The following is a 61,099-nucleotide window of genomic DNA, read 5'->3' on the forward strand; positions in this document are numbered from 1 at the left end:
AGGCTTCATTAACCAGCATGCCACACTATGTAACTGCAACTTTGCTATGAACTAAAATGTTGGACTATCAGGAGCACAGATTTTTCTCTTTTAGCATTATCCTTAATTACTCCCAGCAACCGTTCTGGCAGCACTATACTCTGAAGTCCTGTGATCAAGTCCTCGGAGGCATCCCTTATCTGTACAAATGTGCTTGCACAAACCTCCACTCTTCTTGTGTACTTTTTCTGAAAGTCCTGTTGCATAGTTGTACTCTATTATTCATTGCACAGAGAGAAGAGTGAGTAATGTTGACCATTCAATAACTGAAATACTCTGATAAGAGGCTAACTGAATGTAAAAGTTTTCTATTTATTTCAAAGAAAAATATTGATAGACTTCTCTTTTTAAATAAGCCAGCAGAAACACAGTGTCACCATCCACATTTTTCATAAGTAAATACAGTTGCCTCTGATAAGGAGCTCTCATGAACTAGTTGTTAAGTTCCTCTTGTGATTGTTCATTTAGGTAGAAAAAGGACAAATCCTTAAGCTCAGGTAAAAAGCACTTGAGGAAAGGTGCACATGGTTATGAGATAAGACCTATCCCCTGCTATGCACATGAGTAGTCAAGGAACTAGAAGTGAAAGGTAGTATTAACAGAGATAACCAGTTGGCAAGTACAAGGGAATTATTTCCCTTCACTGGAAAAGGGATTATGTTGTTAATAGCTGGGATTCACTACAGAAAACAAGTCTTCAAAATTATTTATCTTTACCATATCTTGGATGATTATTTACAGTTTGCCTAGAATGAGCTTCCTATCAGACATTTTAAAAGTCAATTTGCCTGAAGCAGGTAGCACTGATGGAGTAAAGGCACAGTTAGTTCTCTGTTAACTTCAGGGTTCGGTGTTAACAGTCCTTCCTTGGACTGAAGGAAGGCAGTTCTGAGCTCACGAAGGTAGAAGCTACTGATGCCATACTGTGAGTTTAGGTAGGACCACATGTCTAGTAAAATAGTAGCTGGAAGTATTCAGAGGGTGTGGATCCTTCTGTTTCACATCAAAGGATGTGGAACATTATTTTCATTATATATATTGGATATACTTCCATTAAAAGCAGGAGTAGGCTCTTTACAATAGAACTGCTTCCTACAGAGCTGTCTTTTTATAGGTGGATACGTACGTGTTTCTTAGAACAGTGTGGGCAAACCTTTATTTATGGCATACTAAGAAGCAGTAGAACATTCATTCTGGCACCAGCTCAATTTTCTCTTTATATTGAGCTTCCTCCTATATCAACGGTTTGCCTTCACTGCCTAAAAATGTTCTTTATCTTCATCTATGTACATATATAATCCACCTGGTAAAAATATTTTGTCATTAGCTTTAGGTTTTCTTCAGGCTTTCTGCTTTCTCAGACAGTTTTGAAGCTATTCCTATAGACAAAAATCTATTTTCCTTCACTTTCTATACAGTTGTTCTGACAAAGATATCATACCAACACAAAATTTCCCCCACTGTTCTAGGCTTTGAGTTGGTCTGTAACTCCACGGTCTTAACATACATGAAAGGTCATTTCCTTGCACAAAATCTTGGAAATAAAAACTGATGTGCTTATTAGCAATACATGACTTTGGTGAAGTGTAACTAGGCTTGACATGAGAATTGTCTAATGAAATTCTATAGCCTGCATTCTGCAGGTTAATCCTATTTATTTCTTCTTTTCGTAATTTGGATAGACAAGTTCTTTTCCCAGGACCAGCAATAACACTTCGGAAAGCATCTACTTCTATAGGTTTCTTTATATTAATCAAAACATGCCACCATAACCTGTTTTCAGCATAGGTGACTTATGAGTCCTCTTTTAAATTGTAGATGGGAGGTTTTTCTCCAGTGTGTCTTGAGCTTTTTGGTTTGCATTTTTCCACTGTTGATGCAAACTAACCACTTGCAGACAGGTGCTCGAAAGGTTTCAGAGAAGCCACACTGATGACCGTACATAGAAAAAAATAATCTCAGTAATGGCTGATGAAGCTTTGTCAACAAAGACTGATCAAAGTACTAAAACTAAATCATCCTCTACCCAGATGTTACAGAATTCATTAATTCCTTCATAGAGTATGGGATGAAAAAATTAGAACAGATTTCTAGAACAACAGAACACCAAAGCCACAAATCAAAAGTATTTCAAAGGCACTTTGATTAACTCAACCAGACGTATGTATTGCACCAATTGATCTCTCTTCTTCTTTCTTGCCAGGTATTGTTTCTTTTCTCTCAAAATAAACTGACCATATTCAGCAGTGACCTTAAAATTACCATTAGGGAGCTATGACTCAGAATCTCATCATTCGATGTTTATGAGATCACAGCTTCCTTTGAACAGGAGATGCTGCTGTCATCCTCTATTATTCTAAAACTTGCAGGACCAAATAGGTTTTAGATGACAAATCTGATCTTTGACTGTGTTCTTAGAAGACATTCTTCAGCCATGATAGCCAATGACTTTGAGATAACACACTTCGAGTTCTGTTGGCACCTAAAGGCAATTTAAGGTAGTTATCCGGGATGAACATATTTACCTTTTTTCTTTTTAATTAACTACCTAATGTGCTTGTAAAAACACCTTGAAACACTAAAATTGAAAGGATATATTACATTCTAGCTCTTAAAAACTGAAGTGCAAGCTATCTGTCCTGTCTGGTAATATTAGCTATGTAGCTATGTGGTCTTTAACACCAGGACTTACAAAGTAGTGAGTTCTGATGTATTATTTACATTTTCTGAATTTACATATAATATGTTGCAATTGTTCTATAGTAAATTCCTGCTTTTTGGATATGACCGTTACCGAACCAGCTTCTATACCACTCTGGATAATTCTGTTGAAATCAATAGAGATACTTCAGCATAGAACAGCCACAAGAAAATACCAGATTCAAAACTTCAAGTATTTAATGTAAAGTGGTCAAAGTATGAAACAAGAAAAAGTCAAAAGAATTTAAACAGCTCAGCTTCGAGTTGCAAGAAAAGTGGACTTTTACTATATGTATGGGAAAACTATTGAAAATTCTATTTTAATTAATAGATACAGAATGAAATCTGCAAGCAAATACACCATATCATGATATATAATTACTGAGAATTTCACATCTTTCCAAATCAATGGTGTCAATAGACTGTTAAAAAAAAAAAAAAGCCACCTTTTGATAAAAGTGGTATTTTTGGCTTTGTCTAACCATAATGTGTGAGAGTTTCCTGTATAATTTTCTTCACTAATTAACATTTGTGTTATGTAAATTTGGTATAAAGGAGTTGAAAGCTAAAATCTCAGACGAAGTTTGCATCCAATTACAGCACTGCAAAATAATTGTAATGTTTTATCACTATATATATCTATGCCAGAGAAAATCTGCCTCAGAAGACTGTTATCTGCCTTAAACTACCTTTTCCTGACCACCAGTCTTAAGCTACCTACACAGACGAAAGATCTCCACCACTGAAGGATATGCTGTAGTCATACTACATTATTCATGAGTAGTTTTTCTCTAGGAATAGGATACTTCCATGCTGGCCTGTTGAATCCCAGAGCAAAAGGAAGCTCTTCTGCTTATGAATCATAATTTGTCTTGAGACAAAATGCTTGCCAGAAAGAAGAATTAACAATATGAAAACATCAACAGTGCAAAATCTGTGCTAATGAGGACTACACTATTTAAAGCACACAATGATGTGTAAAAAGGTGTTCAATCCAAATAGATGCCAAAATAAACAGAAATAGGCAAGAAACTCCTGTAACTGTATTAAAGCAAAAAAGTTAGCTACATCAAAATTTCCTATATTAACTCCATTAGAAATCATCATGGGGCTGTTCCGTGTTTTCAGCATGGTATCTATCCTTCTAGTCAAGCTTGGTATCTATCTTCTATTCATAACAAACGGTGAATTATTTATTATACAACTATTCAATATTTCTTAGAGATGAAATTCAGTGAGCCCACATCTTTCCAGCAAAACACAGGAACCATTCTCCTTAGAAGAGTTTCCAATCGAAACTCATACTTATTGCACAGGTTATGCTATTCTTATTACTATTACATATTATTATATATATAAGTATTGCTTATTATATATAGTATATGGTCCAGCACTCTTTTAAATTAACTTTATTTGAAGGATAGCTGCACCTTTACATTTTAACTACTTAAACTTTATAAAGACCAGATCAAGTATAGGCAATGGTGGTGAATAAAATTGTGTAAATTATAATTTGGGGGGATGGCGAAACTAAAAAAATATAAAAAACCAGCCAGTAGAATGCTTGCATTTCTCCTAAAAAAAATTAGGGGAAGAGGGAAGTAGTTTGTGGTCAAACAAAAATGCTGTTTCAAACACAATAAAAGCATGTTTCATTAGGGTTAATTAACCTTAGGAATGGAGGTCAACTTATGTATAAAACATGAAAGCACTGAGCTTTCAATTTAATATTTCTCCCAAATCCATTGTTTTCCATATGTACAAAAATTTGCACAATAGAGGGCAAAACGGAATAATACCTTTTTTTTTTTTCCCCCTGAAATATGCAGAATGGAACAAAATAGGCAATTGCATGTGTACCTCATAAGTCCATGAGCAAATTATAACAATTGCATAAAAATCCATAAATATCCAGTCACTTATCCTGTATACTTGGCAGGTGCAAAAATAGGCATTTACTGAAATGACTGAGCGCTGGTTTACTTTAATCATTAATAAAAGTTATATACTTACCACTCCATGCTAAAAAACAAAAAGGGTAATGAAGCTCAATTTGTTTTCCTTACATTTTGAACTGAGGTATGCCTTAGCAACTTGATCTTCATTCAGCAAAGAATCTACTGATTCTTCTGTGAATCTATTTGTATTCTCTTTGAGCCAACTGAATCATGTTCAGATGCTGGTTTCATTTGAATTTGTAAGTGATGATGTCTGGGGCCCACGTAATATTCAGAACTCATGCTTGTTCTTCTCTTTATGAAAGTGACTTCTAAAAGCATTTTTGCAGTTAACTTGGTATTGAAATGAGGAAAATATGCATTTGGCTTTATTATCAAATTTATAAGTATAAGCCACAAAACAAAATTTGCTATTTATTACTGCATTCAGGTGCAAAAAAGAAGTTTCCAGACTCTCTTTAACAAAAAAATCTGTAGAAGGGTATGCCACTTTGTGTTTTATTGCTTTTTGAAGAGTAGAAGGTAGTAGAAGAGGAAAGGTTTGGCATTACACTTAAAAGTACGGTTTGATTTTTATTGTTCTGTTGGAAATGAGAGGAATGTTGACTTGCAAAGAACTTAAAACAGGCTTTCTCATGCTTTAGCAAGATCTGAAAAGAATCTATTAAATTTACCCCCAAAAGAATCATCTTTCCCACTAGATACTTATAAAAATTTTACCATATCCAGGAGTGTATTTAGCTTCCAAGTTATGGTCTGAGAAACTGTATATCTAAATAAATCTGAATAAAGCACAATGGCTGTTTATGTTCTTGTTTTTAACTGTATGCATAGCCATCAGTACCAATTCCTCTATTTAGATTGCCTATCACTTTTCATTATGAAAAAAAGTCTCACTGTACACGTGTGTCAGGGGGAAAGGGTTCTTTAACTTGAAAGAACTGTAAACATGTCATAATTGCATCAGAGAACATGAACTTGGAAGCCATAGTAGCTGTCAGTTATGTGTCTTATTGAGCATATATATAAAATATATAAAAAGATATTTAAATATAAATATATATAAAAATATATAAAAGCATATCTCAAATAATATCACTGGTTTGCTACCTTATTTGTGATCTTCAGTGACACTGCAATGGCAGTGGTGTAGAAAGAACCTGGGACACATGGCACAGGCACACAGTCATAGTTGCAGAGTTCTAGCAAATATGAATTCAACAACTTAAAAGTGCATGAAGGAAAAATAAGGAAAAAATGGAAGATTTGTAGGGGTGGATGACAGAAAGGAATCTGGAAATATTTTTGGACAAGAAAATGGTGCTAATGTGTTAAAGAAGAGTGAGGAGGAACTAAACAAAGATTGTAAGCAATTTGCAGCCTGCCATTCTGCAAAAAAATTAATACCATATAATGCTGCAACCAATCTCCAGTGAGTTTTCTGCCACTATGCATTAAAGAAATATTCATAGGAAGACATGATGCCTGCTTTGAAGCCATTACTATCTATTTTAAAACATAACAGTAAATACAGTAAACACAGAAAGAAACTGAGGGAAAGGAATATGACAATAGAAAGCAAATTCTATTCTATTAGTTTAGAATGCTATTAATATATGTGTTCCTTGAACTAAAAAGTCTTGAAAAGCTAAAATTGTGTGGGAAACACTTACTGCCTTGCGAAAGTTTCGCATGAAAATGTTTTAAGTATTTATTTTGAATGAAATAAGAAAGAGAAGCTCACACAGAACAGCTGCTGAGCTAAGGTAAAGATTGGAAGTCCCAAGTTCAAGTCTCTGCTAAAATTAGTGTTTGTTTATACAAAGTATAAAAAGAGAAGAACAGGCAAGATGCTAATTGTGTATCAGGCAGTAGCTTAGTGGTTAAGGTTTTAACTGTGATGTGAAAGTTGGGAGATCGAGACCTGAATCTGACTCACCCAACACTGGCAGGCTCTTTGCTAAGGCCACTGGAACACTGCTTACTCATACATCACTCTCCTCCTTCAGAAGAAACTGTGTGTTTGTTAAAACCTTTCTGCAAAAACTAGAATATATTTTACAGTGAAGGGTGCTGTTTCAAAAGATGGACCTTTTCAAGTGAATACACACTCTTTTGAAACATTACTGAACAAATTCAGAGTCACATCACTAACTTGTAAGAAATTAGTTGTTTGCTGCAGTTTAACAAGTCTTATTATTTTCCTATTCAGGAAGAAAATCTAGAAGGAAAATATAAAAAGAATATTGAAAAATCAATCTAAATTAGGTAATGCCTTAATACTCTAGAATTTTAAATTCCTCAAAGAAATTCAAATTCCAAAGCCACTATATTATGAAAAGACTAAATACTTCCCTGCTGAAATTTTAAAACTCTCCATAAAATTGTGATTTTTATCAGCTAGATCATGCTTTTCATTTACTTAGTGCAAAATCACCCATACATCTTGGCAATGCATTTGCAGTGCTGTCTACTTGCTCTTTTAAAAGTAAATAGGGTAAAGTAAAATATTATGGATTTATCATGATTCCTCCAGAAAGTGCTCTCGCTTACACAACAGACAGGAAAGGAAAACAGAAAGCATGTGACACTAGCATGGTCTTGGGAGGTTTACCATTGATTTTGCTAGCACAAGTAAATAAAAATAATTAACTTGGTTAAAAAAATAGATGAGATTAAATTCTTGTCTTGAGTGTCTTTCAAAAAGCTTATTTTAATGATATAAACATTTGTGAACCTTCAAAACATTGCAGTCATGTGCTTACACACATATGCATGTGTGTATAATGCTTCCTTTCACCAAAAAGGTCTCAGTGAGGTTTATAAGGAATCTGTAATTAGGATATATAATTTCACAATTGAAATGTGGCTATCTATTGGGCAGAAAATGACTTCCACTTGTAACTTTATCCTGAAAATCATTTAAACACATGTTTATATATGCAACTACTTTCCCTAAATCTGTGGGACTGCTCATATACCAAATACTTAAAAGAAGTCTATTTTACATGCTCTGAGGGTTAACACCATCATATATAGCAACTGAATTCAGGCAGTTCACCTCATATCACAAAACAAGGGTGAGGGAACCTGGTCAATAACCCAGAATAAATTCTCTCTTTCAAACAGAAAAACGGCAAATCTGGTATCTAATACACAGCAGACAGAAGTTGCATTTCAAAAGTTTATCTAAGGTGATAGTCCCAGCAGCTTGAAACTTGATCACCCTGAAAGGACAAAAGACTGTGATGCTTACCTAGACTACAGCACTTAAAATCTCCAAATACTAATCCTTTTATAACTGTATGTTAACATGGTTCCTTATTCTTTCTAGGAGCACTCGTAAGTAAAATTATTCTATAAAGAAATCCAGAGAATTATTGAAAGTCAGCCCTTGAGAAGACATCCAGATTGACATAGCAGCCTTCCAGTGTCTGAAGGGGGCCCATAGGGATGCTGGGGAGGGACTCTTCATTAGGGACTGCAGTGATAGGACAAGGGGTAATGGGTTAAAACTTGGGGAAGTTTAGATTGGATATAAGGGAGAAATTCTTTACTGTTAGTGTGGTGAGGGACCAGAATGGGTTGCCCAGAGAGGCTGTGAATGCTCCATCCCTGGCAGTGTTCAAGGCCAGGTTGGACGAAGCCTTGGGTGGCATGGTTTAGTGTGAGGGTGGCATGGTTTAGTGTGAGGTGTCCCTGCCCATGGCAAGGGGGCTGGAACTAGATGATCTTAAGGTCCTTTCCAATCCTACCTATTCTATGGGTGTAGCCAAGGGATATCATCAGTTTGACTGGATGATCATTGAGGTTCTTTCCAACTTAAAATATTTATTCTACTCTATTATCTTTTATTCTGTTCTAAATATGAGGGTTTCCCAATGCAGGATGGCACCACCACAGTGCAGTGCAAACATTGCTCTGTCCCAGCAGAATCCGGAAGGAAAGAAATTCTACAACAGTGTTTTTGTTCTTTTAGCTTTAATATCTTTTTAGACAATAAAGTAACACAGCACTTTCTCCTTAAAAGCCCTGAAAAGTATAAATACTCCCAAGTTTCTGCCAGAAAGTAGTCTATATTGTAACAGCATATTCTTGTGGGGCCTCCCTATATAGTTTGAGAAAATACAGTCTCGGGCTTTCACTCTGGACCCAGGAAAGTCTCATCGTCCTCTGGTGTCTGACAAAATCTTTGTTCTGTAGATGCGCTTAATCATTTCACCTTATCTTGTTTTTCTCTAATACTTTCTGTCCTGCCTAATTAGATTACAAACTTTGTCTCATATGTTTCATAAAAAGTCTGGCATAAAGGGCTACTTACCTCAGTTGACACACCAAGTGTTGCCATAATACAATTAATACCAATGCATCATGATGTGACAATATTTCACCTTAATGTGACACAAGAGGCTGGTACTATACAGTGCACTTTAATTTAGCACTGAGGTGAGAAACAAGATCAGGGTATGAAAATGAGCACCCAAGGGGGAATAGCAGGAAATACGATTGAGCAGTGGATGAAAAGTACAGGAAAATAAACTTCTATTAAAATTGACTGGAGACTCCAGATCTGGAAAGTGGTAGTTGCTTTGCTTGGCAACCATCTACGCACCCTTCTGTGGCATTTGCCCACACACACACGAATATTATATATCTGAGAGTGAGCAAACGAACTTTTCAGCCCAAGGGATGCATGAGCTGTAATCTCACCTTCTGTCTGCTGACAAATACGCTTGTGTTTTTCACAGTTCCTGTTAATGATCCATCTTTGCAGACTTTTCCAAGAGGGGGATTTAACAGAGATGGTGGTTAGTTACCATATACAAAGGTTCACTTTGCTCACTGCATTTCCGGTGTGCTAAGTTGCTCTAAATCATAAGATTCCCATTACAGACTCTTCAGTTACAACTAGGAGTACACCCCTGATTTCCAGTAGCAGAGACTGAATTCTGACTCATAAAAGAGTGGATATTCTTTACATTTGCAAAAGTGTCTCCAAGCACTGAACTGTTAGCTTACAACATCAAGAATCCTGGTAGTCTGTGTTCTACACGTGTCTCATACAACCAACAAAGATATACTGTGATTTCTTCCAAGTAATGGGCCATACAAAAGGTAACAGCCTCGTCTGTTCCCCCCCCCAAGCATCCTGTTTAGCTATACGAAGTAAGTCCTGGTTGTGTCTGTAATGATATTTCCTACAAGAACTGGCTTAAAAAAGGCTCCAAACAAACAAAAAATGCTGAGCCACTTGAAAATACAGCTCAGTGTTGGACAGGTTCCTGAAATAGTTCTGACTGAACTAGTAATATCAAAAGCAGTACGGCCGTCAGTGCATTTTTCCTTTGCAGGATGAATTATCCAGGGCTCTGTGCCTCACTAATGCAGCTGTATTGATTTTGAGACCTTGGTAGCTTGGGTATCTTTACACAGCACAATACTGTGTATATGTATTCTTAGCGCTCATTCTCAAGGGATGCAATTAGGGTGTCACTGAGTCTTAATTGTCTTTATAGATTGTATTTTCCTTAGAGCCCTGGCCCTTAGAAAAACAAAACATACTGCTTATTTCCAACCCTCCACAAAGAAGTCTGCAGTACTGTATATGGAACTTACAATTATAACATCATTTATTTTCAGAAGCAACTAGGAAGATAACGTCAATGATCTAGGGAAATTCATCCCACCTGGGCTGAAAGAAACAGATCTGACCAACAGCTCTCGAAACTGGTGGTGGTGAACACATGTGGGCGGGAACAGAAGCTCCCCAGTCAGGGAGCTGTGGAGTGAAAGGCTCGAAAGCCACGCCTGTGCCAGCAAAGAGCACAGAGCAGATCTGTGCACCACGTAAGGTGCTGAGCTCAACATCAGCACTGTAAGTAGGTGAGCAGTTACAGTGTTGGTTCTTGTCAGGTCCTGATACCTGGTAGAAGGCTGGCCCTCACGAATGGCACTTTCAGGTCAACTTCTTGAATCAGACAAGTAAGACGTCCTCAGAAGTCCCATCTCGCCCCGCAGCGTGAGCCAGTTGGTCGCGGGGGGTGATCCCCGGACACTTGGCTCCAGGGCAACACTTCCGAAGCCACCGAAAGCTCACAGTACAAACCCCTGAGCTACCCTACCCCCAGCACCACCCTTCCTCACCCGGAGCCTTTCCTAAGGCGCCCAGACACCACACGCCCGCCCCATTCCGGTACTCAAAACAGCAGCAAAGGCACCGAGCGCACCTCAACCATAACCTCAGCAACCCCACCCCCATGAGCCACTCGCAAGCCCCGCCCCGGGCGCCGCGGGGGAGAGGGCGGGACCACGCGGAAAGTCCCGGATGGAAGCGGCACGGCGTGTGGCAGTGTGACCCCTCCCTGCCCGGAAGTGTGGCGGCGGCGGCGGCGGCGGCGGCAGGAGCGGTGGCGGCAGCGGGGCCGTACGGGAGCCGCGAGGTACCGAGCGAGGGGGAGGGGCGGCAGCGGGTCTTGTCGCGGGCAGCGATGCGGCTCCGCCACCGCCCGGTCTCGCCGCATACGCCTCCCGCCGGGCACCGGTGACAGTCACACCTTTCCCCCCGTCCCGGCAGTATGAGACCCGCCGTGCCTCCCAGCCAGCGCCGCGCTTCGGTACGTACCAGCCCGGGCAGAGAGATTGGGGAGAAACGGGAGGGGAGCATTGCTGGCGGGCGGGTTGCGTGTGGGGAGCAGGCCTTTGTTGCGCTCTTCCCTGCTCATCGCCGTGCCGGCGGGGCCGGCCCAGGTCCCCCTGCCCGGGGCAGCGACCTTGTAGGGCCCTTCCCGTGACGGGGACCAGGGGTATTGCTGAGGGGCTGGGGGTACCGCTCCCGCTCCCCCTCAACGCCTCGCCTTCGCGGTGGCGAAGCCGCCTCGGCCCGGGCCACAGGAACGGAGGAGGCTGGGGACTGGTGTTGCTTCCACGTATGTAATCCATACCTTGGGCAGGACGCGCTTCATAATGGGCTGTTGCAGGCCCTGGCATGAGTGCTTTCGGCTGCACGGTGCAGGAGGCCGTTGTGCGAAACTGGCTGTTAACATTTTCTGCTTACGCTCTTGGTGTTACCCTAAGCTTCAGTTTGTGCTGGGGAAGTTCACATCCGGGGAGAAACAGGCAAAATAGGGGGTTTGGCTCCCTTCTTCGGGCCGCGGCAAACTTTTGGGGACGCTGTAGCAGCAAGTGAATAATGTTTTAAGAGCTCGTGTTTGATTCATCTGTGCTGTCTGCACCATTTTATGCGTGGTCAGGAAACGGCACTGACTAATAGTGGTTTTCACCTGATGATGTCATCTACCGAAATTCACAGGAGTCTGGTGAAATTTGCATCATAAGGCGTTTTGAGAGCACAAGTAGTTGAGAAGGAGCATAGAGAATGGGAAAAGGCATAACAAAGAAGCAACGTGATCCCTGTTGATGAGTTCACGATCCTTTTTTAATTGCAATATACTAAAATCAGCAGCTAATTTTAAAATGTAGCTTTGCTTTGTGAAGGTATTCTTAGCTTGTTTTGTAAAATGGTGTTGAGAGTTATAAAAATAGTGTTTGAACAAAAAGGATTGTTTCTAACCTCCTGCCGGGGAGAACAATCTGTGAGAGTCAAGCTGGGTCATTCCTTTTCCTTATCAGTTTTGCAGAATGCATTATTTTGATAGATTTCCCATATGGTTAGAGGAATTTGTACCACAGTGGTGCTGAAGCTGAGCCATTTGTATGATGGCCAAGGCGTTTGTTTAACTGTTAAAAAAAAAAGGTTTGGTTCCCTTTTTCAGGGTTGTGGGTTTTTTTTTTTTGTTGGTTTTGGTTTGTTTTATTTTGTTCGGGTTTTTTTTTAGTGTAAACTTTATTATTTCTGGAAGTAAAAAGCCCATTTTAGGGAGACACTTAGCAGTCACTGTCACTTCTGAAAGTGTTTTACCTGGCTTCCCTATCTGGGCCTTCTGGCATGTGTGACTAGCACAAGCATAAATTTTTGTTTGTGAAGGATTTCCAGTGTGTGTCTACTGCACAGTATTTCTCCCCACTCTGTAAGTGGATGTTTGCTCAGGACAGGGAAAATAATTTCTAAACAATACACCTTTTATGTGTAAAGCTGCAAACATGGCAGACTGTGGTACATCACCAGAAACTACTTTTAACTCTCTTCTGGAAACCTGAGTTTTTAAATATCCAGAAATATCCTTGGTGTTATATTGCCTTGAAACAGCGTTCTGCCAAACTTTTAACTTTGGTACTTTACAGTCTGCTCTTAAACTGTCAGCGAAAATAAAGCATTACGTTCTGAACTTGCATAGGCGTTGTGAGCTACTTGTTGCTATTAAAAACTTCAATATGCTATAGACAAATATAAAATAAATTTGAAAAGATATCAGTTTTTCCTTTGCCTATTCACCAATTTTAGTTGTCAATACATACAGTTTACTGTTCTTGGATTTTCACTTGAAATCACGTATTAGAAAACTTCCTTCCCTCCCCCCCCCCTTTTTTTTTTTCTGTTATTTTTATCTGTTAATTTGGGGCCTTTGAAAGTATCAAACACAGATGTACAGGAAAGATAAGGAAACCAGTTGACATTAACAGTAGAAGTTAAAATGGAAAATAAATAGCTGAGGACAGCAATAGGTAGTGTAGTTACAACTTGCATGTGGATCTCATTGACTTACCTTTTTATTTACCTTTCCTTTTTTTGGGTCTGCATTTGTTGTTTTCCCACACTTTCATACAGTCTCTTCACAGTTCTACCTTATGTTCTCTTTATATCTTATGCTCTTATAGAAATGATTGCAAATAGAAATATTGAATGTCCCCTGCTTCTAGGGTATGCTCAGAAGTAGGCTTCTGTGTGTGTTTGTCATGATATAATGAAACCAGGATACTCTTGCTAAAACTACACTATCCCAGTTTGGTTGGCTGGTTTGGTTTTTTGATTGTTTCTCTTTCTGTTGAGAACAAGTGGATATTTGAGGTATTTTCTCTCTCAGTTTTTGTGGCAGGCTCATAGACTCCTTGTAGGTATTTCTGTCTCTTTGTAAAAAGCAGTCTACAACATGCTACCCTTTCTCCTTCCTGCGTATTTAGCAAAACACAGTTAAGAGTAAGGACATGCAAATGACATTATTACACCCATAGAAAGCAGTAACCTAATCTTGTAATCATAAAATAATGTGGTCTTCAAAATACTGCACCCTGGATTGGAACATGAAGATGTTGAAAAGTGTCAGCGTTGTTCCCTTCCCACCTTATTTAGGCTTTCCTTCACTGTGAATGTCAGAGCACTTTGTTGACAGTTAGCTCTTCCTTAACCATCTCCGTTGCATTGGCTGTCACATGGTCAACTGTTGTTTTACTGATGTTATATTAACTTATGTGAATTGAAGTCTACTAGTATCGTCAAGCTGAAAGGGCCCTCTCCTAACTCTGCAGAGGTTACTGGACTGAGGAGGAAGAGCATTTTGGTAGCCACATGGGCTATGTTCTGTTGCGTATGTCCTAAACCTTGCATTTTTAGGATAAAATAGAAGGACTTTGCCTCAGTGGTTGTCAGTACCTGCACCATCATGCCAGAGATTTGCTTTCCAAGAGACTTTCATACCTTAGCTCATGATTCCTTTTCCTCTCTCTGCAAAATGCGTGCATATTCACAAGAGGCTTCTTCCTTGCTTTGATTTCTTGAGAAACTTTCCAGTTTGTCCTTATGACACCTTTTTTTTTCAATTACTTCTTGTTCCACCCAAATCAAAAGGGCTCCCACTGGTACTGTCCCTTCAAATGGACAGTAGGAAGTCTCTCCTTCAGTTTGTGCTTTGTTACTTACAAGAGATTGTTGCAACTGTGTGAGGGGTGGAGGTACTTTTATAGTGCAATGCAGACGTAGTAGTTACTGAGAGAAGATGGTCACCCTAGTTGGGTGGGTTTCTTAAAGCAGTGTGTATACTATGTTATAGAGTGTGTGTTGTTTTGTGTGTTTGAAATCTTAGTAATGTTTTAGCTATTCAACTTTGGTGGGGCTAAACTTTAGCAGAAGTTCAGTGTTGGAGTTGAGGTTAAACAAGAAAAACTCAAGTCTCCTGGTTCCAGTTCACCTGAGTTTAATAAGCTTCCTGATGTGGGTATGTTAACCTGGATTAAAATGATTCTGTATCAGCTGTAAAGAGTTATGGTTTTTTGGTGTGTTTTTTTTGTGGTTTTTTTTTGTTGTTGTTCTTTACAAGGAATTGCTTTGCAAGCAGGCATGTTAGCTGTCAGTGTTGTTTGCATATAGCATTTAGGAAATGTAGTGGAAAGCGAAATATTCTTGCAGCTGAGTCAGAAACTAGTTGGCATGGAATAATGTGGAGACCTCACATGTACAAATTCCCTGAATTAGATTACTTATCCTTGATGCTGCCTTGTATCTCCCATATGCCATTTATAATTTGATTTTTTGTGAAAAGCATCACACTTGCCACTTTTCATTGGTTACTTGTCTTTTTCTTTCTGTAGAAATCATCCAAAATAGGTGACATAAACCAAATGTAATATGTTACTTCAGGAATTTGACAGGTTTTTTTTAATGAAAAAAGCTGCTTTCTTTCCTGTGCTGCTTATTCAGGGATTAAAGATGGACTAAATGATTTGAAAGTGGACTTTTTCTTTCCTTTTTTTTTTTTTTCATGTAGTGTGGAATGCTAGGTAAAAGGAGAAAAGGGTTAGTGTTGAGTTCTCACCTCTATAAAAGAGGCTGCTGCAGGTACTTGTAACCATTTTATATTTTAATTTTTTTTGTTGTTGTTTTTAGTATTAGAAGTGTCTCAGTGTGCTCTCCCTTGATTTCATTGCTGAATATATGGAACGAAGCTGTTGAGTTTGGGGACCATTTTTAAGATGGTAATTTGCTGCTTGTGTGTCTGTGAGGGTTTTGGTGGCGTGGTTGTTTTGTTGTTGTTTTTTTTTTTTGTTTTGAGACTTTCTTTTTTGCAAGTTCAGATCTCAGCTCACTTAGTTGATGCGCATTATTTGAAGTGGTAGTTTGATTGTACTCTTGCTGTAGGATTGTTTTAGAATAGACAGCTATTTTGCCTTTAATTAGTGGTACTTTGTCAATCCAGTAGTGAACAGTCTGACAGTTCTGCCTGCCTTCATCTATATGACATTTGCTCTTTGCACTATATTGTGACTTGACTTCTTAAGCAGTTCAAAGGTGAATTATCATTTGATGTGTAATTTAACTGGCTGCTTTATAGAAAGAAAAAGTAATTGAGTGCCAGGGAGAAGCTCTTGGCGTAGGCAGCATTGCTGCTTATGGAATAAATGTCTCCAGCAGTTGGGAAACTTCCAAAGTTCATGGGGTGGGAACCTCTTACTGTTATACCTGCCTCTGTTGTGCAGTGGAGATCACTGGGTGAAACCTGGGAGGCAGGGTTCCTTTTGGCCTCTTTCCTTGTTGCTCCTTTAATGTTTATCCCCTCCCAAGAGCTCACTTACCAGTTGGTCAAGTCACTTGCAAAATCAATTTATAAGTAAGGTTACGGATGGAGAAGAAAGGAATCGGGGGCAGTGATGACTTGCACTTGATTTGTTTCAAATGACTTGTTTAGTTGTGTATTAAATGCTTTGAAAATTAATTAGGCTTGTCTGTCTTTAGAAGGGGTTGGGGTTAGTTGCATCAGTTGTTGCTTCCTGAAAAACTGAAATTGCATGTAGGTGCCAAACTCATTCTGGCCTGAGGAATAGCTGGTAAAACTTTCTCCTCTGGTGTCATACTTTCTAGTTCTCTGTTCCCTGCTGATGATTTCTTTGGAAAACTACTTGTCCAAAAAGTTTTTATTTTCCTGGCTTTCTTTATTCATATTCAGTTTCTAATTGATGGGTCTGTTTTCTCCATCAGCATGGCCTGTAGCCTGTGAAGTGGACTGCCATTTTCAATATACAGGGATTAAGTGGAAAAAACCCCACTAGTTTAAGTTGAAAAGAAATCTAAATATCAGTAATTTGTTGCTTTGATTGCTTAATGTATTAATCTAATGATCCAGATTAGCTAGCTAATAATTTCTTAATGCTCTTCAGAAGCGGCACATGTTTACTGTATGAGGCATCTAACACAATGGGGCTCTTAATTACTTCATCTGTAGACTTTATCTTAGCAACAAAACAGCACTCTTTGATGGCATTTTTTTGTAAATTTTAAAACGTATGGGAACTTTTTAACAGTTTAATTTCAGAGTTGCTTGTTTGTAATCAAAAATCTTGAAGATAAAATCAGAACTGTTTTGTAATGAATTTAGGTAACAAGTGTTTAATATAGCTTGCTTCAGCTTCTGGGAGCATTATATCATGAAAATATTAAACTAACTCTTTTGTATAGGTAGCATATGCACCTGTGGTCACACTGATATTTACTTCTGAGATCGAGTAACTGTTCTTGTAACAGAGGACAGAATACAGTCACGTCAACTAATGTGTTTGTGGTGTGCGTGAAATTAATTGCAGCAGTTTGCATACATACCTGTTTTAAATTTTTTTTTGAATGCATTTGGAAAGTTCTGCTTTGTATGAACTCATTTAAAGATGTGAGTCATACTGCTACAGTTCTGGAAATGTTACACTAGAAATCAAATTGTTTAAAATCCCTTGCTGCTTTGAGTAATTGTAGGTTAATGTAATACGTTGCTGTATTGAGTGTTGAAGTTGGTGTGATCTTACTTGTAGGTCTGGTACTGGATTTGGTGTGTGGTAGTTTCAGAGGAATAGAACGTGTAAAATCCAGCTTCGATGTTTTTTTGATCTCTGCAGAATATATCAAGGTACCTTTTGCTTGTTACTTCTATGTGTATGGCAAACAGACTTTTAAAATGTAAAATGGCAGCTGAAGAATATTTGTGTTGCAGTGGGTGATTTATAAGAAACTGAAACTTCTTATACTGAAGAAGTTTGCTTAAAGACATTTTTTGCAAGTTTTACAAAATACACGAGGCAGGTGGTTGATCTGAGGGGAAAACAAATAAATGCAGTAAATAGATCTGGAAGGGTTGAATTAATACTATTACATCCTGTGAGAGGCTTGTGATTAGGGGAGTTCCTGTGTTGCTTATCAGTGTGGCTGTTATCTTAAAAAAAAATAAAAAAGGAGGGGAGGGGGTTGGAGGGGATTGGGAGGGGGTTAGGAGTGGGAGGTAATCATAATACAAGTAGAAGTGGAAGAAAACCTTGCGTAGGCAGTAGCCTGCTCAAAATTTGTATGTGGTAAGCTTTGTACTCATAGTTAGTTGCTATAATTAGTTGTATTGATAAGATTATCAAGCAAAATTAACCTTTATTCTGTGATCAGATCAGTTTGAAATACTGAAATACTGAAATATTGTTTCACAGACCAGGCATCGTTTTTTAATAATTTAAATACCAGTTTTATTTGGAAATGTACCATCCTTTCCAGAAGTTGTGAGACTCTACTCACTGAGTGGTGGTGAGGAAAAAATACATGGCAGTAGAATCATCTAATGTTATTCTGGGTAACTAATAAATTATAGTGTGTAAGCTTTCACAGGTTTCCAGAGTCACTTGTGAAGATGGGCTCAGCACTTGATGTTAGTTGACTTTTTGATTTCCTGATATTAAGTTGCATTTTTAACTTCTGTGTTTTTTTTTTTTTGTGAAAGCAGTATTCTGTGGCTGAACTGGATCATCAGGATGATTCACAGTGCAGTTGTGTCTCCTGAAGGGAGGCAAGAAACAGCAGACTTGCATCTGCTTTAGGTCTGCCTTGTTTGACAGCACTGAAGACAAAATAATATTATTTGCTTGTTGTAGCAAGTGGAGGACTTTGCAAGCCCAGCTGTGCTAGGGTATCAATAAAGAGAGGAGGAATGTTAGGTTATTTGAGCATAGATGTCAGTGGGTGATGGCTTCGGTAGTCTGCAGCCTGTGCAGCACAAGTTTTTGAAACAGCTTCTGGCAATAAGACAGCTACTTGCAGTAGTAGTTCACAGTGTGGTGGTTTGTGGAGTATGTTGCCAGCAAGAGCTTCTCGAAGGCAGCTGAAGCAGCTTATGAAAAGACTTAGGTGTGATAGAATTTACCATCTTTTTATCAACCCTGTTGCTTTTGTCAAACTAAAATCTGCTTAACTAAGCCCAGACTAGACAGGCCACTCTGACAGCCCTGTGCCATCCTGTTTGCCTTACTGTTGTTTTTAAACTTAATTAAACATTACCTGCAGAGGAACAAACTGATGGCATAATGAGACTGTGCTGGGAAGTGAGGGAAATGTGAGCAAACAGCCTGTTTGACAAGGTGTGAGTTAAGATTTTACGCATTCATGCTTTGGTAACGAGGGCTTTTTTGCAAGACAGTATTTTTCCTATTGCTTTCAATATAGTCTTAATGCTCAGAGGGTTTGCACAAGTTTTGTTAGGTGAGTAGGTGACGTGTGTTACCCTTTGCAAGAAAGATCTGTAGTGAGGGGCCTGATACAGAGTAACCTGCACCATCCCCCTGTTCCCTTTCGCTCTCATCCTGTGTTGCAGTCCAAGGTTGCAAATAGAGCAGTGAGTTCTGCCACCTAAGCAGGTGTAGAAGAAGTGGGGTTTGGTGTTGCGAAGCAAGAAGTGTTTATTGCTGAGTAGTCTTGTGAAGCATTAAATGGTTCTGTGCAAGCTGAAAGCTACTGAAATCTTTTAATGCTCAAACTAATTTCAAAGAAGTAACATTTGCGTGAAAAAAATGTAAATACTGCTTTTGGTCTTGGGACTTACTCTTTCTAATCTATAATTTTAAAAGTTCACAGCTCCTGAGTTTGATCAATTGGTCTTTCTTAAGAGTTTTAAATTGCTTTTGTTGTGGAAAACGGTATTTTAAACAGATTATTTTGGAATTGTTTTTAAATCCAGAAGTATCAAGACAACAATCTCAATGTTTTTGAAGCAATAGGAGAAATTGTGTGTCTTTGAACTTAAGAAACCAGCCTCTATTGGACTGAAGTTGGGAGCTGGATTCAGTGATTCTTTATGGGTCCCTTCCAGATGGAGGCATTCTACGAACTTTTAGGATTTTCTTTTTTTTACCTTTCTGGGTGTGAACTTATTTAGCTACAGTCTGAGACTGCAAGTCAAGTTTTGATCACCTTGATGGCTTTTGTCAGGAATCTCTGAAAGCACAGCTATATGAGAACCTAGTTAATACTCACTAAAACAAGGGAGTGTGCAGCTGTACCTCTTGACCTACCTATCTTTCCTTTGGTGTTGTCTGATCAGCTGTTGAGGATGAAATTTAATACCCAGTCCATTGAAATGAGTTCAGTTTCAAGACTGTTTTGGGTGAGCTAGCATCGAATGCAGTTTAGTCCTCTGGCAGAATTGAGTTTTGGGGTTTGGAGATCATATGTAGGTTTCTGGTTTTGTTTTTTTTTTTTTTTTCCTTAGTTTTCCAGCTTATAAGTATCAGTTGGTTTTTTTGCACAGTATAATACACTTTGTGACTGTCCTGGTACAAGGCATAAGATGATGAGCTGTATGAACTGTACCTCTCACAAACCTACCACAAAGTTGCATCTCTGTGCACAAATGTGTCCACTGTTTGCCATGATAGGTAATGCTGCAAGAAATGAATTATAAAAAGCCCTACTGGTAACATCTGTGAGCTTTTGGCTGCTGAAAGCAGTTGTACCGTTTCAGTGTGGACTTTGCAAGTGATCACCATCTGCAGAGGTTAATGAGGAGAGCATTAAGCTGCTGTTGCACTTTACAACTCTCTGCAGCAACTGAAAGCATCTGTCTCCAGAGAGTGTAGTCCAGTGCTTTTCATAAATCTTAGGAATTTAAAAAGAAAGGAAAAACAAAACAAACCACCCCAGACTAACTGAATCTGCTGGGGAAAGATAGTTTTTGTTACAATTTGAAGTCAACTTTCCATTGGTTTTTACAGATACTTGTTTCATGTGCAAAATTGAAAGCCAAGATTAGTATTTTCAATTTGGTGAACTCTTAATTGTGTGTAATTGAAGTATTTAGAGAGGGAAAAAAAAAAGTCTTCATTAAACATACTTTAACATGCCAGTGATTTGTTTGAGTAAGAGTAATATAGTAAAACTAAGGATAGGAAAATATCACTTTGGCTGTATACAAGGAAAAGCCCCAAATATCAGTAGATTATTTGAACAGAATAGTTTTCCAAGTGGAGTTGTGGTAGAAATACCCATCTTTTTGGATCCCATAAAACTGGACTGGTCAATGAAATTGTTGAAATATGCTGTAAGAAATAGTACTGCATTTCCTCAGGGAAATGCATAGATGACTCCCATAGGGGATGGTCTGGGCTATCTAATAAAGGGTGCAGTGGGTTTCCTATAGTACAGAACAATAACGCGAGGCTAATGTTCTGGGGTATTATTAATAAGCTTGGCAGTTGTAAACTAGACAGTTACAGTTCAGTCTCTGCTGGGAACTATGTTTTCTCTCAGCTGAGGTAAAATTCAACTGTATTTTTCAATGGGTTGGGACAGGAAATAAAATTCAGAGCAAAGCCTGAAAAATGCATGTACTCAGCTTGACAGTTTTTACAACTAATAGTAGAATCTTGCTAATTTTGAACTGCTGACTTCAATGTTATTAGTTATAGCTACACCACCATACTCCTGAAAAGTTGGGTGTTTCACATGTGCTGGGTTTTGCCTGGCTCTTCTTTGCTGAGGCTCTTCTGCTGGAACCCCCTTGAGGATGTGCTTTTAAATTATCCAGTCTTAGTTGGAGCTATTTTAAGATGTCTCTGACCCCAGCTGCCTGCCCAATCTCTGCTGGAGTTTACTGTCCCTGGAGTAGGGGTGACAGTGATGAATATGTAGTTTCTCAACTGTCACAGTCCCATCCAGGGTTAGTGGTTTTTCACACTGGAGAGCTGTGGAGTGGGTTATGCATTGGCTGGTGATGTGGGTGCTGAAGTGTGTGTGTGTTTCTCCTGGCAGGGCAATAGCTTCCAGCAGTGCTGGGGGCCTGGCAAGGGTGAGATCTTCAGTGTGAAGAACATAGGAGCAGCCAGAGCTTATGATTTAAGCCCCCCAAACTGATTTAGGTTTGTACGAACTTGGTTGCTATTGTGTGATTCAAGAGCAAACTTAGATAAGCATTTTTTTAATACTATGTCCTAAATAAAAAAAAGTCCCCAAGTTCTTCCTTTTAACTGTTAATAGATCTCTCACTTCTTCAGTTAGGGTTTTCCTCTGTATAACCCAACTGTTATTCCCTTCTGCTTGCTCTAAAAAGGAAACAGTTCATATGTTAGAAGTACTACAAATACAGAATGTAGCATATCCTTAACCTATATGTTTTTTAACTTAGGGGGTGTATATATATAACTGCAATTGTTTAAGAGTTAGTAATGTAGTTAAATGTTGCAGTGATAAGGGATTAAATTCAGCAAGTACTGAACACTGTATTTAAATTATGTAAGTATATTTTGAGTATGTTTCCATAGAAGCAGTTGATGATACTGAACAAATTGGCAGCAGGGTTGGAACTAAATGATCCGTAAGGTCCCTTCCAGCCCAAACCATTCTATGGTTATATGAAATTAGAAAACTGCCTAAGCTTAATAGACCTTTCAAATATTTGTAGTTTTTGTTGTGTATCCTATAGCAGAAAATTTAGTTTAATCATTAGCTATAGGAAATATGCAGCAAGTCTTTCAAAAAGATCAGTTGTGAAGACATGCAAGTCATGTTAATTAACAAACAGTCCTATCTGTTACAAAGTTTAGATTTTTTTGCATACTTACTAGTAGAAATCTTACCAATTTTTGTAAGTATAATCAGATTACTACACAAAATTTTAAACAGGGAGGAAAAAAAAATATCTCTGATCAGATATTTTTAGTCTCTGAAATTTGGTGAGAAAGTGAATCTTTCTCCGGTAGATTTGATCAGCATTCAGGCCCCAAGAATTTCATGCCACTGGATAGGCATGACTCAGGTGATGGGTGGCTATTACACAAATCTTTCCATGGCCAAGGAGGAAGGGGCATGGCTTTCTTGGGCCTTAAACAGTTTGGCCTTCGTAAGTTGGTGCTACCTAGAACTGTTCGAGTCAGCTGGAACATAGCTTCAGTTAGGGGTGCAAAAGTAACTTTGTGTTGGGCCTTATAATGTCTTTCACTTTATATGTAACTATTTTGATATGGTTTGTTCTCCATCTTTAGCTTCATAAATGTATACTCTCTCACCCAAGAAGTGGTAAAATTCAGTATTTTTCCCAGTTGTTTGACTCTGTAATTTAAAAACCAAAACTGATTCCTTGAGTAACAAGTAACCATAGGTAGTATTATATATGATACTTATGTGATACTGTGTAATTGCTCACTAGTGAGAGGAAATTAAATCAATACCTCTGTAACTAGACAGTATTTTGAATGAGGTTTTGGAAGCTGATTTTATTGAATGGAAGGCTTATTCACTTTATATTTATTTTCTTTAAGTTTTGGCTGTGCAATTAGACAAACTATGTTTGGTTTCTGAAATAGACATTTACTAGGAATAAAAAGTTGGAGGAACAGGGTGTTATTTAGCAGTTAACTTTCATAAGGTGATCTTTTATTTCAGCCAGTGATGAAATACTAGTATTTCCAAAGAGGGGAGTAAAAAAGTTAATCTGTAACAGCTTTTCATTTCTTGAGAAGTTCAGTCCTGTTTGAGAAGAAACTGTCACCATTCAAATAGAATATGTAATACATATGTTGGGAGTTCTTGGTATAGTAATTTTTTAGGCTTTCCTTAGAGATGGCTAAATGATATTAATACCTCTCACTCATAGACAGAAATTTACTCTTAGTATTTTTGCATTAGCTGTTAAATGCTTGATGTGGTTTGCTGGATAGAGGTGTTTGATGTTTCAGTCACAAGCTCCACAGCCTCTTTCTTTGTGGAGACGGTGCTCTCATGTTTTAGAAGTGCACAATGACATTACCATTAAAGGTTGCTTTGTTGTCCAGTTCCTGGACAGGACACGAGAAAAAGCCTGCACTGTGCCAGACTCACTCATGTGAGGGTATCCCTTCCTTGAGGAAGGGATATCAGAGAAAAGAGGGTCAGTAGGAGCTGATCATCAAGTTCCTAATGTGCTTTCCTTCTCACTCTTGAGGGAGAAGGACAGGGTCACTGGCTTGCTTGGTGAACTGATCTGTGGGTTAGGTTCTGGCAGGCTGGATTTGACTTTTGGGGTGTGTTGGATACCCTGCAGAAGACTGTTTAGCTGTTCCTGCCAGTAATTTGCTGATTGTAACACCTTATTGAAATACAAAGATAATTTATTCCTATGGTCACTGGTTAACATGCGCACCTGGTTGTGTGCATTTGCTACACTATTATTACTCTGAAAGAACTGTTAGCATACAGTTGTTACACTGAGCTTCTGCTCTCAGATGTGGGGGCTGGCAAAAGATATTGCTAACACTTTAGACAAATCTTCAAGTAGGTTTATGAAGTGTTTTGTAGGTTTATTTTGGGGGATTAGGAAACTCCTCTTTGTGTTCATATGCATGTGGTACTTTCTTAATGAGCTAGTAATTTTTTTCAGTGAAAAAGTTGAGATGATTCAAACACAAGATGTAACAACCTGGAAATGTGTTCTTGTCTAGCTCTAAGAGGTTGAAAAGAAACTGGTTAGAATAACATGGACAAGTACTCAATTTTGGGGAAAGGAAGCAAGATGTTTTCTGGAATCCATGTTCTGTGGATGTATAAAGTAGCTTTGAATCTTAAGATCTCTTCTTAAAAGTTATGAAAATGGAGAGCTGATGCAGCTATTGATGAAATTTAGCGTAAATGCTTTATGGAGGGTAGCCCATGCTCTCTTTGTCCTTCATGTGCAGGTAATTAATGATAATCAACTTACATGGCTTGAAGCTTAACACAAGTATTTTTTTGACTAGGAAAGTACTTTAGTTGATTCCTGAATAAAATGTGCTTTGAGAAATTCCTTATTATCTGTGTGTCTGCAAACCCACTACTGCTCTGCAAGTGGTACCCAGCTCTGTGAAGATCCTAATTTAATTAGGAGCAGTCTACTTGGCAGAGTGATTAGCAGGTAAAACCAATACCTTCATGAAGAGACCAGTACAAGCGGTAAGCCCATCATGGTTGGATTAGAAAGTAGAAAGAAGTTGTTCCTTGTGAGGGTGGTGAGGCACTGGCACAGGTTGTCCAGAGAAGCTGTGGCTGCACAATCTGTGGAAGTGTTCAAAGCCAGGTTGGATAAGGCTTTCACTAAAGTGGTCTAGTGGAAGGTGTTTTGTTGTTTGTGGTTGGGTTTTTCTGAAGTTAGACAATGAAAGTAGCATCTCAGTGAGTAAAATCATCACTGACTGCTGCGCAACATTCAGTATGGGTATACAGTTTCATTGAAAAATCAACCAAGCAACAAAGGTAAAAATATATCTCTTTCCCTTTGAAAACCAGAAACTTCTTTTACCCTCATCCATTAAAACTTGTTTTACTGCTCTCAGTGCATGCTTACTCTGGTCAAACACATCTGCCTGGCAAAATGGCCACACTGGTTTGTTAAGCCAAGTCCAGGCAAGTAAGGCCTGAAAACTCTTGGAGGCATTACCTGATAATGTCCTGTCACCTCTGGTGCTTTGTCATTATAGCCTGCAGAGAAATAAGTGCAGGTTCTAGCATGAGTTGCTTTGTCCTGCGGATAACAGGTCTGTCTTTCTGCACTTCAGTCATTTAATTCTGCCCAGTCATTCTCAGACTGGTTTTGTGAACTGCAGCTTCTTCTTGTTCCCAACCGTTTGATCTAATAGGCTGTGATGAGGGCTTGGTACTTGAAAAACCTTTTTGTCAGAGCTGAGGGCAGTGGCTAATCAATGATTCATAAATATTTTCTTCAAAGTGGTATTTAGACATCTCCCCAGGCAGAGTACAGTACGTAGAGCAAAGGGGTAAATGTGTAAGTACGGTTTTTCTCTTACCTTCAGTCTGCCCTTGTAAGGTCCACTTTGCCCTGGTAGCCATCACTGGCCACAGGAAGTGGGTAAGGCTCTTGGCCTACAAGGCCTGCTTGGTCAGAGCGGCAGTCTGGGGTCTGAAAAAAATCCTTCCTTCCCCAAACACCTCTACACTTCAGAATAGCATCTTTGAAGCTTGTGTTCTCTTTCACCCTGTAGTTTTGGTAAATATCCCTACATCCCCAACCAAATGCTGATTAATAGGTTAAGGGAGGGGCAGATGAGCAGTACTGCTAGACTGTTTCCCTGCTGTTCCTGGCAGTCTTTTGGTATGTCTTGACAGAGAGCCTCTGATGCTCTGTGTTACTTGTTCTCCCATGTTCAGTTTTGCTGTTAGTTGGTTTCTTACTACTTTTTTTTTTTTTTAATTACACATCCAGGCATATTAAAAAGTAAAAAAGACAGCTCTTCAACACAGGCTCACAGTATGATATGAAGTATTTAAAGTTATTGTTTTCTCACGGTTTTCTGAATCTAAAAATTTGATTAACTTGGTAAATCCATGCCAGAAAAAAGTGATGTCTAAATCTGTTCTTCAAAGACTTATCATGAGCTCATGAAAATCAGTTTTCTAGTTCTAATGCTGTAAATGGAAACCTAACAAAATGCTGAAGGATCTGTAAAGGGTACTTACGTAAAACCGTGCTTTCCGTCAGAACTTGAAATTAAAAAAAAAACCCATGCAGCAGGTGGAAGCAGCCTGTGAGGTACAAATGCCCTGGGTAGAGCAGGTACAGAGACAGGGTGGCAGACACCAGAAAATAATTGATAATACCCACCCTTACTTAAATTGTCAGAGAATCGGGCAATTTAGCTGTGTGACAGGAGGGGGCAGATAAGCACTGGTGTGTGGCATAAGGTCACTGGATGCTTTCTAAAGGGCTTGCTATACAGCAGTTATTTTCAGTCTTTTTCAGTTTGGATACCCTTTCAGAGCAAACTAGGCTCAGATCTGCTGCTCCTTCATGGTTACTGGGAGCTGAGCAGTCTAATGGTCTGAAAGAATTGAAGAGCAGATTAGAGATGGGGTCCTGTGCATCTCATGCAAATGACAGAATAAGGAACAGGGGTATATTTCTTGGAGAATTGAAGAAGAGCAAACAGGTTCAGTAAAGCTGAGGTGAGCTGTTGTAATTCTTTCAGGATGTGTTTTTATCTAAAATCCATCATGTATTTGGGTAGCAGCTTCAGTTGTTACCATTGAATAGGATCTGCTTCCAGAAATAATGGTAATATAAGTATGAATACTTGCTTTATGAAAGAGGGATCTTCACATGTATGTTTCCCAGGAATTCTGTTCTGCATGGTTTTGTACAGTCAAAACAAGTTGTAAACCTGCAAACAAAATCTCCGTAAACACAGCTTTCACAATATACCCAATTCTTGCTTAAAAAAAAATACAGGGCAAGCAAGTTCCATTACTTAGAGTGGCTGTTTGTTTCTAGTTTTCATCTATGGAAAGTACTTTTAAGTACTGAAGATTGACGTAAATAAAAACAAGTTTTACTTACCAAAAAAATAACTTGTGAGAGCTGAATTCTATTTATGATTACACTTCAGTGTCTCTGATCCGTGTCTTGCAGGAGACCTATTAACTTGATTTTTATTTAATTTCTTTATCTGTCTAGTCATAGTAGGTCTGTTAGTAGAGATCCAGTATGGGATCTGATTATATAGCATCTGCTTCCTCATCTCATAAACTGAGAATTAGTTTTGTTTTCAAGGTTTCATAAATTTCATGATTCAGAGTGATTCCCATGCCAGCAGGATTTAATGGGGAATGGCTAATTCTTATCAAAAGTAAGTGAGAAGCAGCCCTAGAAAGGCAAGAGGGAAGACATCTACCGAGGTTCATGGCAATTTGCTGAGAATTCTTTCCTTATAGGAATAATAAATTTGTTCACGTTGTGACTGAATTACATGTGGTCTTGTAGTATCTTCTTACAAAAGCTTGCATAAAACCTTGTTTTTAAGTGTTGCGTATCCCTAAGAAAAGAGTTCCAATATGGTTAGACAACTAATGCTGTTCTGTCACAAGAAAGAAAGACCTCTACGGGGAAACACTCAAATGTTGCAGGAAGATCGTAGTCTTCTGATGGTGCTTCAGCAATAGCAGGATATGTTTAAAGAAACTTTCTGTGCTAAGAGAAAATATTTGGTGGCAGACAATTGTCACTTTCATCTGGTTTGATCAGGGTTAATTTAACTTCTTTTTGCAACTTAATGGAGCTGCTTAAGTGAGAAGCTGTGCTTCTGGCAGAACCTATCTAAAGTTGACAAAAAACTCAAAGGAGAGTCAGCACAGTAACCCAGAACCTACCCTCTTGAAAAGCCCGCCTTCATTCATTGGTTATATACCAAGACTAGCACAGGTAGGCTGCTAATTTGGTGTGTGTGGCTAGATGTGATGAATCTGGGCATGTGACTCAGTTTCTGATGGGCAGAAAAAATTGTAGTGCTCTGTTAGGTGATAATCCATAACAATATGGCTTTATTTGCTATTAGAAAGTTCTCTGGGTTTGGCAAATTGACTTAGGCTGGTTTTCAGTTTTGTGCTTTGATAAGGAACAAACACATGATTATGGTGATTATAGTTCTGCAGTTGAATCCGTTGGTGTTAAACATACAAGGCAATCATGAAAGACCTATGAAGAAAATACTTTAAATGCAAGCTTAATTTCTTCCCTTGAGAAATCCCAGGATTGTTTAAACCTGATAGCTAGGTGTTCTTCCAGGACTGAATTATGCCTGTGTGGGCAACTAATACATTGTTAGTAATAACTGAATGCTCACAAGCTCTAGTTACTCTCCAAATCAAAGGAGAAAATCCTGAAGAAAGTTGTAACACAACTGGTGTGATCAAGGTGATAATTTGCAAAGGTGATGTTGAAGTAAGGTTGTTAGTGGTATTGTATGATGCACAAGTGCTTGCTTTTATGAAGTATTGCAATGAGGATTCAGCCTGTGAATTTTGTGTACAAGTGATCATTAATGTCAGACATCTAGCTCATCTAAATAGCAGAGCCATTGTCCTCTTTCAGTTGCGTCATTTACTAAACACAGTAATATGGATATCAGTGAATATTTCTTTCCACACTTACAAAGGGTGAACAAAATGTATTAAATTATTTTTTTAGGAGAATTACTGAAGTCTGGATTACTATCTTGATACTATAAACCTGCAGTAAGTGGCAATGTCAAGGGTTCCTACCCCACCTCCTCCTGGGGAGATGTCCAGTGGACCTGTGGCTGAAAGCTGGTGCTACACACAGGTAATGTATGTAAATTCCAGCGCCTTTATTTTGTAGTCATAACTAAAAATAAAATTACTGAGCCATGCTGACAATCTAACTAGCTGGTGCAAGTTAAATTTTATTGACAGTTTCTACATCTCTGCATCTTTTATTCAGGTTAAAGTAGTAAAATTTTCCTACATGTGGACCATAAATAACTTCAGTTTTTGCCGAGAAGAAATGGGTGAAGTGTTAAAGAGTTCTACCTTTTCATCAGGGCCAAATGACAAAATGAAGTGGTAAGGTCTTTATTCTAGCAACTTCTTTGTGGGTTTTGTTTGGTTTTTTTTTTATTTGTTTTTGGTTTGGTTTTCCCCCTCACAAAAGTTGCAAAATTCAATTGTAAATAAATATTAAGAAGTTTTACTGTAGGTACAGATTGGTTCTAATTTCAAAATTTCAACAGTCATAAGGGAAACATTCATTTTTTGTAGCATGTATCATTGTATTTTATAAAAGTATTTCTGAATTTATTCTGGATACTATTGAGAAATGTACAATTTCTGTGTTCCTTTCAGGTGCCTGAGAGTAAATCCAAAGGGATTAGATGATGAAAGCAAAGACTACCTGTCATTATATCTGCTTTTAGTCAGTTGTCCAAAAAGTGAAGTCAGAGCAAAATTCAAATTTTCCCTGTTGAATGCTAAAAGAGAAGAAACGAAAGCAATGGGTAAGGGAATCTTAATGTATTATGTGTGGATTTCTAAAAGCATTCCTGAAAAAAATCAGACTTGGAAGTTTTTCAGTTGAGAACAGAATTTAGTATGGAGATACACTTTAAAATACACTTTTAATACACTTTTAGAAACTTAATTAAAAATCTTGTTCATGTTTCACACTTTCCTGATTGCTGAGCTATGTTAATTCTATCCTGAGCAGTATAAATTACAGCACATTACTGTAGTCACTCCAGATTCTTATCACTTGGCTCTTCTAGCAGATTATTCTTGCTTCCTATTATTAGGGGCGCATTTGCTTGTTTCTAGCTGCAGTGGAAATGTTTGATTTCCATAGTTAATTGGGATAAACATGCATGGCTGGTGTTTGGGGTTTTTTTTTAGACACTCCTTTACAGTGTTTTGGTCTACTTCATCTGATTTACGCTTTAATTTTAGAAACATGAGCTGAATATACCTGAGGAATTAGGAAGGAAACTTTGAAATAAACAGTGATTTAGTAGCTGCTTTAATATGAAAAATACGGCTCTTAGTTTTAAAGTTACAAGCTTAACCTTCATTGGAAACACTTTTTGGAAAAGCTGTAATTCTCATAAAAATATGTAATTTAATGCTGGTCTGCATGGAGCTTCTGATGTTGCTAGTCCTATATATGAAAAATCTGTCTACTTTTCTTCCTCCTACTCCAGGACTTAAGAGATCTTGCAGGTTCTGTTCTGTTGCAAGTTCTGAATTTCTTGGAAAAATCTATGGCTCTCTAGTACTCATACTCAAAGTTCATGCTGCTTTCTCCTTATGTAACTAGGCACACTTGTAATCTTGAAAGTAAATCCACAAAACTGAGTTAAAATCTGAAACTTAAATGGTTAGACTTTTTGGAAGGAAAGGAAATACATACATTGACTCTATTTATCCTCTTCCACTGATACAGTAGGTTGCTTCAATCTCTGCAGGCCTCCTGGTTCTGTTATATGAACAAAAGTACACTTTTGTGCATATGGTGGATTGTAGTTTTTGGCTTGAAACAGACTTAGAATTGTAGAAGCATAGAACAGTTACGGTTGGAAAGGACCTTAAGATCATCTAGTTCCAATCCCCCTCGCATGGGCAGGGACATCACGTACTAAACCATGTCACCCAAGGCTCTGTCCAACATGACCTTGAACACCGACAGGGATGGATGATTCACAGCTTCCCTGGGCAGCTCATTCCAGTGCCTCACCACCCTCACAGTAGAGAACTTCTTCCTTACATACAACCTAAACTTCCCCTGTTTAAGTTTTAACCCATTACCCCATGTCCTATCTCTACAGTCCCTATTGAAGAGTCCTTCCCCATCATCACTATATGCCCCCTTCAAATACTGGAAGGCTGCTATGAGGTCTCCATGCAGCCTTCTCCAGGCTGAACAGCCCCAACTTTCCCAGCCTATCTTCATATGGGAGGTGCTCCAGTCCCCTGATGATCCTTGTGGCTCCTCCTCTGGACTTGTTCCAACAGTTCCATGTCGTTTTCATGTTGAGGACACCAGAACTGCACACAATACTCAAGTGAGGTCTCATGAGAGCAGAGTAGAGGGCCAGGATCACCTCCTTTGACCTGCTGGTCACGCTCCTCTTGATGCAGCCCAGCTTTCTGGGCTGCAAGCGCACACTGAAGCCGATGTTCATTTTCTCATCAATCAGCAGTCCTTCTCCACAGGGCTGCTCTGAATCTCTTCTTTGCCCAACCTGTAGCTGTGTCTGGGATTGCTCCAACCCAGGTGCAGAACCTTGCACTTGGCTTGTTCAAATGTGATAAGGTTGGCATCAGCCTATCTTACAAGCATGTCAGGGTCCCTCTGGATGGCATTCCTTCCATCCAGCGTATCAACCAAACCACACAGGTGTCATTGGCAAACTTGCTGAGGGTGCACTCAATCCCACTGTCCATGTCACTGACAAAGTCCAGTAGTGGACTGGTGTATGTAATTAGATGAAACTGCAATGTAAACATAAAAAAATATTTCAAGATAATCAGAGAATCACAGGATTGTTGAGGTTGCAAGGGACTCTGGATGTTGCCTTGTCCAGTCCCCTTGCCAAAAGCAGAATCAGCCAGAGCAGTTTGCTTGGAATCTGTCATGCTTTGAATATCTCCCAAGGGTGGATACTCCACAACTTATCTGGGCAACCTATTCTAGTTTTTAATTAGATACTGCTGGTCCTTTTTTGCTTTAGGGGTTCACTGATGACTCTTGTTCATTTGTTGCCCACCAGCACCCTAATCACCAGTCACCTGTTTCTTCCTGATGAGTAGGTCTGCAAGCAGACACTGAGCACATTGTTTGCATTGGCTTCCCTTCTAATCCCATAAATTCTCTGCTGGTTTATCATTCACTGCAAGGCAGAGCTCCATGCATTCCTACAGGTCTCATGTAAAGGGTAGCCTAGCCTTTCCAAGGAGACTGAACCTGGCCACTGCAGCACTATGGTCCCATGAGCTGTGTGGGGACAAGATGGTAGCCCTGCAACTGCACACAGAGTTCTAATTTCCCCTGTTTCTTCCTCATCCTGTGTACACGAGTTTATGAGCACTTCAGAGAGGTGCTCCAGAAGTGTTACTTTAAATGCTAAAAGTCACAAGGTACTAAACCCCAAAAATCCTATGAGTAACTGTGTTTTCAGTTTCTGCAGTAGTAGCTGTCCTGTGTTTGGCGCTACAAGAATTGTAAACATATTTTTATTTTGGGACAGTACCAACAGAAATCTTATCTCTTGGACTTTCCAGCCATTTACCATCTGCTTCTGGACATGCTGTGTTTTTATTTATACAGTATAGTGATGCCCAACTTCGGTTGTCCTTTGTAAATTGATAATTCACGCACAGACTGCTTCAAATGATGAAGCTGTGTATAAAATACATAACAAAGTAGCATTTGAGCTTTATTAGGAGGAAAAGAACCACATTGATGCTTTTACGTTGCTTTATTTTTGTGGGTTTTGTATACTTAAATTGCTACTTGCTAATTTCAGAGGGTTTAACACTGGTTGTTGCTGATAACAGTAAAATTTAAGTTTTCAGAATAAAGAATTGGGCTGAATCTAGAGGGAAACAGTTTTAACCTCTTCATTTTTTTTCTGGTTTTCTGTATTTATTCCATTATGAGGTTTGTTGCGGATTTTTGGCAAGTGGATAAAAACATGCAAATGCTGATCCAGATGCCAGAAAACCTAAATGGTATTTTTTAAAATGACAATTTTTCTTTGCTGTGCAAATTTAAATGTAACAGTATTTGACATTTGTTCTGTTGGCCTCAAAGCCCACACTGCACTTAGTAAGTGTATTTCCGTCTGCTTCTGTGTTCTGCAGCATAAGGAGGATTTGTAGTTGTTTGAATGTGCAATAGAGACACTTCCTGTATTGTCAATTCCTGAGTGGTTCTTCATTGTATTATAAAAAACAGAATCAGAACCTGTACAATATATTCTGCTTGGTCTAATTCTAGTGGAAAATCTGTTAGGAATATCATTTTTCTAGCTATTGGCAGTGAGGACAATGTATTAGACACATGTTTGCTAGCATGTGCAGTCTGTTAAATGGTCAAGTGTGTTTCAGTGGTGCTACCAAGTTGAATAGAGAAGTCTGACTTTCCTGATACCTTTATTTTAGATGTTGTAGAAGGAATTATATTTTAACAGATTCTGTAATGGAAAATACATTGCTTTTATAACAAACTTCTGACTTCTAAATTCTTCTCTAAAAGGCTAAAGTATCTATCCATACAGCTTTGTGTGGAATTGTATGGAAATATGATGACATGTTTCTTGTCCAGCTTTTTTGGAATGAAAAAAAAATCAATCTATCTTGGAGAACTCTTTTTGAGATTTCCTTTCCCCTCCGACTCCATGTTATTTCAGAAGTAGTCTTGCTCTCTTCATTTTGAACAGTCTTTCTAAATCTGATTCAGAATGTGGTTTATTCTACAGATATTCTCAAAGGTATTCCCAAATAACCTCTTTCCCATGTTTTAGTTCCACATAGAAGTATATAATGCTCTTCCCTGTGGAACAAGTGAACACATTATAGCAAACTTGCCATGTAAAATAACTAATCTTTCAGAATTACATGTATTTGCACTAATATGACCTTGGGAACCCTTTTGTGGGCTGTGAATATTAGAACTGGAAAAAAAGGGTTGCATGGTCACAGCAAATCCAATAGATTTAAAAAAATATTAATAATTATCCTAACTATGGCTAAAAGGTAAATATAAATAATACCTTTTTGTGACAAAAAAGGAAGTTCGTTACTTGAAAGCTTTTATTTCTGTTTTGCCTTTTTTAGTGCTCTTACCATATTTCAAAATAATTTCAGCCTGTGAAACATGATTTTCCATTTTAGGAGGAAGTCAAAACAGATTGTTATGACAACTGCAGAAGTGCTGTCAGAATGTACTTGTGGTGACAAATTCATTGTAATGGTACTTCCCTGTGAACAGTTTCTGTTTTGACACGTTGGCATTCTTAAACATTAACTGAAAAACTCCTTTCTTGCTGGATGGTGCCTAAGATAGTGTCTAAGAGGGTGATATGGTTTGAACTGCAAATTTTGCTCTATTAAATTCTACCAAGTGTTTCATAAAATAATGCTATTACAACATTATATTTTTAATAGTTGTGCGTTTTCTCAATGTGACACATGATCCAAACATGCTAAATGGTTTTATTTTTTGATTGACGCTTGGTTTAATGTAGCAATTAGGTGTTGTTATTTGCTAATATTTTTATTTAACTTGCTTTATTTGTACATTAACTGTATTTTATCAGAAAGCCAAAGAGCATATCGATTCGTGCAAGGCAAGGACTGGGGTTTTAAGAAATTTATCCGAAGAGATTTTTTACTGGATGAAGCCAATGGTCTTCTGCCAGATGACAAGCTTACATTATTTTGTGAGGTGGGTATAGGTGTATAAGTGGTAAGCTTTTAAGTAAAATGTTTTCTGCTCTAATAAAGGTTAATGTTGATTTAAACAGTGATATCTTAAAGTTTTCTTCTGTAAACTATAAATACAGTAAAATACACATTTACTTATTTTGTCTGTATTGCATTTGTTCAGTTTTTTTTCTGCGTGTATACTGAAGTGTAGAGTAAGTCTGAATTGATCACTTGTAAACTACTGGGCTTCACCATGAATCTCCTAGGATTACTTTAGGATCACCTTTGTAAAAGGTGGTTTACCCATGCTCTCTGTAGAAGTACTCTTACTGAGGTCGCTTTTATTTAAAGATGTTGCATTTGGAATTACAGGATTGGTTTTCACTGGATAAGCAAAAAGAATGTCTGCATGTTGGTTTACATTATAAAACCCCCAACTGATTGTCAGAATCTGTATTTCTGTAATATCATAATTGATGGTTTTAACCAATGATCAGATATTTCCAGTAAATGAAATACTTTTTTTTTTTTTTTAATAATTTTACATTTTGCTTTCTGAACAAATGCAAGTATTCTGTAGAAGAACTGCTTAATATTGAGAATTAATATTGAGAGCTGTGGTATATATTTAACTTCATGGTGCATCCGGGGTCACTTCTATATCGTTATACTGTAACCTAAATTGTCATTAAAATTCAGTAAAATGCTTACTCAATGTTAAAAATGGGAACTAGAGAAAATATAAGTAGAGTGTAAAATACTCATTGGCTGGTTATCTCTGCTACCATAAAGTGATTAGTGACTTAGGAGGATGATAGATGTTCTCACTGCTAATAAGTTTGCTTTGATCTGTGTATTTACAGGAAATATGTAAAATTGCCTTGGCAAGATTACAATTTAATTATATGTCATTAATGCTATGTAGGAAGAATAATTGAAATGTGGCCCCTGAGACTAGATATTGCAAATATAGTGCATCTTATTTTCACTTAGACAAGTTAAATGAGCAGCATGATAAATTTGTTATGAATACAATTATTTGGGTGATAAAAGCTTATGTAACAAGTGTCTTGTGGTTCTGTGAAGATACTTTTGGGTATTTTCTCATTTTAAGTTTTCCTTGTAATGAATACTTTATAGAATCATAGAATCATAGAATAGTTAGGGTTGGAAAGGACCTTAAGATCAATGAGTTCCAACCCCCCTTCCATGGGCAGGGAGACCTCGCTCTAAACCATATCACCCAAGGCCTCATCTGAGCTGGCCTTGAACACTGCCAGTGATGGAGCATTCACAACCTCCTTGGGCAGCCTATTCCAGTGCCTCACCACCCTAACAGGAAAGAATTTCCTCCTTATATCCAATCTAAACTTCCCCTGTTTAAGTTTTAACCCATTACCCCCTGTCCTATCACTACAGTCCCTAATGAAGAGTCCATCCCCAGCATCCTTATAGGCCCCTTCAGATACTGGAAGGCTGCTATGAGGTCTCCACGCAGCCTTCTCCAGGCTGAGCAGTCCCAACTTTCTCAGCCTGTCTTCATATGGGAGGTGCTCCAGTCCCCTGATCATCCTGGTGGCCCTCCTCTGGACTTGTTCCAACAGTTCCATGTCCTTTTTATGTTGAGGACACCAGAACTGCACACAATGCTCCAAGTGAGGTCTCACGAGATCAGAGTAGAGGGCCAGGATCACCTCCTTTGACCTGCTGGTCACTCTGCTTTTGATGCAGCCCAGGAGACGGTTGGCTTTCTGGGCTGCAAGTGCACACTGAAGCCGGCTCATGTTCATTTTCTCATCGACCAGCACCCCCAAGTCCTTCTCCGCAGGGCTGCTCTGAATCTCTTCTCTGCCCAGCCTGTAGCTGTGTCTGGGATTACTTTGATGTAAATGAACAACTCATAAAAACAGTTGTTTTTGTAAATAGGTCACTATTTAATTTTAAGGTTTTTTGCTTTGTTTTTTAAAATTGAACAAATACTGAATTTTCCAGAAAGAAACATTGTTATGTAAATCTTGATGCTAATCTTTAAATATAGCTGTGTTTCGCTACAAAACTTCTTGATGTCTTAATGCGAATGGCTTTTTTTGAAGTGTTTGACCTACCCCGGTTACAAATGCTGGAAGAAAGTACATTTATTTGTGTACAGTGAGCATGTTAAATAACTTCTGGCTTACTTTAGGCTGAAGGGGAAAAAAAACATCAGAAATCCAAATAATTTTGAAATTAGTTTAATCTGGTATGCTCTGTTGTTTCTAATGACACCTGAAGGACTAGGTGTTGTTTGAAGGACTTGTTTCTATAGACAAGTTTGAAGTTTTTGTCTTTTAGAAGTGACCTGTAAGTTGTAATTTCTGTGTTTGCCTTCCTACTTGTATCATAGTTGGAGGACTGACCACTTCTTAAAATGATGTTGTTAAAATTTACCAGAAATAGCAGGTATTTAGTAAAGATCCGTGGGTACCTGCTGTGCTGGTTGGCTCTTTTCCCCATTTGAATTGCAGGATTATTTGGTCTTCCTTGGCAGCAAAGATACTCCTTCTGTGTTGTTGAGTGTTCTTGACTATGTCCTTGGACTGCAAACTGAAGGGTTTAATACTTAGTTAAGTTAAATACTTTGCAAAGTCTGGTGTCGCCACTGACAAGTGACCTCCTGATTAAATAAAACTTCATAATTATTTTTTTTAAGCAAACTGATGTGTTTTGCTCAGTTTGCATGTTCCATATGACCTACAGTTACTGACGTCTTGCAGGTATTTTTGCTGATAGAATAGTAAATTCTCTGCAGGGATGTTTTTCCTAGTGCGTGCTTTCACAGATCTCTTACGTAGCTTACATTGAGAAAGTAGTCTGGAGTATCACTTAAATTATCTTTACGATTAGATCACCATAGGTTCAAAACCAAGAAAATAATAGACATTATCCACATTAACTGTCTTCACGCACAAAACTTGAACAAGTCCTAGTTTATGCATTTTTCTATACCCTTACATGTGAGAGACTGCAGTGCAAATAAGACCTGTACCCCTAAAGTATGCAGGCTGCACAAAAGCTGCATGTTGGATAGCTTCCTAAGCAGTAAAATACATCAGACCTTTTGGATGGAGTACCTGGAAATCCTGGCTGGATTGCTGCTGCTCTTTGAAATAGATTGTTTGCTGTTCTAACATCTTCTCATCATCCCTCAGTTCAGTAAAGAAATACCTTTGCTCTTGCAAGTGATTTTTTTTTTTTTTTTAATAAACACAAGTAAGGATTGTATCAGGTGTTACTCAGCCTGAGATGAGGTTTCAATAGTTATGTGGGATTAACTTCATCGGATTTCAGCTTGATTTAAACAAATTTAAAAAAACCCAACAAAATGAACCATCTGGACAAGTGAGATATGAAATATCAGACTCTTGTTAAGTGTCTGTATTTAGAATTTTTAAAACTTGTTACTGTCAATAGATAATACCTGCCAAGCGTCTCAGAGGTAGGAGACTTGAATTAAAATTTTGCTTGGGTTATATCTTTAAAGGATGGATCATAGCAAATTGTTGTGTTGCACAACTACTGATGTGTATTAAAAACCAACAGAAGTTTGGAAGATCAGAGGTCAATTTAATTACACATAAAGAATGTGTAGGTGACCTTCCTAGGCACTTGTCTATAGCCAGCAAGAGGATGCTGTGCAGGCAATTGGATCAGGAACTGTGAGTCAAGTCTCTGAAGAAGCAGAACTCTCCTTTGACAACAGAAGAGTAGCTTTGCTAAGCTGAAACTTTGTGTGTATGTATATCTCTTGAAATCACTGTGTGCATGAAGTGTGAAATCAAGTACGCAATAGCTCTGTAGATTTTTAGTGTTATAAATTTATAGTCTTAATGTAAAACTGAAATTTCACAGTGCCTGGGGTATATATTTTTTTCCTTTAAAAGGTGGAAGAATATAAAGGAATTTCTATTGATCACAAGGGGGTATGGGATGAAATGGGAATTAGGCAGTGATTCAAATTCCCAAGCTGCTGTCCTTATTTGATCATCTTCCACTTCTGATCTGGAGTTTTGTTTGCTGTGCTTCAACTTTCTGTGCAGCTTAGCTGTGCTGTTTTGTTTTCTGCCAGATTTATTCCAGATGCTGTGCCTCTAGAAATCAAACTGAGCACTGATCTTAACAGTATCAGCATTTTCTCTTAATACATAACTCTATTGTTCTGTATTTTGGAGATCTTGTGATCAAGATCTTGTAGTATGTCTCTTATTTACAAAAGTGGGGTTTTTTTCCTTAGGCGTGTGATCGCGGGGAACAGAAGTGAAACCTGCTGAGCGCTTCTGTTTTCCCAACGTACATTAAAACAATATGTAAAGATATCTGAAAAAAAGCATGTAAGAATGCTGCTGTCCTGTTCTCTTCTTATGTGACAGATTTAAACATGGGGAATAATGGCAATATATTCACTTCAAATGCACGTATTTCACAGTTTTCTTAATTAATTCTGTACAAAAATGACATCCTGTGAGCATGCATTTCACTATTGAAGTTACCTACTCCATCTTTTACTTAATTGACTTACATTGCTAAAATAATGGCTTTTAACCTTGTTTGGAAAACAATGACTGCTGATTTCAGCCTCAGCTGTATACAGTAAAATGAAACAATGGAGGACCTATGTTACTTGCACTTAGTTTTATTATCACATTGCAGGTGAAGTATGAACTTACTGTAGTTAAAGTTATAATTATTCAAAGTTTCTATGGATTATTCCCTTAAAACTTTGCTGTGAGCTCGTGATCTTGATGATCTGTTTACAATTTTATATGGTATGTATTTTGCTTAAATGTGTAAAGAGTGAACGGTTATCTCTGAAAGATAGTTAACTTTTTTTTATCCCACTGATATCCCAAAAGACATATTGATATTTTGGCTTCTCTCTCTGGTGGCATGTGGTATTCTGCTCTTTTTGTTTGTTTGGTTGGTTGGTTTGGTTGGATAAATGCAAAATACTAGTCTCTAAGTAAAGCCCTGTTTGTTTTATATTGCTTAAAAGTAAACTGTAAAGCATTGGTTTATGGTTCTGGCCTAATGCCAAAAACATCACTTTTTTTGCTTTGCTTTGGAATTGCTGAAATTCTAGCAATAGGTGCTGTAATATAATTATTACTGTCATTCAGTTATGAAGGAGTTGTCTTGCTGTGATTTTCTGTTAGGTAAGCGTGGTCCAAGACTCAGTAAATATATCAGGACAGTCTAATACAAACACTTTGAAGGTACCTGAATGTCGACTAGCAGAAGATTTAGGGAATCTCTGGGAAACAACAAGATTTACAGATTGCAGTTTTTATGTAGGAGGACAAGAATTCAAAGCTCATAAATCTGTCCTTGCAGGTACTTTCTACTTTTGTATTGCTATTACTTCGTAATTTAAATTGCTGAAAATTTGAAATTTGGCTGTATTCAATATTTACTTTTCTTGATACAGCACGATCTCCAGTTTTTAATGCAATGTTTGAACATGAAATGGAGGAAAGTAAAAAGGTAAGCATTACTGAAAACTTCACATGTAAATGTTTGTATCTTGTGAAAAAGGGGAAAGTTGCAGAAAACTCAAATATTACAAATTGAGGAAGACGAGTACTGTACGATGATGCAGGAGTGGAGGAGGGTACTACTCCTGATTGCTCTCCTGGTGAGTTCTGCGGGAATTTGCTTGTGTAGAAAGAACAGTTAGGGTTGAATGTGGAAGGGTTCTGGAGGATTTGTTCTTGTAAGTACTTGTACCTACCCTAGATCAGTCAGGGTTTTCTAATAGTAGCTACTTACGTAATTGACCTTATAATCTCTGCCCCTGTTTTTGCTTTAGTTTATGCCTTCACATAAGCTGATTGACTTGACTAATGTTTTACAATAAATTAAAACATTTTATATGGTAGCTAGGAGACATAGAAACAACAGGTGAATTATGACTAAAATTAAGCCCTGAGACAGTGAAGCTCTCCTTTTCATTCAGTTTCTGCAGGTACTTGACCTGTGTGTTTTGGATGGATAGTTACTTAGCACAGAGAGCTACTGCTCCTTTTATGCACTTGATCTCTCCCACACTAAGGAGTTGTGTCTTTCCTGAAGAAAAGTATCTGAAATGGGTTGGTTATATGCAGAATCCATAAAAAAAGCAAGGAACTGATCAGCTCACTGAAGAGTTGTAATAGATGACCATCACTTAGTCTTGGAGGCTGCAAGGTTGCCGCTGATGTGAACAAATACATTGGATGAATATGGGTTGGGAGTACAGTTGGGTTTCACAAGCATGGCATTTTTCTTCCCTGCACTTACGCAATCTGGAAAATTTCACAGGTAGATTTGGAATACTGGAAGCATTTTGTAGAGATTTCTGAACTGAAAGAAATCCAGATATGTCACAGCTTCAGTAATGCACCACTGCTGGGGGCCTCCACCTTCATGTTGACAGTGAATCACTAGTGCAGCCTTACTCATAAATACTGTTTGTGGTTCAGTGGATAGGAAACCAGAACATGTGCATCTCATGTACTGCTGTGTACTCCATTCAGAAGCCTGGTGCTTGCTTCTACATCTTTGAAATAATTTCCTACTTTGTTAGTTGCTTATAGGGAATACTACTTGAGGGTGGGGTCAACCATGTAATACCGCAGTTTTATTAGGATGGGCTTCAGCACATATAATGTCAGCTTTTGCGTTTGCTTTTTTTGATTCCAAGAGCCAAACGTAGGCTGCGTTAACTCAGTCAAAGTCGAGCCAAAATGTCTGACTTTATTCTGTCTGGTGGTCTGACTTGTGGTATTCCAAGCACAGCATTGTTGGGTTGGAAGCTCAGCAGCACTTTTAAGTATTCCTGAAACTGTGCCTTGATTTTTTTATGTACAGCCTATGGAATAGTCCAGAGTTGGACATGTCTAGAAAAAAGTTGCAGTTATTCCTGGTGTTCCCAACTGATTTCCATGGGATTTTAAGAGCTGTTAATTTTTATTTACTTTCTGCTTAATATTGTTGAATGCTAACCGAAGTTTGTAAGGATTTTGCATGATGGATGGCAAATGAAAACTTGTAGTGTTCATCAGATGATATTTGATATGTTAAAGTTGTAGCTAAATTTTAGAGGCATTTATTGAGTTTTCTTTTTTTTTTTTTTTACCAGAATCGTGTAGAGATAAATGATGTAGATCCTGAAGTTTTTAAAGAAATGATGAGGTTCATTTACACGGGAAAAGCACCAAACCTTGAAAAAATGGCTGACAATTTGTTAGCAGCTGCAGACAAAGTAAGTTATTGACTTTTAAGTTCTCAAACCTTATGTTTGCTTGTGGAATTTTCTTCTAAAAAAAAACAAAACCAATAAACCCACCACTTTCTTTCAGATTGATGTGTATTTTTATTTTATTTTATTTTTTATTTTATTTTCTTTATTTTATTTTAATTTAATTTAATTTAATTTTATTTTATTATGAGAAGCAGATTTCATCAGAAATAGAGCAAGAAGGGAAAGGATAGCCTTTTAGCAATAGAAGGCTGATAAATCTTTCTTGACCAGAAGTGTTTCAGATTAATTATATTTACTACCCAATTTTTAATTTTTTTTTTTGAGAGAGATTGAGGACCATTAATATACTTGGAAAATTGGTCTTGAATAGAATGTATCCTAGATCTTTGTGCTCTTGAAGAGGATATATGCAAGTGTTTGAATTAACTGTGCTTCCTAAAGTACTGCTACTTCAGAACTTTCATTTTGTTTTCCCTACAAACATAATAGTTTTAGCTTTTCATCTCTTCTGTATTGGAACTTTGTCTACTTTAAATTGTCACTCGGTGAAATACTTTTTCTACAATGATATTTGAGATAAAGGGCTTTTAGTAGCACAGCAGTTAAGATGAGATTATTCCCTATAATAATTTACAGTTTTCTAACTTTTGATCCCAATACCTGATTTTTTTTCTTCACTGCTTTACAGCTTGAGTTAAAATTTTACTTAGCTATCCTCAGAGGACGCACAGTTGTCTTTCCCTGAGGAGGCAGAAGTAGTTTAGAATCCAGAAAATACTCACTTCACTGTGTGTAATTGAAGTTTTCACTTTCAGCTGCAATGGCAATTTCTTAAACTACCTTTGCAGTTCTGGTATTGGTTGAGCAATCATATCTGTAAAATATTAGTGGTGAAAATTGCCTGTTCTCATAATCAGTCCTAATATAAAACATTTAACATAATAAATCATACCAGTAGTTAATTTAAAGAAAAAAATACAGTATTTTTTTTTTTCTGGCAATTTAGTAGATTCTTAAGTTTTCAAGATCTTTTGACCTGGCCTTGGTAACTTGCCACTCTTGCTCTTTTCACCTCTCTTTGCCAGCATCTTATCTTCCAAAACTGATGGTGTTTTGTCAAGTTTCAGTATACCCAAACAGAAAGGTGAAGTGGTGATATTTTATGAATGCTGGCCTTTATTTAGCGCATAATTGATAAATGTAGATAATAAGTTGCAGTGGTGGGATTGTCTGTGATATCTGGGAATAAAAATGGAAACTTTATTCCTTTTGAATATGAAATAATGATCTAAAAGAAAAATTAGTGTTTTATATTTTACAGAAGGCATTATTCCTACCAGGTGATACCTTTATTTAGAGTAAATAAATATCAGTTAGAACAAATCTACACTGCTGTATCTCGAGGAGCACTATCGAAATAAAATGGAAGTAAAAATGCATAGGTCTAGAAACATAGAAGTTAGCCCAGTAATTTGACTTGAGTGGCATTTCTTCATTGTATTCAACAGTTGCTAATACAAATGTATAAGTGGTGACTTCAGTATGTGCTGCTTTTCTAAAATTCTTTTCACACTTGAAAGCTCTTATCTGGAGGATGCTAAACTAAATGGGATGGGTAAGCTCTCAGTAGTAATGTATACAGCTGAATGAAACCTGTTCATACTATGACATCCTTCAGAAAAGAAGCATGGTTTATTAATGGAGTATATAACGTGGGAATACAATTCTTTTACATCAGCTTTCTGGTAGGCTGTGTCAGAGGTATGGAAGAAATAAAGAAATTCAGAGGTAGGGGTAGGACTGAATTTGGAATAAGCTAGTTTAATGTATTTTCCAGTGGACATTTTCATGAATGTTAACACTGTATAATTTCTTGCCCCTCACTTTGAGATGTATACCTGTCTAATATAGAGCCGGTGTCTCTTTCTTGCTCTTCTCCCCTACCAAACTGAAGGAAAATGAAAACTTCTGAACGAGTTATTTTTGTTTTAAAGTTCTCCTAGTAAAGCATTTGATCAGTTTGTGTCAAACCTGATACATGTCTTACCATTTGAGGACTCTTCAGTGCAGCATATTGAATTAGATTTATCTGTTTGGAAGTGGCTTGATGTTAAGGTTGAGAGGCACCTAGCACTTTCATGACTAGAACTGTCATAAAAACTGTAGAGGACTGGTGGAAAAAATGAGTTTGAAGAATGATTAGTGTAGTTTTTTCTTTTATCAGTATGCACTGGAACGGCTGAAGGTCATGTGTGAGGAAGCACTCTGTAGTAACCTCTCGGTAGAAAATGTTGCTGACATTCTTATCCTCGCAGATTTGCACAGCGCTGAACAATTAAAAGCACAAGCAATAGACTTCATTAACAGGCAAGTAATATTTTTGAGACTGTACATATATTTGTATTTAAGCTCTGTGTACATTTTCATCATCAGCATGGCTCTTTCTTACAGGTGCAGTGTTCTTAGACAACTTGGGTGTAAAGATGGGAAAAACTGGAATAGCAAGTAAGTTTTCCTGCCTCACGATGTTCTGTACAAACTGCTAAATAGACTGCAGATCTTAAGAACTGTTGCTTCATGTCCACAATACTGAGGCCAGTCACTGACTGTAAGTAAAGTAGGATTCAGCAGATGATACCTCAGTTAGGATTGTGACTTCCCCTTTAACTGATAGGTAGAGTTAATTGCCTTCCAATGTGAAATCCTAACAATAGCTAGTTTTCATTCCTCTCCCCCACTTGTATAAGTGCTGTGAGATGGTGGCAGCGACCTTTATAAATGGAACTATTCTCTTGACTAACCAGGTTTATGCCTGGAGGACTGACAACCCCAGTGTGGTTTCATAACTTGCTTAGGTCAATATGAATCTGCAGTATTTCCAAAGAAAGGAGGGCAGTTGCTCTTTTTTGCCTTTGGCAGCATTTGTGCACCTTCCCGCGTGCCAGCACTAGTACTCTTGAGGCCACACAACTAGTCGGGTCCCTCTGATCTGGCTGGCTCTCTAAGTGCTTCTGTCTACTGGGAATAGCTCAAGAATATATGGCTTAGACTGTAAGACCAGTTGCAGCATGTATTTGGAACAGCTCAAGTGAATCACAGAATAGAAGACAGCCAGCTTCAGAACAGCCAGCGGTAGGCTGAAACAGTGAAACGAAGCAGAGCAGTTATCTTACTGTCAGAATCTCCAGAGAAGTTAAAATGTATGTTGTACCAGTTGCTTTAAAATTAGTGTTTCTCTAACAACAGCAACAAAAATCTTCACAGGCCTAATGATTGAGCATGCTGTGGAAAAGGGAGTGGTAGAAGGTAAATAGTGAAATACTAGTAGAAAGTAAAGATAAGTCAGCATATGTAACAATGTAAACTAGCAGATGTATTCCTTTTCGAGTGATTTGGAATTTACTGAGCTGACTTGTGTCTTGGCACATTGCTATTAAAGATGCTGGTCATCTTTGCTTCAGCTAAAGCATCTGCAATAAATCAGGGAAATAACATGAGAAGGCCTGGCTTAATTTACTAACACTTGGCACCAGGGAGTCTGAACTTTGATGTTGTTTCCCAAAGCACTTACCTTTACTGACTTGCAGCAGAAGATTAAAGACTTGCATTAGAAATGTGCAAAGGTTATTTAAAGATCATATGGTACAGATATGGTACAGATGTTGTCTGTTAACTTTATGCTTAACAGTATTCCTGAAGCAGTATGAGGGTGCTCATGAAAGGCTTTTGAAAATGCAGGGTAGCAGAAACCTGGGATTCATGCATAAGTTGTTGGTTCAAAGTTACGAATTTATCCTGTGTCAATGTGGCATGCATACCAACCAGTGTAATGTTCTTCATGTGCAGAAGAATCTATATTCACAAAAAAGTAAACATATACATTGAGAAAATACATAGCTTTTAATTTCCTGGATACTTGCTGAAATTTGTTGTTGCTTCTGTGTTAGTTAAGAATTCCTAGTGGCCATTGAAAGCCGTTCTGAGTGTAGTCTGTGATTTTTGTACTGAAGGAGTGAATATTCTCAAGTATACTCCACTGGCAGTGAAACTGTGAGCTCGCAGTGAAGGGCTCTGTAGTCAGGCAGCTAATCTGTCTTCATTGCTTTTTCTAACATATGAACTACATCATTTTTGCTGCTGTTTTATCTGATTCATCTTGTCATCATTCTCTCTCTAAGTCGAGCATGCCCTTCTATGTAATGAAATTACCATGTCTTCCCTAGCTTTTCATGTCTACACTAGACCTCACTTTCTTCTGGATTTCCTCTTACTTTTACTGTGTTTTTCCTGAGCAATTTCAAGGTGGTTATCTTAACACAGTGCCCAGTATTGGATGCAGGCATCTAGCTAATGTGTTGTCAGTACTAAGTAAAGCAGAATAAGTACCTTATGTCCTACATGTGATGGTATTAGTATCCCCAAATTGCAGTTCGCTGTTTCTTTCCAGTGGCATCCTTACCAGCATTCGTAAACTCTGTCTCATAATGTTCAGCTGCTTTTCTGTGATAGTTGTCTTGCCTGCTCTTCTCAACTGCATATTTTTGCATTTGGTTTGTAAAGTTGTGTGACTGTTATTAATACTTCTGTTTTCAGCCAAGCAACAGACATAATGGAAACAGCAGGCTGGAAGTCCATGATCCACTCCCACCCTCACTTAGTAGCAGAGGCCTTTCGCGCACTAGCATCTGCACAGTGTCCACAGTTTGGCATTCCACGCAAACGGCTAAAACAGTCATGAAAACTTCCATGAACTTTAGAGAAACTGAATTGACTCCATGTCCAGAGGTGTTTTCACAAACCATAAAAAGAGTTTTTGTTATCCTTGTCCACAGAACAGAACCTGAAAAAGCCTATTGTTTGCTTTTCAGATGGATAATTTATGGTTTAATCCTCAGCTTTAAATTAGACTGATTCATTCACTGAAAGGCCTTAAATTATCTTCAATGACTCTAGTCCATATAGTCTAATGTATCTTGATTTTTTTATTATTATTATTATTTTTTTATGTGCCTTGTCTTTTTGACTAGGCTCTGCAGGATTGCACTAGCGCCATAATGCAGTAAAGTTGATAACTGAAGATTAATTTTTGAAAGGGATCTTCCATTATTTTCAGAAGAAAAAAAAAAGATTATAGTTTGGTCCTGTGCTAAACTGGAAGGTTTTAACTAGCCTCTCATTAAAAGCACTTGAATCAGAGGCACATAACGTACCCTAGGCAAGTGTTGAATATGGGGAGAGCCTGTTTACCTTCAGCAAATGCTTACAGGCTATTTATGGCAATATACTGCTTTGAACATAATTTATTTTTCATTGTGGGGGCAAATATGCAACGGTTTGGCCCAAAAATGTATTTTCATTACAGTTTGTAATGCTTATTGTGTGTGTGTCAAAGCTGTCCAAATGGTAAAAAGAAACACAGAATAAACCTCTTGCTTGTGTTTCTTTACGGTCCATCGTTAGTTTACATTTAATGCAGAACTGAACAGAGGTAAAGATTGTTCAATGTGAAAACAGAATAGTATTGTATATTGGAAAAAATATATCCCATGTGTATGGTTACATAGGAAAGTAAGGGATGCGTAGAATGACCAAATGTAAATTGAAGAAATGGGCCAAATGGATTCTGAATATGCACTTTTAATGTGTAACTTTTGTATGTTGTGTGGTACATATATATTTTGCTTTTGATGAATTAATGAGGTACAGGTAATTGTGGCTTAACTTTCTAGACACATTTTAAGATGCCCACAGCCACATGGGATTTAGTTTTGTTAGAAAAGAAAGGCATGTCTTTTTAAGACTCAATTGAAGGTGGCTATTGCAAGCTTTCATATTTAAGTAACAATGTTTTTGCTTATTTGAAAAAGGCATGTGAATGGCAAAGTTTTGAAGGGTTTTTTCCCATCTTGACCTATGTGCACAGCTTTCATTAACACCTGAGAAGGTTATGTACACATCAAGAGGAATATTTCCCTGAAATGTCAGATGGAGTTTGCAAGCAAAGACTTGCTCAGTCTTGCATTTCAGTTATTGTACTAGCATTGTGGATGGTATTGAAATTCTGCATAATGTGAAAAGGATGAAACATTTATAAACTGCTTGTCATGGGCCAGTTCTTTATGATGCGAACCTTAGCTTTAATATCAACATCCTCAGTGTTTGATAGCATTGTTTACAATTGGGAGGAAAAATCTGCAGTAGTGCACACTCTAAATGTTTCCTGAGTTATTGCATTGAGTTTACTGTAATAGTGATAATATGCTATACTTTTTGGGGAAGACTTGGGTTAGCAGTGGGGAATGGAAGGAGATCTCACCTAATTTATGAACATATTTGCATAAGGGGGTTAGGTTGCCTATTAAAAAAAAAGTCATGCAGGGAGGAGAGAGGAAGAGTTTCAGATTGTTTACTATCTTAAAATCTCTCTCCATCCTCATTTCATTAGGATTCATCTGAATTGCTCTGAAGGAAATTTTTAGAGGAAAGAGTATATAGTTTTATACTTTGGCATCTAGGATACCACTAGCAAAGGTAAATTGGAAAAAATGCTCAGTTCCATTTTTGAACAATAAAATAACCTCTAAAGATGCATTTTCTTCTTACCTTCTAACTAAGTCTTTATGATGGATAAAGTGTAAAATCAGAAACTTTAATAGAACGTAAGGCATCAAATTATATATTTGCAGAGATTTATCCTTTTATCAATTTAAAAATATTTATCTAAAGTAAGATCTCATAAGCATTCTTCATAATAAGACAAAATTAATTGTTCTCTCCAAAGTAGTGATGTTTTTGCTGCACTGTGTAATGCGTTAGGACTATATATCCTCGTACTCATCACTGGTAAAACTTGCAGCTCTAACATACAAAGTGACTTGAATATGTAATGCTGTAATGATTGTCCAGTTCAGCTTACTCAAAAATATCAACGTACAGTAATCAAATGGAAAGCTTAAGGACTTTTATGAATTTTTTTTAATAGAAGCTTAATAGCACACTTTATACCAAAAGATGTTAGACACTATGCTGTAATATTACCTACATTGTAGAGTGTCCACTTTTCAAGTCAGACAATGTGTATCATACATTACACTAACAGGAAAAAAAAACAAACAACCCACATGGTGATTGATCTGTTTAGATATTTTATTATGTATGTTTTGAAGTTTTGTCAGCTCTTGCGAAAAAAAGTGAAACAGTTGCTGTATTATTGAGTGCACTAATTATTCACCTCTTATTCTTTAATTAACTACATGCAGTGTTCTCACTGGAACAGGGCTGTCTGGTAATCATAACCTTCTCCTTTGGAGTCAGTAGCTTGTTTTTATTCCCCACATCTCAAGAGCTTGCCCTTCAAAACCTCAGTTACCGGTTCTAAGTGCAGCAGGTATGAAACTATCTGATACAAATGGACAGTTTTTTTCAGGCTGAAATCTTTAAGGGTTTTTCTTAGTTTTATATATGTACTAGGAATATAATGTATGAAGGTGCCATGTTTTGGCTTGCCAACACTACTCCCTCAGATAGATGTGACCCATTGCTTCCATACTTTTCTGGGGAGAACTCTGCATGTGTCCTGTGTGTGCGTGCGTGTGTGTATGACTGTGCGGTGTTTTTTGTCAAGAATGACTTTCTAAAAATAAGGACTCAATTTGCTGTTAAAACGCTATTATGTATTATATTATTTTTTTTTTTTTTCATTTGAACCTCTCCTAAGGAGAAGCTTTGGGTGGGAGATGCTTCAATAAATGATTCTTATTTCTGAGTCCATTTACTGCATGCAGAAGTATGAACACATTGTGCCTTTTTAGGAAAACGTTGTAACGAAGGGAATATTTAACAGGACACAAGATCTTTTTTAAAAGGTAATCTTAAAGGTGGAGTATGCTATTTGATATACAATTGAGATTGAAAAGTTACAAATTGCCCATTTAGGCTCTGTTGCATGTTGATTCTTTCTACCTAATTTCACTGAGGTAGAAACTACACAAAAAAGTGGAATAAGTCTTACAGATACAAGTTGAGTAATGGTATATTTTTGTGAAAATGTGAAAATACTTGCTGTTACAAGATAAGTGTATGTCAAAATGTGATAATCATGGACACAAAGTTAGTTTCACAAGTTACTCTAGTCTGATGTTTTTCTAAACATTGGGTATAAAGTCTACCTTTGCACAGACGGTCAGTAGAAGACCTACATGGAGATTATGTTCCTTTTAAATCCTTATAGTAAGGTTTCTCCCTTGGGAGAATAAAACGATGTGCAGTATTTGAAACTGTGTTTTCATGAAAGACAGTGAATTGCAAGTGTGAGCTATTGCTACCTGGAATACTGTTCAATTTCATTGGATTTTACAGTTGGTTAAAATTTCTGAGTTTAATGGATTTACTTTTTGTAATTGACAAACAGAATGTTAACTGTGTGCTGTCTGGTGTTGATAGTGCATTTAGTGCAGAGCTTAGCTCCTTAGCTAGCAAGACACTTAGTCTCGTAACTTGGCTTCTGCTTACAGTAAATGGACTACGTTTGTAAAGGGAATTCACTATTTCAAATGTTTTGCAAGGAACTTCACTGTATTTGTAACCTGTTTTTTGAAGGCGTAAGATCAGTGAGTCCTATTTTAGAAATTAAACCAGTGAAGTGACTTAGACCTGGTTTGGGGTGGAAATGATCAAAAGAATTCAGATATGTAAACAATTGTATCAAACCATCCAGCCTTTTTTTATCAGCTGATGTTAATGGTGAAATACTTTTTGTACCTTGTTGCTGAAAATATTTTTGCATTTCAGCCATCAAGTTACAATAAAGTTGTTACTTATACAGAATGTGTCTGTGTGGCTTGTATTTGGTTTATTTCCTGTATATGTTCACAGTTGGTACTTTTGCTCCTTTCCCTTTGAGAAAGGAATTTTACCAGCATTGTCAGTCTGTCTAGCATGAAATACACTGCTGTCCTTTGGAATCCGGTTTTGGGGGAGGATCATATTGCAGTCTTGCTCTGATCTTCACTAACTTAATTATTTTTTCATTTTGACACCTTCAAATAACTTCAAGGTCTGAACAGCTTATAACTTGCCTGCCTGAGAAATGACTGCCTTTACACAGACTAGTCAGAACTGATACTGGGTGGGAAGAAGAGTTGATCTTGTGGTGATGAAGGTGGACCTCGTAGTTTCAAAGAGATTTGGTTTCTTTTTCCACCTGCTATCAAAACCTGGTTGGTTTGTTTTTTGTCAAGGAGTATAGGCTCACATGACTACATACAACAGGAATGTTGCTTTCATTTGTTATGGGAGAAGTGGTATGCAGGAATAATCCCTGTGGGTAGTTCATGGGATTTAATATGTTTATAGACATTTTTGCAAAGATGGGTAGGACTGCTGATATGCTGCACCATGTGTTTGACTTTGGACGTGCTGAACTCAAGAAAACAGTAATGTCAAGGTAAGTCACTTTATAAAAAATGTCACAGACTGTTTGAACAAATCTAATTACTTGGTTTGTGTTATCTAGGCTACGCCAAAAACACAGCACAGTTGACCATTGCAGTTCTTCCTAAGATGACTTGGGTAACAAATAAGGATACAGAACTGTCATCACAAGGCTCCTGTGGGTATCTTAGCATAGCACATTGCTGTTTGTGTAGGTACACGCAAAGTTCTCCATGTTTGCTTAAAACATAAATCCCTTAAATTACTTTCCAGTGAGTGAGCTCGATGTTACTCATGGGGCTAACAGCAACAATGGTGTAACTTGCACCTTCACAGGCAGTTTCAGTAACTTCCAAGGAAAACATGGCTAGTTACCCCTGTGAATAGCAATCAGTTATTTGTGCAAGTCCAAATTTTTGAACTGAGCTTCAACTTCTAGCTAAAGAATATTAAACTTCATTATTTAATTTATTTTAGAAAGCTATATTTTTATCCATGGTCTTTCTGAAGTAATTTTTCGTGATGTATGTCTTCTCATTCAAAAGTTTTCTTCATTGTTCAGCAGAACGGATTCAGTTGGCATTGATGAAAAAAGCACCTATTTTCCTTCTAAAATTCTGACTGCCTTTTAGGTGTAAGTGAAGCTTTTCCTCTTTTTAGTTGAATGTTTCTGTTTTAAAGTATTTTATGGTGTCAGTTTATCTGAATCTTGGTTTAACTAAAATACTACTAGTAACTCTGGTAGGTTTCTGGGAATTCTCATTGTAAGTCCAGTGTATGCCCTTTTCTTTCTTTAAAAGCGGAAAGCTCAAATAATGAATCTTGATTGGTAAGATGTGCTATTAGAACAAAAAGCAACTCTTGTATACCGAAGTGCCAGCCTTGCCATATGCTGTAGGCAGTTTGATGTGCTATGAGTAGTGCCAGCTTAAGCAGTCCCCATTACAGCTACTAGGACAAAAGTTTCTCAATCACAGCTGAGAAGTACTGATTAAAACATGTCTTTGTGCTGCTTTGCCAGACTTAGTAGTTCTCGACTAATCACAACAACTTGCATTTTAACTTGATCAGCAATTCTGATATATTCCAGAATCTTACCTACCTTAATATTTGATGTGGTTTTTACTTTGTTTTGTTAAGGATTCAGTAATTTTAGCTATGATCTGTATGAAAGAATATAACCTTTTAATGTCTTTCTATGTTTCAGATGACTTCTGTTACATTTGTTAGTGTTACCCATTCCACTACAAATTTTACTTGCCATATTTATTAAGTAAATTATATTTATGATCAAACTATTTCCATTATACACAAGTAACTTTGCACTTAACGTTGTGATGGTATGCTAATGGAGGAAATGCTGTTAATTGCTGTTAAAATTAGAGTAGGCTTGAACAGCTTATCTTTCTGCAAACTTCTTGGTAATTTTCCACTAGAGGAACATGTTTTTATTGTTGATTTTGAAGATTCCTTCTTTGTTACCTCAGAGAAATCTGGAAGAAATATAAGTGCAGAAGCTGGAGCATTGCAAATGTGTGATGTTGAAGGACTTGAATTTTCCACTACAAGCACTGCATCTAGGAAAAGAATACCCACCCAAAACTAGACTCAGCTGTGACAATTCACCAGTGCTTTGGAATAGAGGTGGCATGCCAGTGGTTGTCTAATAAGTTATCTTTTAAACAGTATGTGAAGTTGATGCTTTAATTATAAAATTGAGTTTCTCATACATGAAGTATAAATAACAGAAATGAGCTTGTGATTCGATGCTCAGGAGGGAGAAATAATTTTGCAGAGTTGCCTGGCCTTGGCTTGGAGAGAAACTACCAAGAATAGTTTGAGTTCTCAGTTAAAGTATTTTGAAGGACACTTAGAGCTGTAGCAATCATGGTGATCATCCTGTAAAGAAGTGTGGATTTGGCTTCCTTTGAAAACACTACCTGACACTAACATTTTTGTCTTGTGTTTTTAGTTCAGTTTGGAGCATAACAATATTTTCATGCAGGTGTTGGTTTTCAGTCAACAGTATGTATATGGTGAGTGAAAATCTGCGCTCTGCCAAACTCATGCATGTTTCATGTGTTGGCAGTGGTAGTCATATAGGAAATAAACTTCACTATGTCAAGTTTTGTGCTGCTGATCAAAGCGGAGGCAATTTGTGTTGCATTTTAAGCAGCTAGGGGTTTTGACTTCCTGCATTTCTCACTGCATAGTTGACTGAGCCATTTCAGTTAATAAAGGTAAATTTTGAAGCATATGCAAAAAAACCAATTCTAATAGGGTGACATCTGAAAGCATAGAAGCTGTAAGTGCAGAGTAGCCTATTTTAACCTCAATTGCCAAGTAAACTTCAACATTTCTATTTTTAAATTGGTAACTTTCTGTAAGCTTTAAAATCTTGTGTATTACATACACAATTTTGTAACCCAGCTGTGTCAAGGTTATCAAGTCTTGACATTTTAAATCAGACTATCTACGTTACTGAAGAATGAAACTAAAATATTTACCTGCTCTGGCCAGCAAAGAGTAAATCTTGCTAGGATAGTTCTGCCATCCGTAGATTAAGAGCTGTGATGTTCTCCATAAACCCACGCCATATGTTTTAAAAGGAGGGAAAAAAAACCCACACACAAAAAAAACCACAAAAACCAAAACTATTAAATTTTGCATCTTGTCCCTGTCAGATCTCACAGACGGCTGTTCCTTTTGGACACATGCACGTGGGAGTTCTTCCACTAGCAAGGCTTAGCTTCTCCCTTAGAGCAGGACTGTGTGTTGTTACGCTGGATCACAAAAGCCTATGCCATTTTACCTGGGGAGGATTATCCCAGGGCAACAGAAGGACTAAAATTCATTTATCTCTTTTCCTGCTGCTGTGTTAAGGACTGACGTGCAGGGAAGCGTGCTGAGGGTGTGCTCACTAAGGCTAGCTGCCAAGTTGGTTGATGAAGTTAACCAAAGGTGTTTGATATAGATTGCTGGGGCATCTGTGTTATGGATGAGCTTCTAAGCTCCCTCTTTGCTTTGCTTTATTTCATAGGCATTTATATGGTCTTGGCTCTAACCAGTGGGACAAATAATGCCCACTACTTGTTGCGTACTTACTGGCTTTTCTGGTCAATGTGAATTTGAGGTGTAGGTATGGAGCAGTCTGGGTATCTTTTTGAATGGAACTTTTTCTTCAAATGCCTTGTTTTTCTGTTTGATTTTTCAGAATGTGTGCTTGCACTTCTTAAATAATTTAAATGCAAAATAACTAGTGAACCTGCAAAAGCTCTATAATGAATTTTCAGCAAATTCAATTTCCCTGATTGAGAGAAATGGACATAGAAATTTCTTTGTAACTGTGCCTGCTAATAAAAGATGTATCATATCAGGTGTAGTAAATCTCTAACCAAAGGGGGGGGGTAAACTGTATACTAGATTACTGGTAAAACACTTCGCATTTTCTTAATGCTAGAATAGCAGGCATCTACTCTTGACAAGCTGACAGACCAGAGAATTGAAACTTAATGAATCTTAATGCTTTCTGTCATGTACTTCAATTTTCTCAAATTAGTTTTCCAGTTAGTTTAGTCTTTGTGAAGGAATGATTAATGATAATTAATGCATTCTTATAATTTGCATATTCAAGCTCCAGTGTTTCTGAAAAAAATGCAATTTGTATATGTGGGCAAACCAGGTTTATCTGTTACTTCTTTGGTGTGTTCAGAATTTCAGTTTTCAGGGGGAGTCTGGTAGATGTGTTAGGTAGTTCAGTGTATACTTTTTTCCATAAGAAATGTTTTGAGCACAACCCTGATCCTGGTTCTTTTCTGTAAAAGCAGTTTCTTCCCAGCTACTTTTTAGTAGGTCATCGGGAATGTAGGGATGCAAAGCTATCATCAGGAGCCTTAACTCATCCTGGAGTTAAGGGTGAGCTTTGAAAAACATTTAGATCTGCAAGATGTCAAAACAGGTGAATCCTGTAGGGCATTTACTCTTCAGAGGGTTTGGTTTTGGTTTAGAGTCTCTATATGCCTCCTTTATGTTGTCCTTTCTTTGGTTTTGCCTTACTCCTAATACGCACACATGGGGGGATTTATGCAGATACGTCATCATATTAATTTTTTTGTTAAGATCAGCAGCACGAGGTTGTAAAAGCCATTGTTATTTGGTGTGTTTTTTTTTTTTGTCTGCATAGGAGCTTAAGCTTTCCATGGTGCTCTGCAGGTATCCAACCGTTGAGTCTCAAAAAAACCCAAATAAATAAAATTTTGGTTTCTGCTTAATTAGTCCTGCCTCTGCTGGTAGAAATGCTCATCCAGAGGAAAGCACTGAGATCAAACAAAGTATTTTCTCAGTAGTTGGAAAAAAAAAAAAGGACAGTAGGACAAAACTTCATAATAGATTGACAGGAAATAAAGATTCAGCTTGGATAAATAGAACTTAATATTTGGCAGAATAATCAGCTGAAACACATTTTGTGCAAAGGAGATGCTTTAAAGCTACTAGTGCAGAAAAATACCTTGAGGCTATAATGAGCACTATGCAAGATGGAACTTGGCAAACATACTAAATCGGCATGACTGATTTATAAACAGGTATCATGCTAGGAGGGTCGGGTGAAATGATATGTTTGTATTCAGCTTTCGATCTTGCCCAAACTACCACTTAGTTCTAGATCATTTTGGCATTCTTCTGCATCTGAGAGAACATGGGGCCAGGCAACATAAATATTCAGGGAGTAAAAATGATTATTGCTGAGGATACTCCATGTGGTATAAACCCAAGAGCATTTCTTAAGCTGGGCTAATTTTGTGTAATAATAAACTCTGCACTCTTGGTCGTAGCCATTCTATGAGCAGTCATATTTACTCTAGTACATTGTATTTACTTTAAGTCAGTACTATCATCAAGTCCATAATCTTCCCTTATTGCTTGTTTGCAGGGAGCAGATCAAACATTTGTTCCTAATTCCTCCGGATAAAAATGTGTAAAGGAAGGTGCTGTCGCACTGAGACCGTGCTTTACTATAATCCTTGTTTGTGTTTTCACATGAATTACAAAAATGTAAGGAAGTTTTTATGGGCATGAATGTGCCTCTTGCTTCATTCTTTAAAAGCAACCACAAAGCCTCGGCTGGCCCAGCCATGTTCAGTGCTACTGAGACCACATCAGTAATAAAAATAAGCAGTTTATTTAGCTGTATGTAGAGATTCCTATCACAGAACCACCAGTAGTGCTGGCATAGTTTGTAATCTTTACTTGCTTCCTGGAAGGCTAAACTTTGTCAGAACTTGCTTCTATTCCTGCAGAAAAACAGGGTTTAAACATCTGTAAGGGAAGGGCCAGTTCCCCAGAGGAACCGTGCTGCCTGAGGGCATGGCTGGCTGGGTAAAGTTAACAGTTAATATACTTGTACGTGGCTGTCAAAGCTATTTATTCAGCAATTTTAGCTTAAATAATGAGGGTGAAGTGAAGGAGGGCATTTGTGTTGTCTCCGGCCAGGCAGTAGGAGCTAGCATTGAGCAGTAAAAGCTGTATCGGAGTCTGGATCACTCGGTATTTTCACAGGTATACACCTTGTATCTGTCTAGTCTTCAGCTTCTTCAGCTGTCATATCAGTTCTTTTTCCCAAGCTTGGTATTTGCCAACCCTGGCTGAGAAACACTTTCAATGTCAGTGATTACTTGGTCTTTAAATATGTTGCTCTATTAGCTTGCTAGGCCTGAATATTGTTGTCTTACTAGCTGTCAAAGGTAACAAAGATACAGAATCTATTCATTAGATTTGCCTTAACTTGAAAATCATTAAGAATAAACCATTTTTTCCTTAAAATTTGCAAGTAGTACATGCTTGAAACTGAAGAAGTGAGGACAATTCTGAAACTTGATCAGCCAGAGGGGATTTTCTTTTTTCCATGACAAAAGTGAGTATGTGCAAAATGAAGGGAAGTGGCTCTTAAAGCAGGTCTCACAACTTCCCACTTGCAGCTCTAGTACTGGCTCATAATTTGTAGCACTCATTAAAGCTTTGTTAAATATTTCATTCAAATATCTGGAGTAAAATAATGATTTAAGCAATAGTGATTTTAGCAGTCTCAAATTTTGGTAGTGTGGCAGACTTTTCAGATGCTTTAAACTGATCAAACTTTCAGTGACAAATCTGAACATGAAATCCTGTCATACGTTTTTACAAACTGTAGTCCCTGTGTTTGGAAATGCTGGATTAGGTGTTAACTAAGCATGCATATGGCTGCTTTCAGTTTCTTGGGGAAGGTTTACCCTTGAATCAAGGTAGTTCAGAAAATTCCTGCAAGAACTTCATTTAACATCTGGGAACATAAGCAGTGCATTCTCAGCGTTCTTCAGTCAATACTGTTAGCCTACATACTTCCTTGCATCTCTTCCTTCATGGTGGTGATACCCCGTTTACGAACTGTGTGTAGCATCCTCTAAGTCAGTAGCACTGCTCCAAAGATGTAGAAAGAAAACTGCAGTTTACATCATGTTTCCTACTAAGATCTCGGTCTGACAGAATGACTGTGAAGCATCTTTTGTCCTTTGTCAGTCCGTCCACTCATGTAAAGTATATCCCTGTCATCAGGAGTCATCTCATACTCTGTGATCATCTGAAGATCCTTGTTTTTATATGGGTTTCTACACACTTGTGCGGAATCATCTTGAAACTTCTGTAAGAATTTTAAATTGGTAACATAAGGCAATGCTGTTTTGGTTTACTGTATTATCACTGGGTACATAAGCCAGGGGATTTGGGGAGGAAAAGATGGGTGTGATGATGGTACAATTTGTTTTCTGAAAATGTTAGTTTAGTAGAATATTTTCCTTATTACAGAACTGCGCTAGCCAAATGGGCATATTTTGAGCTTCAATATTAATCTTTTGTATTCTGCAGTAGATTAAAACATCAGTCATATTCTCCATATTTTATAGTCCTCTAGAAGCCTGAGGGGAAGGTACACGTGTCTGGTGTTACTTATGTCCCACCAATAAAAGAACCCTCTAGAAGGAAGTCTGTGTAGGCCATACAGCAAGATGTCAAATTAATTGTACAGCAATAATGAGTTAGCACTAAATGCTAATTAAATATTGATGACAGTCATACTTTCAATTATCTTCATTATGGAGCAATGTTTTATCTAGACATGAAATGCAGGGAATGTGGGCATATATTGTCATTAGTCTTGTCATATCAAAATATTAGTTATTTCTTTAAAAGCCATTTTAAATGCAGTGGAGGTCCATGTGTAGTATCTTTGTGACAAAGTAGATTTTTACAATATTTCTCTGTGTTCCCCCTTCCATTAAAAACCCTGCAAAGCAATCGTCTTTAATGGGGACACTTTGTAAGTACAGATTCTGCCACAGCTAGCCCATAGCTATCTGTGGTCTACCCTATGGTTTTTTTTCTAGTCAGCATGCTAAAACGATGACTCTGAGATAAAGTCTCTATGATTCTTAATGAGGTTTTGAACTTACTTTACTAGCTAAAGTCCTCTCTCTGTCTTTTTTTGTTCCCAAGAAAGTAAGGGATTGATTTAATCTTACTGATTGAAGGTTTCTGGGCATTTATTCTAATGTATACCCTCCCTGCCGGTCGTCTTCACAAGGTTTTTGTTGCTTGGCTGAAGTGGAGACCAGTATCTCAGTGCTGTTTAGGTTACAGGAGCTGAGCTGGAAGGCCAACCTCAAGCTCAAAGAGGACAGCAGCTGTAGGGCAGCACAGCAGAGAGAGAGAGGAATCCGGAAGTGTGAGCCTTACATCAAGAAATTGAGCTGAAGCAGAGAGAGGAACCAGTGGGTAAGACATCATCCAGGATGCTGTGCTTGCAGAAGAATGGGATGGGCTAGAGCCACTCCTCATGTCCTTACCACTGCCGAGAAGGCTTTTAAACGTAAGAAATTAATGAGAGCTTTTGTGGATGGACTTTGTTACTCAAAAACAAAAGTCTGGGACTATGAAAGCCCAATCCCCAAGAATGTGAATGCTCTTTGTAGCTTCTAAGGCTCTTTGTCACTTCAAAGAGCACTAGAAGTTTAAGAGTGGAGGCAGGTGGGCGATATATAATTAGAAAGGAGGTTGCAGAGCTTTTTATTGTAGAGCATTCAGCCTTAGTGCCATTGTCTAAGTTGTTCCTAAAAGATAACTCTGGTATTATTCACTGTGGAATATATGTGAATCCGGTGAGGGGCATTTTAAAATTGCCAGTGGTGAAGCATGGTAGAGCAAAAGGAGCACTTGGGCTGAAGAATAGATAATACCCAGTGGAGCAGAACTGCGGTACCAGCTGCTGAGAGGGTAATTCAGTGCTCATAATGATTTTCAACTTCACTCTAAAACTATCACTTTGGAAGTATCCCTCATCTAAAGTACAAAGTTTTCCCAGACCATCGGAATAGAATCTCTCCACATCCTAAGCATGTGAAATTAATGACTGAATATTATGCTGAGAGCCATTTAATTAAAAACACTTTCATTAATAATGCATTTGGAGAGCGTGTGTGTGTTATGTAATTAAAGATAGTACATCAGTAAATGATACTATGCAAAACCAATTCAAAAAATTCAAATGAGTCGGTGAAACGTAAGGACCTTAATTCAAGTGGGAATAAAAGTCAATGTGAAATAAGCTTAGAGGTTTTCCTGGAAGCTGCAATTAATCTGCTTCTGGCAACACAATTCAGTACTCACTTTTTAAGTAAGGGGCTGTGCTTGTTTTAAAGATAACTGTTATGGTGAATCAAAATACACATTCCTCTCTGCTCCTTTTACCAAGTAACATAAGTATCCCTTGATGTCTTGATACACCCATGAGGTTGGCTGACGCAGTGGGTGTGGATGGGTTTGCCCTCCACACTGTTCATCTGTGCTTGTTTTTACTTTGAGCAGTCAGGTGGTATTTGGCTGTGGCAGAGCCCTGTGGGTCTAGTATCTACAGTGTATTTACTTTAAAAGCAGGAGAAGGAAGTGGAAGAGGGAGAATGTTCCCTCAGGACAGACCAATCACCCTGTATGGTATCACCTGCACGAGGCTTCGGTGAGCAGGCATCCTGTTTTCCCCTGAGTACTTCAGCTAATCCAAATCTTCAGTGATTGAAGCCAGAAATGTTACAGTTAAATACATCTGACATGAGAAGTGGATTGGAATTAAGTAGTCTGAAGTACTATATAATAAATAAGCACACTTATCATCTTCAATATGGTAACATAATATGTTTAGTAGTTTGGATTGCCTGCTTAGAAATCTGTTAAATATTCTGTGCTGAGATCCCAGATTAATGGTGCAAGATTGCTAAGCATCACCTGCCACTGCTGTGTGTGCTTCAGGGACTCCTTCAAAGAAAAGGTGGTGGAAGACTGTAAGTTCTATTGGCTTTTCATCAGGGTTTTCTGGAATGGGGACAGAAGGGCAGGGTGACTGCTACCCACCATGTAAAAACCTCATACCTGGGGTGTTGAGACTCTGCTCTCCTGGTTTCTGAGGTGTTCATCACTTTAATCACAGGGATGAAAGCAAGGTTCACAGCAATGCACAAAAACTACCATGATGTCCCCAAGCCCCAGCTGGAAGGAAGGGAGTTGTTTGCTTTGAGCTTGCCTGTCTGAACTGGGGACTCTGAAAAGTTGTTGATGTGTATCAGGAACACCTATAGAGTCTGGGCACCTGGAATGTGTCTGTGTCAGGTTTCTGCACTCTTCACTCCCCTGATGTGGCTTGGTGCTAGTGAGCATGGTGCATCTATTTCATCACCTCTGTTTGGAAGCTGCAGCATCCCTGGTATCTGTAGGATCGCTAGAGCAAAAGATCCCAAGTCTTGTTTCCTGGGAAGTAAC

General features: G+C 37.9%; 2 protein-coding genes and 1 long non-coding RNA gene across 7 annotated transcripts; 1 reads left to right on the forward strand and 2 right to left on the reverse strand.

Moving 5' to 3' along the window:
- Positions 1-6,417: 6,417 nt before the first annotated feature.
- On the reverse strand, positions 6,418-10,655 carry LOC133212648 (uncharacterized). Its single transcript, XR_009725563.1, has 3 exons — positions 9,408-10,655; positions 7,954-8,054; positions 6,418-6,918 (listed from the first exon to the last, which is right to left on the reverse strand). It is a non-coding gene; the product is annotated as an uncharacterized LOC133212648 (long non-coding RNA).
- A 282-nt stretch (positions 10,656-10,937) lies between these two features.
- LOC133212677 (basic proline-rich protein-like) lies at positions 10,938-11,684 on the reverse strand. The gene has a single exon (XM_061354365.1). The coding sequence runs from the start codon at positions 11,682-11,684 to the stop codon at positions 10,938-10,940; it is 747 nt and encodes a 248-aa protein (XP_061210349.1).
- Positions 11,028-50,656, forward strand: SPOPL (speckle type BTB/POZ protein like). 5 transcript variants are annotated; one of them, XR_009725568.1, is made up of 11 exons: positions 11,028-11,311; positions 28,805-28,939; positions 29,078-29,199; positions 29,479-29,630; positions 34,446-34,573; positions 39,744-39,921; positions 40,016-40,071; positions 41,708-41,830; positions 44,055-44,197; positions 44,282-44,438; positions 46,424-46,557. XR_009725568.1 is itself a non-coding variant. In XM_061354348.1 (11 exons), the coding sequence occupies exons 2-11, from the start codon at positions 28,862-28,864 to the stop codon at positions 46,566-46,568; spliced, it is 1,179 nt and encodes a 392-aa protein (XP_061210332.1). In that variant the 5' UTR covers positions 11,029-11,311; positions 28,805-28,861; the 3' UTR covers positions 46,569-50,656. The 5 variants fall into 5 exon arrangements, 4 of the variants coding, with proteins under 4 accessions (XP_061210336.1, XP_061210332.1, XP_061210334.1 ...); XM_061354348.1 differs by having other exon boundaries at positions 11,029-11,311; positions 44,282-44,335; positions 46,424-50,656; XM_061354350.1 differs by lacking the exon at positions 11,028-11,311 and adding an exon at positions 11,378-11,623 and having other exon boundaries at positions 44,282-44,335; positions 46,424-50,656.
- The last annotated feature ends 10,443 nt before the right edge of the window (positions 50,657-61,099 follow it).

Source organism: Neopsephotus bourkii, unplaced genomic scaffold (assembly GCF_033783945.1).
Source record: "Neopsephotus bourkii isolate Nb327-2 ecotype Australia unplaced genomic scaffold, CSIRO-AGI_Nbou_v1 NB_730, whole genome shotgun sequence".
NCBI lineage: Eukaryota > Metazoa > Chordata > Aves > Psittaciformes > Psittacidae > Neopsephotus > Neopsephotus bourkii.

What these genes read in the sequence shown, in the direction of transcription:
- SPOPL (XM_061354348.1), top strand. Translation starts at nt 28,862, where the DNA reads ATGTCAAGGGTTCCTACCCCACCTCCTCCTGGGGAGATGTCCAGTGGA. An exon ending in AGAAGAAACGAAAGCAATGG is followed by an intron (nt 29,631 to 34,445) that starts GTAAGGGAATCT and finishes GTATTTTATCAG; the next exon opens with AAAGCCAAAGAGCATATCGA. An exon ending in GCAATAGACTTCATTAACAG is followed by an intron (nt 44,198 to 44,281) that starts GCAAGTAATATT and finishes TCTTTCTTACAG; the next exon opens with GTGCAGTGTTCTTAGACAAC.
- LOC133212677 (XM_061354365.1), bottom strand. Translation starts at nt 11,684, where the DNA reads ATGCCAGGGCCTGCAACAGCCCATTATGAAGCGCGTCCTGCCCAAGGT.